The following is a 72,089-nucleotide window of genomic DNA, read 5'->3' as shown; positions in this document are numbered from 1 at the left end:
GGAGCATCATGTGTGGCCGTTATACAGTATGGAGCATCATTTGTGGTCATTATACAGTATGGAGCATCATGTGTGGCCGTTATACAGTATGGAGCATCATTTGTGGTCATTATACAGTATTGAGCATCATGTGTGGTCATTATACAGTATGGAGAACTGTGTGGCCGTTATACACTATGGAGCATCATGTGTGGTGGCCGTTATACAGTATTGAGCATCATGTGCGGTCATTATACAGTATGGAGCACTGTGTGGCCATATTTTTTTGTTTATAATTATTGTATATAAAACAGTGTGATCAGCAGTGCTAAATGGCTGCGGTTGGGATGTGGATATGGGTGTGACTAGTTGTGAAATGGGTCTAGTCAGAGGCGTGGCCTAAAATTTGCCGCGGCACACTACGCGCGCCGCAAACTTTATACCTCCTTCCCTTCTTCAAAAGTTGGGAGGTATGGTACCACATTTGCCAGATCACGGCAAGTGCCGCAAATCCCATAGAGAATGACTGAGGCCGAACGCAGTGTTGCCATAAGTGATCCGTTACGCGGCAGATGCAGAAAAACTGCCCGATCTGCTGCAAAAGGCGACTTTCACATCAGCGATTTTTGCCAAAGTCACTGCCGATAGTGTCATACTCACCAAAAGGGGGAGGCAGCACTAAAAGTGCCTAGGGCAGCAGAAACTCTAAATACGGCCCTGGGGGGCTACATTATATTCTGTGGGGGGACTGCATTATACTCAAGGTACTACATTATATTATGGGGGCTACATCATACTATATGAGGGGTTACAGTATACTCTATGGGGGCTGCATTATATTCTGTGGTGGGGCTGCATTATTCTCTCAGGGGACTGCATAATATTATGGGGGCTACATCATACTATATGAGGGGGCTACAGTATACTCTGTGGGGGGGCTGCATTATATTCTGTGGTGGAACTGCATTCTCTCAGGGGACTACATTATATTCTGTGCTGGGTGGCATTATACTATATGAGGGGGGGCTGCATTATACCCTATGGGGGTGCTACATTATATTCTATGGTGGGGACTGTGTCATACCTGAGAGGGTTGCATTATATTTTGTGGGGTGCTGCATTATATTCTATGAGAGGGGACTGCATTATATTTTATGAGGGGGCTACATTATATTCTGTGAGGGGGCTACCCCAACCCTTGCTACATTATTAAGACGTGTATCCAAAAAAGAAGGGAAGTAACAGACCAAAAATTAAAATATCAGAAATTTTATTCAATGTTATTAAAAGACAAAAATGCAATTCAAATATAAATTTAAACATAAACTAAGGGGAAACATGGCAGAATGAACCCACAGCAATCCGTACAGTTGAATATATATAACGGAATGAGGAAAATCCACCAACTCAATACACATGCATCAGCAGGCTCTGGACTACAGAGAAAAAAATGACCACAAAGTAGTGCAATAAAAACCAATGGGATTGTCCTCTTGTTCCCGACCTCTCTGACGCGTCAGAGGTGGGCGGGACTTGATCACGTGGGACGCCGAACCCACCGCTTCCTGCTCTGTGCCGGATGGACGCCAGCGCCATGACAACCGCCGTACTTCATAAAGCCCGCACTGCGTCCCACATACCACTACGACCCCCTGGAAGAAGCTACGTTGCGAAACGCGCGTCGGGGTTCATCCTGTCCCACGGCAAGTCCTCCCCTCAGCAGGTATGCACACTATGGTGATAATATGCGTATGACCCGCCTGATTTGGCTTCCACATGGATGTATATGGCCCTCAACGTTATTTGCACTAAGCACTGACACTTTATTTGCTATCCTCTGGCCACTTTGGCACCGTGCATAGATTTAACCATATGGTTCCTACTCAGTTTACTTCAATAATTTTTAGGAGACATGTTTCCCCTCATTTGTCATTCATAGACATATAATTACATACACTATATATGATTCCTTGAGATCAATCCCATTGGTTTTTATTGCACTACTTTGTGGTCATTTTTTTCTCTGTAGTCCAGAGCCTGCTGATGCATGTGTATTGAGTTGGTGGATTTTCCTCATTCCGTTATATATATTCAACTGTACGGATTGCTGTGGGTTCATTCTGCCATGTTTCCCCTTAGTTTATGTTTAAATTTATATTTGAATTGCATTTTTGTCTTTTAATAACATTGAATAAAATTTCTGATATTTTAATTTTTGGTCTGTTACTTCCCTTCTTTTTTGGATATATATTCTTTTGGAGGTACGCCTCATATACTGTTTGGTCTATTTTTTTGGTATATTATTAAGACGTGAACTACCTTATATTATACCCTGATATTAGCGCTTTTTACCGCACAATTGGTGGTCTTGTATCTATTTCTATGTAGCTACATAGTGGGCCCCAAGAATGATTTTCTCTGGTGGGCCCAAGGTGCTCCAGTCCGACGCTGGTTGAGGGTTGAGGGTGCAGGGTCTTCACTCGACCCCTCAGTAGCCTCCGCCAGGCTCGGTTCATCACCCAGCATGTCGTCACTGGTTGCGGATGACAGATCATGCCGATGTTGCTGCAGGAACAGAAAATTAAAATTAAGGGGAGGAACTAGTAGTACAGGATAGGAATTGTCATTCAACGGTATGAGCACTGAGTGGGGCAAAAATAGTAAAGGATTGTACTTATCTGAAGTGGAAGGGATATTTTATAAACTGCAGAATAAAGCAGGTAAAAACTTAGTTAATATTTTTGATTCAACTATGGCATGAGAGACCAAGTTTTAATGCTTTTTACAGGGAAGCAAGCAAAGAAGGTACTTACATCTCCAACAGGGGTGTCAGTCGGGATCACAGGGTCTTGATCCAGGGTCTGCCGCATCGAAGATACCATTGTGCGCGGCAGCTCCCGGTCACGGGTGAAGCCAAGCAAGTCATAGTACCATAACGAGGGCACATAAACCTCATCTGTGTCGGCACCAGACTTCATTTACTTCACCACCTTGTTCAGCTCTTTTTTTATACACGGTGCGTAGACCCTCGATCTTTTTCCGAACAACGCTTTCATCCACCTTCTCGCAGGGGTTATGCTGCTTAAAAAGAGCAACAAGTTTTCCATATGCCTCCCTTTTTTTATTTCTATTACTGTACTCAGCAGATTTAATCTGCCAAAGGCAGGGCAGGGACCGATACATCTCGATTAATTCACGGACAAATTCCTCGCTATTGTAAGATATCTGAAAGAAAGAATAGCATACAGTGAGCATATATGGAACATTTTAAAAAGAGTTAAAAATAAAGTTTGAACCACACTACCGTGTGCCCACGAGACCGCCTAAAATGGCTGCCTGTGCAAAAGTATATGTACACAGATAGCAGCCAAGCCCTCCCTCCCTCCAGAGCAATGATAGCAGATAATTAGTAGGTGCCCTATAAATTAAGGAAAAATTAAACCGCATTTGAGACCCCAAATGATACCTACCGTGCACAAAATATAGGTGTCAGAAGAACCGTTGAAGAATAGATAAATCGAAGAGGAGTCGCAGGCCGGAGAACTCTACAACGATCTGCAAACCACCACGCAGTCAGGAACAAAGGACGGAAGGGCTATTGTCTAGCCTCATAAGGCAATTCCGCCACCAATCAGAACGCAGTAGCGACCACCAATCGGAACTGAATGGGCGCGGAAAAGGCAACGCAAATGCACGCCTGTGTGACTACAACATCACACAGGACGTCCCTCATCGAGGTCTCAATCGTCATAATAGCTGCCATGTGACAGGGTCACAGCGACCAACGACATCGTTGTACAGGTCGCTACAGGTCGCCGCATCGCTGCTGCGTCGTTGGCAAGATCTCACTGTTTGACATCTCACCAGCGACCAAATAGCGACACAGCAACGATCCCTGACAGGTCGTATCGCTGTCGGGATCGCTGTAGCGTCGCTAAGTGTGACGGGGCCTTAAAAAAATCTTTTCATCTTGAAAACTTGAACAATTTTTTTCTCACTTGTCATCCATGTACAGTCAGTATACAATCCGTTTTATGACACTAAACTCTGCAGGGTAATCAATACAGAGGAGGACAATTTTATATTACAGGATGATTTATGTAAACTAGAAGCTTGGGCTGATAAATGGCAAATGAGCTTTAATGGGGATAAATGTAAGGTCATGCACTTGGGTAGAAGTAATAAGATGTATAATTATGTGCTTAATTCTAAAACTCTGGGCAAAACCGTCAATGAAAAAGACCTGGGTGTATGGGTGGATGACAAACTCACATTCAGTGGCCAGTGTCAGGCAGCTGCTACAAAGGCAAATAAAATAATGGGATGCATTAAAAGAGGCATAGATGCTCATGAGGAGAACATAATTTTACCTCTATACAAGTCACTAGTTCGACCACACTTAGAATACTGTGCACAGTCCTGGTCTCTGGTGTATAAGAAAGACATAGCTGAACTAGAGCGGGTGCAGAGAAGAGCGACCAAGGTTATTAGAGGACTGGGGGGTCTGCAATACCAAGATAGGTTATTACACTTGGGGCTATTTAGTTTGGAAAAACGAAGACTAAGGGGTGATCTTATGTTAATGTATAAATATATGAGGGGACAGTACAAAGACCTTTCTGATGATCTTTTTAATAATAGACCTGAGACAGGGACAAGGGGGCATCCTCTACGTCTGGAGGAAAGAAGGTTTAGGCATAATAACAGACGCGGATTCTTTACTGTAAGAGCAGTGAGACTATGGAACTCTCTGCCGTATGATGTTGTAATGAGTGATTCATTACTTAAATTTAAGAGGGGACTGGATACCTTTCTGGAAAAGTATAATGTTACAGGGTATATACACTAGATTCCTTGATAGGGCGTTGATCCAGGGAACTAGTCTGATTGCCGTATGTGGAGTCGGGAAGGAATTTTTTTCCCCAGTATGGACCTTACTATTTGCCACATGGGGTTTTTTGCCTTCCTCTGGATCAACATGTTAGAACATGTTAGGTTAGGCTATGGGTTGAACTAGATGGACTTAAAGGGACTCTGTCACCTGAATTTGGAGGGAACAATTTTCAGCCATAGGGGCGGGGTTTTCGGGTGTTTGATTCACCCTCTCCTTATCCGCTGGCTGCATGCTGGCTGCAATATTGGATTGAAGTTCATTCTCTGTCCTCCATAGTACACACCTGTTCAGGCATGTACTACGGAGGACAGAGAATGAACTTCAATCCAATATTGCAGCCAGCATGCAGCCAACGGATAAGGAAAGGGTGAATCAAACACCCGAAAACCCCGCCTCTATGGCTGAAAATTGTTCCCTCCAAATTCAGGTGACAGAGTCCCTTTAAGAAGCCCTCCTCTCTGCACTTATTACCTGTATTAATTGTACACGTCTGAACGCGTTACCTGAATAAAAGACACCTATCTACACACTCAATCACACTCCAACCTTTCCACCATGGCCAAGATCAAAGAGCTGTCTAAGGACACCAGGGACAAAATTGTACACCTGTACAAGGTTGGGATGGGCAACAGGACAATAGGCAAGCAGCTTGGTGAGAAAGCAACTGTTGGCTCAATTATTAGAAAATGGAAGAAACACAAGATGACTGTCAATCTTCCTCAGTCTGAGGCTCCATACAAGATCTCGCCTCATGGGGTAAAGATGATTCTGAGGAAGGTCTTGATTCAGCCCGGAACTACACGCGAGCACCTGGTTAATGAAGAGAGCTGGAACCACAGTCTTAAACATTACCGTTAGTAACACACTACATCATGGGTTAAAATCTTGCAAGATCCCCCTGCTCATGCCAGCCCATGTCCAGGCCTGTTTGAAGTTCGCCAAGACTGCTGTGACCCGAACCCTTGACTCCCATGAAGTGACCCCACATCATTTTCTTAAACATAACTGCTTTATTAAGGGGAGAGATTTAAACAAGAACTCTCATCTTTTGCATGGCATAAGATTATGGTCCCAATTCAAAACCAGGCAATATTTTGCCAACCAATTGGGTGTAGGGAGATTATATGCCTTCCGGTCTCCAGCTGCAGGTTTCTTCACCACCAAAGTCTCCACCCATTCTGCCACGGAGTAGTGTTGCCGCGGAGCTACGACCCCCCCATAGAATGGAGCGCTTGAGCCACACCATCTCTAAGGCCGGACAGAAAAATATCCAAACCAGCATCATTAAGATGCACACCATCCAGGAGCAAAAAACCTGCGTTATCTCCTTTGAGTCGATGATGTCTAACCATTATACCATTTTTAAATCTAATAAAACGAGATAATTGCTGGTTCAGCGTACACCTCAATCTATCCATGGTGTTTAGTTCCCTGGCCCCGCACTTATCAGCCTAGGAACCACTTCCGACCAGACTATATGCATTTCAGAAAAGAAACTCAGAAACTTGTCCATATCAGATCGGGGATTACACCACTCGCGCAATGTGGACCACTTCTGGAAGAACCTGTGACCAAGTAACACCCCTTGTGCTAATTATCGTCCAGATCCAAGATGCCGAGTGAACGTCCTCTTGGATGCGAATCGGCTCGCCGAGCCACCCAATATACATACGAGTGTCCCACAATCCACACGATGGGACGACCTCCATCTGAAAAGATAAAATCATTACCTACAAATTCTTGATTTTGAACATTCACCAACAGCTCTTTGAACTAAGGGTACCGTCACACAGTGGCATTTTGATCGCTACGACGGCACGATTCGTGACGTTCCAGCGATATAGTTACGATCTCGCAGTGTCTGACACGCTCCTGCGATCAGGGACCCCGCTGAGAATCGTATGTCGTAGCAGATCGTTTGAAACTTTCTTTCGTCGTCTAGTGTCCCGCTGTGGACATCTGGAAGATGCGCCTATTCTGGCACTTGGCCACTCTCTTCCCATTCCCGTGTGCGGTGGGATATGGGGTAATGAAGGGTTAATGCCACCTTGCTATTGTAAGGTGACATTAAGCCAAATTAATAATGCAGAGGCGTCAATTATGACACCTATCCATTATTAATCCAATACTAGTAAAGGGTTAAAAAAATACACAAACACATTATTAAAAATTATTTTAATGAAATAAAAACAAAGGTTGTTGTAATATTTTATTGAACGCCCAATCCAATCACTGAAGACCCTCGTTCTGTAACAAAAAAAACATAATAAACCAACAATATACATACCTTTCGCAGATCTGTAAAGTCCAACGATGTAAATCCATCTGAAGGGGTTAAAATATTTTGCAGCCACGAGCCTTGCTAAAGCAACGTTGCTCATGTCTGCAAAACCCCGGAGAATGTAGGTAAAGTGGGTCAATGACCTATATTTACCTGCATTTGCGGTGAGGCGCCCTCTGCTGGTGGTCCCTAGATCTTGGGAACTTTACTAGAAAGCTCCCAGGCTCGAGATCATAAGAGGGTGCCCTCTGCTGGTTGTCCTCATATGAACTCGAGCCAGGGAGCTTTCTAGGAAAGTTCCCACGATCTAGGAACAGCCAGCAGAGGGCGCCTCACCGCAAATGCAGGAAAATATAGGTCATTGACCTACTTTACCTACATTCTCCGGGGTTTTGCAGACATGAGCAACGTTGCATTAGCAAAGCTCGTGGCTGCAAAATATTTTAACCCCTTCAGATGGATTTACATCGTTGGACTTTACAGATCTGCGGAAGGTAAGGATATTGATGGTTTACTATGGTTTTTTTGTTACAGAACGAGGGTCTTCAGTGATTGGATTGGGCGTTCAATAAAATATTACAACAACCTTTGTTTTTATTTCATTAAAATAATTTTTAATAATGTGTTTGTTTTTTTAACCCTTTACTAATATTGGATTAATAATGGATAGGTGTCATAATTGACGCCTCTCCATTACTAATTTGGCTTAATGTCACCTTATAATAGCAAGGTGGCATTAATCCTTCATTACCCCATATCCCACCGCTACACGGGAATGGGAAGAGAGTGGCCAATTGCCAGAATAGGCGCATCTTCCAGATGTGCCTTTTCTGGGGTGGCTGGGGGCAGGTGTTTTTAGCCAGGGGGGGGCAATAAGCGTGGACCCTCTCCAGGCTATTAATATCTGCCCTCAGTCACTGGCTTTACTACTCTGGCGGAGAAAATTGTGCGGGAGCCCACGCCAATTTTTTCCGCCATTTAACCCCTTAATTTAGTAGATAGGACGGCCAAATTTTGCATAGACACACTACTAACATTAGTAGTGTGGAATATGCAAAAAAAAAGGGGGATATGAGATGGTTTACTGTATGTAAACCAGGTCTCATATCATGTCGGGTTTAGGAAGGAGAAAGCAAAAGCCGGCAATTGAATTACCGGCTTTAAAGCTATCTCGCGCTGGAAGAAATATTGATATATATACATATATGTGTCTCACTGACATATATATATATATATACCTATTCTATGTGTACACATTTATTCTACCTATTCTATTGTAAGCTGTCAGTGTGATTTTATTGTACACCGCACTGAATTGCCGGCTTTTCTCTCTAGCACCGCTGCGTATTTCTCGCAAGTCACACTGCTGGTCCGTGTGTGATCCGTATTTTTGGGGCTTCCATAGACTTTCATTGACTTTTTTTTGCGCAATACGGTGACAAACGCAGCATGCTGCGATTTTCTACGGCCGTAGAAAGCCGTATAATACTGATCAGTTTAATACGGCAGATAGGAGCAGGGGCATAGAGAATAATTGTGCCGTATGTTTTGCGAGTTTTACGGACGTAGTTTCTGCGCTCTTACGTCCGTAAAACTCGCAAGTGTGAAGCCGGCCTAAGAGTGCGCAAAAAAAATGGGTCCCATACAGAACATCCATATTGAATCTGATTTCTACAGATACATTCCCATTATTAGCAAAGGAAACTTTATTTGGTTTTATAAATTTTATTAACTGCTGATGTATAAAAGCGGATGTCATAAGAGTGACATAACAGGTGAAAAAATTGTCCATTTTCCCTTCATGAAAATCAGAAGATTTTTTTAATAAACTCGTGTGAACTTAGCCTTAGGCCTCATTTAGTAAGTAATTTTTTCGTGTACAAGCGCTGTGATATTCATGGATAGCACACTTCTTACCTGTGATAGTCTATGGGGACTTTCACATGTCCATGAATTTTCGCGGACTGCGCTGTCCACGGAAAATCGAGGAAACATGTTTGATTTTTGATCTGAGGGTCCGATCAAAACCACCAATGGTCTATGGGGTCATGGAAAAATTGGACCGCACTGGATGGATATCCAAGTGTGGTCTGATTTTCACAGACGGTCAGAAAGGAGGAGACGGAGAAAGTTTTGCTTTTTTTTCTCCACGTGCGAGAAAAACTGGCGACATTCAGACCAAACTCTGATCAAAATAAATCGGTCTGTTTTTCTTGTACATGAGCAGAACTGATGTCTGAATGAGGCCTTAGGGCCCATTCACACATCAGTGTTTTTTTTTTTTTTTCTTGTACTGCAGATTTTGATCTGACGCTCAGATAATCATGGACATTCGCATGGCCCCATTCACTATTATAGGTAGGAGTGCTCTCCGTGTATAGATGCATCTGATGAAGCCCTTATAGTGAGGGGTTTCACATAGAGCAACTCTAAATATATACTGTAATGGAGCCTTTGGCAAAGGAATTATTTTCATGAAATTTTGTAATGTAAACTAGTAAAAGAACTTGGCCAACATTTTCTACTAACTGCTTTTAATGTCTCTGGATTTTAGGAGAAACATGGAGAATTCGAGATCTGCATGGTGGCCACACTATTGCCTTGTAGCGTTGGGCCCTGGCTTCTTATCCGACCAAGGACTCCTTCTGCGTTGAGTTTGCATGTTCTTATTTATTTGATTTTTTTTTCAAAACCTGCTGGGAGGTTCCTTGTTTCCTGTGGAATTAGCCCCGAAGTGTGCGAGAGTGATAGGAAAATTGGATTGCGAGTCCCAGTAAGGCTACCTTAATCTGGTAGACTGGGACAATATCCTCAGAAATAAGAATACAGATAATAAATGGAAAATGTTTAAGAACATCCTAAATAGGCAGTGTAAGCGGTTTATACCTTGTGGGAATAAAAGGACTAGAAATAGGAAAAACCCAATGTGGCTAAACAAAGAAGTAAGACAGGCAATTAACAGTAAAAAGAAAGCATTTGCACTACTAAAGCAGGATGGCACCATTGAAGCTCTAAAAAACTATAGGGAGAAAAATACTTTATCTAAAAAACTAATTAAAGCTGCCAAAAAGGAAACAGAGAAGCACATTGCTAAGGAGAGTAAAACTAATCCCAAACTGTTCTTCAACTATATCAATAGTAAAAGAATAAAAACTGAAAATGTAGGCCCCTTAAAAAATAGTGAGGAAAGAATGGTTGTAGATGACGAGGAAAAAGCGAACATATTAAACACCTTCTTCTCCACGGTATTCACGGTGGAAAATGAAATGCTAGGTGAAATCCCAAGAAACAATGAAAACCCTATATCGCCAATCTAACCCAAGAAGAGGTGCGAAACCGGCTAAATAAGATTAAAATAGATAAATCTCCGGGTCCGGATGGCATACACCCACGAGTACTAAGAGAACTAAGTAATGTAATAGATAAACCATTATTTCTTATTTTTACGGACTCTATAGCGACAGGGTCTGTTCCGCAGGACTGGCGCATAGCAAATGTGGTGCCAATATTCAAAAAGGGCTCTAAAAGTGAACCTGGAAATTATAGGCCAGTAAGTCTAACCTCTATTGTTGGTAAAATATTTGAAGGGTTTCTGAGGGATGTTATTCTGGATTATCTCAATGAGAATAACTGTTTAACTCCATATCAGCATGGGTTTATGAGAAATCGCTCCTGTCAAACCAATCTAATCAGTTTTTATGAAGAGGTAAGCTATAGGCTGGACCACGGTGAGTCATTGGACGTGGTATATCTCGATTTTTCCAAAGCGTTTGATACCGTGCCACACAAGAGGTTGGTACACAAAATGAGAATGCTTGGTCTGGGGGAAAATGTGTGTAAATGGGTTAGTAACTGGCTTAGTGATAGAAAGCAGAGGGTGGTTATAAATGGTATAGTCTCTAACTGGGTCGCTGTGACCAGTGGGGTACCGCAGGGGTCAGTATTGGGACCTGTTCTCTTCAACATATTCATTAATGATCTGGTAGAAGGTTTACACAGTAAAATATCGATATTTGCAGATGATACAAAACTATGTAAAGCAGTTAATACAAGAGAAGATAGTATTCTGCTACAGATGGATCTGGATAAGTTGGAAACTTGGGCTGAAAGGTGGCAGATGAGGTTTAACAATGATAAATATAAGGTTATACACATGGGAAGAAGGAATCAATATCACCATTACACACTGAACGGGAAACCACTGGGTAAATCTGACAGGGAGAAGGACTTGGGGATCCTAGTTAATGATAAACTTACCTGGAGCAGCCAGTGCCAGGCAGCAGCTGCCAAGGCAAACAGGATCATGGGGTGCATTAAAAGAGGTCTGGATACACATGATGAGAGCATTATACTGCCTCTGTACAAATCCCTAGTTAGACCGCACATGGAGTACTGTGTCCAGTTTTGGGCACCGGTGCCCAGGAAGGATATAATGGAACTAGAGAGAGTACAAAGGAGGGCAACAAAATTAATAAAGGGGATGGGAGAACTACAATACCCAGATAGATTAGCGAAATTAGGATTATTTAGTCTAGAAAAAAGACGACTGAGGGGCGATCTAATAACCATGTATAAGTATATAAGGGGACAATACAAATATCTCGCTGAGGATCTGTTTATACCAAGGAAGGTGACGGGCACAAGAGGGCATTCTTTGCGTCTGGAGGAGAGAAGGTTTTTCCACCAACATAGAAGAGGATTCTTTACTGTTAGGGCAGTGAGAATCTGGAATTGCTTGCCTGAGGAGGTGGTGATGGCGAACTCAGTCGAGGGGTTCAAGAGAGGCCTGGATGTCTTCCTGGAGCAGAACAATATTGTATCATACAATTATTAGGTTCTGTAGAAGGACGTAGATCTGGGGATTTATTATGATGGAATATAGGCTGAACTGGATGGACAAATGTCTTTTTTCGGCCTTACTAACTATGTTACTATGTTACTTTCACACATCAGGTTTTTGGTTTCAGGCACAATCCGGCAAATTTGCTAAAAAACAGATCCGGTGTACATAGTGAAAAAACGGATGCAAACTGATGTACCGGATCTGTTTTTTTTTACCGGGATCCGGCTCTATGTACTGCGCATGGTTTTTGAGGAGAGGAGAGTAGAGGGAGATATTTATCCATGCCAGAATCAAAAACAAAGCTTCTGGGCATGCTCAGTGTGTTAAAAACGGATTCGGTCGCCGGAAATGTTCTTTCACACATCAGTTCCATGCATTTATTGCCGGAAACGTCCCTTCAGGCTTTTTCACCGGACACAAAAAACGTTGCAGGAGACGTTTTTTGTGTCCGGCAAAAAAGCCTGAAGGGACGGATCCGGCACAAAACGGATGAAACGGATGTCCTTCAGGCACAATCCGGCAGTAATACAACTCTATGGGGAAAAAAACGGATCAGGCGTAAGAAAAAAACTGATCCAGATTGTGCCTGAAACTGCCGGATTGTGCCTGAAACCAAAAACCTGATGTGTGAAAGCAGCCTAAGGCAGATGTGAAAAATGACAATGTCTGTAGAAATAAGCAATACAAATAAATGATAAATAATATCCCGTCTCGGTGGATCCTGATTTTTTTTTTTGCACTTTATGCGATATCATCATACATACCGCCTCAACATGCGAGAAACTTGAAAATGTGATATAGATAGGAACCTCTATGGGCTACAGATCCGGCCTCCACCTCCCCGTGGCATCTGTATCCCCTGCTGACTGTCCTGACCTATTTACTCAAGCTGCAAATCACCGCACATCACTGTTCACAAAACCAGCTGAAGCCGAATTATCTACAGAATCACAATAGTAGCTCTCGCCCTATATCCAATGGTCCAAAATATATTCCGCAGTACTGAATGTGGGGAATTGTACACAGTATAGGCTGTCGTTTACAGATAAAACGGAAATTAAAGGGATTTCCTGGGTTAATGAATGCCGGGAGGAAATGAACACTATTCCCCCTGACAGCAATTGGGTTCCAGTCTTGGGGGTGGCATCGGCGTGCATTCAGTCACCGCTCTGTTACAGAGAGCGGTGGCTGTAACGTGCCTCCTGGACTGACTGACAGCCGGCCCTAATGCTAAGCCTGCTTTCAGTCAGTACAGGAGGCACGTTACAGCCGGCGATCCCTATACAGAGCGGTGACAGAACGTGCGTCGGTGCCGCCCCTAAGACTAGAACCCAAATGCTGAATGCTGCTGGGTGGATAACATAAATTACCTCCAGGTACCGTGGGACAACACTATTAACCTGAAGATTATTATCCCCATATCTGCATGTTAATAGCATTTTTTCAGGTGACAGGTTCCCTTTAATATAAAAGCCGGTTGTCAGTGAGTTTTTTATAACACCATTCAGACATAGTTGTTGAGCCGGACAAAATTTGCTTTTTTATTCTATATATTGTGGAGTTCTTTGTGAACTTTCGGTCGATATATAGAATCAGCTCCGCTTAAAAAAAAGAGACTAAATATATATTATAATATATTGGGACTCATTATTCCATCTTTATGACTTCTTTTTTTGCACCACTTTTTTTTATTGTGCTTTGATCACTTGATAATTAAGTGTGAGGCTTTACAGAAGTAGACAGGCGCTCATTTTTTTTGGCCCGGCACAAAATGAGAATAGAACGATCATCAATTCTAATGAGTCTGACACAAAATGGGAACAGAATGATCATCAATTCTATAATATCTTCTATATTCTTGTGTGCATGTTTGTACCATGCACGTGTGCAAATACACTTGTATTTTATTAGCATGTGACTCATGTATATATGCATATCAGGCCTGATGGGGGGGAGGTAGCAGACACACATCCTGCATATGGGCCCGACCCTGTCAGTTCATCGCCCCTAAGACAATTGTGCACGTGGTGATTGAGTCGAATCAGATGCACCCATCCAAGTCCAAGTCTATAGGTGCATGTGAATCATCGAACTGCACTTGGATGTCGTCTGAGTGCAGTCTGAAGTATGAACACTAAGACAATGGAGAACATGGAGAAATTACGGTAAGTCCTCCATCTTCTACACACCTGTACGCTCTCAGAATTGGATCACACCAAAATGACACTCGGATCATTTTTTTATCTGGGGATTTTTCTCATCTCATTCACATCTATGGGGGAAATCTGCAAATAAAATATATTTATAAGAGTAACCTAAATGTTGTGAATTTCCTAATTGTCAGTTTACCCTGCATAAAAAAAAACACATCAAAAATATGCAGCATAAAAAAATGAAGCAAATACTTATTGTAGGAGCTTAGCCTTCACATGTTCAGTATTTTACCTCAGTATTTGTAAGCCAAAACCAGGAGTGGGTGATAAATACAGAAGTGGTGACGTGTTTCTATTCTTTTCCTTAGATTGTTCCTCTCCTGATTTTGGCTTACAAATACGGAGGTAAAATACTGAACGTGGCCTAAAGGTTGTCCGGTATGCCATAAACATGGCCGCTTTCTTCCCCTCACATGGCTTCACTCAATCACCGGTCGTGTGCGGTGTTGCAGCTCAGTCCCAGTCACTTAAATGGAATCATATTGTAACTTCCAGTACAATTCCTGGATTGATGTTCTGCTCCTTTATGAAGCAAGCAGCCATGTTTTTCCAATCTTTGACAAATCCAGTCAACATGGTATATAAACGGATGCCTACGACATTCTCCAGGAAAGAGCGGTCATAAGCCCAGTAACAGCAGACGTGCTGGCGGTTAGAAGATCTCCTCCTTGCTAGATAGATGTAAACATGGAGAAGAAACCTGTCGACATCTTGGCCCTACATGGACATGGATTCACAATCCAGGCCTCTGTCCTCTGAGCGGCTACTTGTATATATTCTGCAATCTTCGCTCTGAACCAGTAGAGAAACCACAGTGCCCCAGTAATCACTGCCCTGAAGCTTCTTAAGGGCTATGGCCACCACTGAACTAGGTTTTTGCTGCCTAAACTCAGAATTAAATAGTGTTTTTATCAGGGCTGTGGAGTCGGAGCCCATTTTGGCGAGTCAAGGTCATGGAAATTGAGGCGGAGGTTTGGCTTACTGTCTCCACAGCCCTGGTTTTTATTATCCTTAGAGCTCATTCAGACATCCAATTTCCATGTACGACTGCCATCTGCATTTTTCACGGATACCACTCGTACCTGTGATAGTCTATGGGGCCATTTAACAAATGTACGATGGAGACGTCCACAAAAAAAAACAAACAAACAAAAAAAAAAATCGCAGAGACATGTCCATTTTTGATCTGAGAGTTGTATGAAAATTGGCAATGCAAGTCGATAGGTTTGTGAAAACCACTCGGATAGTGAAGATGGACCAAAAATGGAAGAACATCACGCTGATTACGTTTTTTTTTTTGTATGTGTACGAGAAAAAATAAAGTGAGGCCGTAGGCAAATTATATACAGTGAGAGAATCCATCCTCACTAGGAGCGAGCATCCTACTCGTATTTCAAGAACACAAGGGGCAACCCTGAAAGGGGCGAGCAAGAACCCAAAAAGGTGATGGCAAACTCCATGTGCACATACCCATAGAAAACGCTGACTAAGAATAGCGTTCATGGAAGGGCACAACAAAAATGAGCTGCTGGTGTCCCCAAAATTTGCAGCCCATCAAGTTTGTCAAGGCCTTTTTGGCCTTTTGACAGGTGAGACAAAAGTGGAACTGTAAAGTATGGTGGAGAGAGCACCAAGATGTGGAGTTGCTCTCCTTACCCAGCTCCTGGGCACGTTGCGATCATTTGAGAGAACAATGAATTCGGACATCTGAATGAGCCCTTAACGTACCCTAAAGTGTTTGATCCTTTATTAAAAAAAATATACTGTAATTCATTTCAATGGAAAGACAATAGAAAAGTCCCTTTTTGAAAACAAAAAAACAATGAGATCACAGGTTTATGGAATGTCAGATGGGTTTGCCTGAATACTCCACATATACAGTACTGTGCAGAAGTAGTTTTAGACAGGTGTGGGAATAGGCTATAAAACCAAGAAGTTTATATAGTTTTATCAATTAAAATGAAAAGTGAGCAAGAGAAATCTAAATCATATCAATATTTGGTGTGACCGTCATTTGCTTTCAAAACTGCTTCCATTCTTCTAGGTACACTTGTTCACAGTCAGGGATAGGTGGAGAGAGGGAAAGTAAGCAGGTGGGAACGTGGGTTTAAATGTTCAGCCCCCGCCGTCGAGCGGCGGTGCTTCGTTTGGTCATTCTGTGCGGACAGGGTCCCTTTAAACTGGGGAAGGAACAGTCAAGCACTATGGCAAAAGGTGAGGTTGTGGAAGACAATTTCACATCAGGTCATAAACCATAGCAGAGAATGAGTGCAGCAATAAAACAAAACTAGTTATACTGCATCAGCAAGGTCTCATCTAAAGATTTCAAAGCAGACTGGGATCGCAAAATGAGCCGTTCAAGCTTTTATAGAAGAATTAAGAAATAGTCAACGTTGAAGATCATATATGACATCGGCCATTAAAACTTTGTGCAGAAGATGAAAGACGCATCATGATTACTTCCTTTCGAAATTGGAAAGATGTCCAGCAGTGCCATCAGCTCAGAACTTGTATCAAACAGTGAAACCCAGCTATACTCCTTTCCTAAGTATGAGAAGTCTGGCCGAAAGTGGTCTTCGTGGAAGAATTCCAGCCAAATAAAAGCTATACCTGCAACGTGGAAACAAGGCCAAGATCCTCATGAAAATCTGGGAAATTAAGTGCAGAAAAATGGCAGCAGGTGATCTGAACTGATGAGTCAAAATGTGAAATATTTGGTTTTAAAAGAAGGCAGGCTGTTCTCCGAAAGGCTGGAGAGTGGTACAATAATGAGTGTCTGCAGGAACAGTGAAGCTTGGTGGAGGGTCCTGGCAAACTTGGGACTACATTTTAGACAAATAAGTCAGAGATTTGGTCAGAATTAATGGTATCCTCAAAGCTGAGAAATACAGGCGGCTACTTATTTGTCATGCAACAGCATCAAGGCGGCTTCTAGATGTAGGTTTGGGGTCATTGTTGTTGAAGAATAAATTTGGAACCAATGTGACCAAGAACTGTCTTCCGCTTTAAGAAGAGAAGTCCTGGAGGGGATGAATTGCACAAATGACCTCCACAGAAAGTCTGTGGTTAGTTTTCCACGATGTTTGGAACAACCTCTCTGCGGTAATCCTTCAAAAGTTTTGTACAAGTGTACCAAGAAGAAATAATGCTGCTGTAAAGGCAAAAGGTGGTCACACTAAATATTGATGGGATTTAGATTTCTCTTTTCCTACATTCACTATTTTCTTTATCAATTAACAAAAATGCAAACTATTAAAACTTAAAAAAAAAAAAAATATTTCAAAGCGTTATTTTACACCAGCCTAAAACTTTTGCACACTACCTTACCTACACAAATATACTAAACAACCACACAAGGCCATTGTTTCAATATATAGAGATATATATTTTTTTATTTATGCAAAACGCACATTTTTTTCCAGCACGTAGCACAAACCCTAGATATTTAAATAGAAACCCCGACATTTCACCACACTCACCAGTATGATATATCCCCTGGCCTGTTTGCATGTGTCTGGAAAAAGAATCATCTTATTCGTTTATTTTTTTTTGGGGGGCTTTGCAATAAATCTGTACTTCAGTCGCTGAGGAGCAAGGCTGCGGACCTCATGTCCAACCGGTGGTCCCTTTTTTTTGGCCGCACCTCACTCCTTCATGGCTTATTTGAAAACAAAATTTGTGGGATTCTTATTCATTTATTTTTTCCTTTAAAATCCAGAAACAAAAAAAGTCCAGAAATAAACTAAAACAATAAATAAAACATAACTATGGCTGATCGGTGGTGGGTCTCTGCAGCATTGTAGATGGTTTATGCAAATCGAAGAGGCATACACCTACACCAGTCCCCTTTTAACATTGCTCATAAACGAAGCATCAGGTATATTGTGCCTCATTTCGCCATAGGGCACCAAGATTGCCCCCATCGCGGTGCCGGTAGACGTAAGGAGTTTTTTTGTACATGCTGCATTTTTCCCGCGGTTATGTGATAGTATCAGACAAAAACATATATATAAATATATATTTATATACTGTACACAGATCCCTGCTCTGCTGCAGAGCGAATAATGCAGAGGTTGCAAGGCTGCAGGCCCGTGTTTATTGCATGTACAGTGGGTGGCGCTGCCCGAGCTACTGAAGCTTTCATAATGGAAATAACATACAACGACAAGGACACATTACTACAGGGGGTAACTTCCTGTATAATAATATAGATATATGTAGCAAAGTCGCCTCAGACGATGGCTGAGATTGTAGGAAATATAATGAAGTGTGTCACTAAGATCTTATAGTGTCCATTATAACCAAACCACCCTCCCACCCCCACAAAAGGAATGAGTTAGGACTAATGGATCGGCAATATTATACAAGTATACACACAAAGTGTGTATCTTTACATTACAAAAAGAGGGGGGGGGGGGGAAAATCATGTGTAGTCTCGTACACACACCTGCGTTGTGCTCTTTGCTTCTGTCTCCTCCAGGTTGGGGGTGGGGGTCACCCTATAATAAAATGGGCTACCAACCCTGCAACAAACCAAACTTTTGTTTTCCTTCTCAGGCTGGTGCTTTGTGACATAATAGGGAACCAAAAACAAAAACAAAAAAAAAAAAAAAAAAAAAAAAGGGGGGGGGGGGGGGAGAATGGGCATATACACGAGTCAGCAGACAAAGCCGACATACACGGCGCCTGGTAGCGGAGGTATTAAACAAGAGGAACATTGCTGGTTTCTTTGAAATGGAGATCTGCAGATATCATTTAACATAGTCAACAATTTCACAAAACTTCAGATCTGCAGAGAGTCTCTCTAAAGCTTCCGGGGGAGCAGCGCTGCAGGCTTTCATTAGTGCAATGATCTGAAGAGCCTGGATTCATCTGTGGAGGTGAATTGTTCGTATCCAGATCAAGTCTTGTGCTCAGCACTGCTCCCATCATCTATTTTTATTAAAAGTTGGGCATGAAGAACAAAAACTCAAAACAAAAGAAAAAAAACAAAACTTAAAATCTTGAATCAGTTGTTTTCGAACAAGGACAGAAGGTCATCATTTCCGCTGCTTGGAAGGTCCGGAGGGCCGAGGTATGATAGCAGCTCATCTGGATTTGTCAGTTCGGGGAGAAGCTGGAAAGTAGAGATGATGGGGAACGTATTAGAAGAAAGAATAGATAGGGCAATGTCAGATAAAAAAAATAAAAAAAATATAGAGGAAAAATCTTACATCAAGAGAAGGTTCTGTTACGTCGCCTGCAGAGGGGATCCCCACCGACGGGTTAAATGTCAGATCGTTCCCGGGCTGGGCCATTTGTTGCCGCTGCTGATTCCGATGGTGAAGCTGCTGCTGCGGTGACTGATTGCTGAGACTGGAGATATGAAGAGACTGGGAGGGATTGTGCGATGCTTCCATCCGCCCCGTAGGAGCAACCTATAAAAAGAAAAGATGCAAAAATAAGTAGTACTTAAGAGTTTCCAGAAAACAGTCAAAGAATAGGACTGATGAGATTTTATACCCAGTGATAAATGCCGAATCGCAAGAAAACTCACAGTAATCATATCAGCTTCAGATAAAAGATCAAACTTACATTTTTTTTCTCCCACAGATATTAAAAGAGGTCGTCACAAAATGGTATCCCATTCCGATATACTCTGCTTTGGTGCAAGAATATCTACGGGAACATCTATGAGCCAATCTGACATGCCTGGCACATATATTCATTTAAATGGTTGCCAAATAACCTGCAGAGGAAAAATCTAGTCCTACAGTATGTGATAGTGATGACCGAGCAGTAACCCCCAACCTTTCTTACCATGAGTACCAACCTTCAGCTCAGAGATCGGCACGAGCCACATCCAGACTGCCCCTCGAGCAGTGCCATCCACCTCCCCCACTATAGTGACACCACATATCACACCAAGACTGTATACTTGCAACTAGGGTTTACCACCTTAGGCCGGTTTCACACGTCTGTTTATTTCCAATGCCGGAAAAAAAAAAAAAAAAAAACTGTACCAGAGATGTCCGTGTGTGTACTACGTGTGGCAACAGTGTGCTGCATCAGTACCACACGGACAGCCGCCAGGGAAGAAGCGCTACAGTAGGCGTTGTTCCACGGCGGCTGGTGCTGAAGCCGGCTGTCATCATTCTCCCCTGCTCTGCCGGTGAGCAGAGGAGAACGATGAGCATATATTAAAGTCCTAACGACAGCAGATGGGGGCTTTTGGGACTCTTACCCCCATTATCCGACACCTGCTGCCGCTAATAACAGTGACAGTAGGTGCGGATGATCGGAGTATTCCACAGCCGCCGCCTGCGATCTAAGGAAATGAGTGAAAGACCCGATGTGGGTTTCCCCCTATTTTCTTAAACCAACGAGACAAAACACAACTGGGGGCTGCAACGCTCAGCTGTCAGCTTCTGCAAGGTTGGTTATCAAAAATAAAGGGGCCCCCACGCTGGTTTTTTAATTATTTAAATAATTTCCCCCCCTCCCCCCCGAATTTTAGACAACCAGCCTTGCTAAAAGCCCACAGCTCTCAGCAGCTCATTCACCAGTGCTTTTTAGCGGGGACGGTCGCATCTTGGCACCGTCCAGGTTGAAAACTATTTAGCTCCCAGACATTACAGCGTGGGACACAACGACGGACAGGTATGGGTATATTGTTGGTTTATTATTTTACTTTTATTATAGGAGATCGGGGGCGTCAGGGAATTAAGCGTTGCAGTAAGCATGGTTTAATTTAGAATATTAAAGGAGTCTGTGTATTTTTTTTTCAAATAAAGGACTTTATCCTGGCCGTGTCTTTATTTAACATTACAACTATAGGATTAGTAATGGTTAGGTGTCTTATAGATGCTTCTCCATTACCAAGCTGTGGGCGTGATGAAAGGCGACATTAACCCCTCATTACCCCACTTGCCACCGCAACAGGGCAAGTGGGAAGAGTCGGGCAAAGTGCCAGAAAAGGCGCATCTAATAGATGCGCCTTTTCTGAGCAGCTGCGGGGGCTATATCAAAGGACCCTTACCAGCCTGAGAATAGCAGCCCCCAGCTGTGAGCTTTAGCAAGGCTGGTTGTCAAAAATGGGGGGGACCCCACACCTTTTTTTAAATTATTATTTATTTACATAATTAAGACGTGGGGACCCCTCTATTCTTGATAACCAACCTTGAAGAAGCTGACAGCTTAGGGTTGTAGCCCCCAACTGTGAGTTTTGTCTGGTTGGTTCAAGAAAATAGGGGGGAACCCACGTCGAGTTTTTTTTATTCATTTAATTTCCTTAGATCGCAGCCGGCGGATGTGGAATACCCCGATCGTCTGCACATACTTTCACGGTTATTAGCGGCAGCAGGTGTCGGATGATGGGGGTAAGAGCCCAAAAGCCCCCACCTGATGTCGGACTTTAATATATGCTTGTGCCGATCGCTGGCAGAGCAGGGGAGAATGACGAGAGCCGGCTTCAGCACAAAGCCACCGGGGAACAGAGCTTACTGAAGCGCTTCTTCCCCGATACGTGTCACACGGAGGACATCAATGCGTGTTCTCCATATGCATGTGTGCGGGACGTTTTGCCATCCTTGCTGACGGTAAAAAAACGGACATATCAGCGTGTTTTGCCCATGGAGACACGGTCCGTGGAAACATACTGACATGTGCACGTGTCTCCGGTACCATGTGAAAACGGTCACCATACGTACCGGAGACACGGACGTGTCCAGCCTGCTACATCATCTCACCAATTAGAAGGCCAGTATGTATCCCGACCTGCTCTTCTGTTTGGGGCTACACACAATAGTCACCATCTGGAGACCCGATCTTCATAGCCATTTGCTAGATCTTTTGGCAAACAGCTGCAAGCTAAAGAATAGCTATGTGTGGCTCCCGAGGCCCGGGTTGGGGATTTCAGATTCAGGCTAGGGTCAAACGATAGTTTCTCTTTTTGTTTTTTTTCATATCTGGGGAAAAAAACAAAACAAAAAAAAACAAACCAATGTTCTCCTCACCTGGCCAGGTAAGGGTGGACCTCCGCTCTTTTCCATCATGGTATTTGGAATGTCAGACTGATAGGAGATGGGTGGCGGACCACTAGGGGTGAAGTCATTCATTGTTGGTGTGCTGGGGTTGGAGGACGGGAAGCCGGGGTCAGGAAATCCACCTTGGTTCTGGAAAGTTGGACCTGGAAGGGATAAAGAACCACATGAGGAGGTTGTATCATCACCAATGTGTGTACACTGAAGGTGTGTCAAGTACTGTGTCTAAACTCCCCACTGTTCTTGGCTGCCATTTCCGGGGTAATTGACAGGTTTACAACCTACCCCCTATGTGACCTGTTTAATATTTCAATTGGCTGGATATAAGGGTTGATTCAATTCTTGGTATAACCATCTGCTGGCTATGGCGGAAGGACCCACTATGAGGTTTGCCATGACGTGGCAGTGGGCTTCGTACAGTCTGATCAGAATATTAAACTAAGAACCTCATGTTCAGTTATATAAGTTTTTGCCTAGTGGCTTTAGATTAATGTGTGATTTTTGGAGGTGCGGTTCATGCTCTTTTTTTGGTGATAACCATCTGCTGGCTATATTCTCAGGATGTGCATTAAAGTCTGTCAATAAAGGTTTCTATTCACTGGTCGGAGCATGGGCAGGGTGTCCCTACACTTGCGCCTGGCCATTTTGGTTGCTACTGGTGGCAAGTATGGTCCCTGGGTCACTAAACCTGCACGTAACTTCAGTATTACTTCTTCCCTTTTCCTCGTCGGTAAGTCCTGCTCCTGTCCTACCTGCGAGGAGCGACATCCAAATTTACCTAATAGAAATCCTGAGCTCAATGGAAAGTGAAGCTTAATATTAACAATTATGGAGGAACATTAATGAAGTACATTAAAGCTGCTCGACGATCTCTTATTACTCACCCTGTTGGCCGCCATAGTCGGGCCGCACTCCACCGCCCGACTGCATACTATTGAAGGGAGAAGAATTTGGTCCCAGCGCCGCGATCATTTCCATAACGTTTGGCATAACCATGTGTGCTGGGCTCAGGCTGCGACAGCGCTTCAGTACTGGTCCGTCTGCCTCTTCCTTCACGTGGGTGTCCGGCTTCACAGGGACCGGCTTCCAGCAACAGGAAGGATCAATAGTAATCTCTTCGTAATCAGAGCTAAGGCACAGAAAAGAACATCACCTTATGACGAGAGTCCAGAATTAGGAACACAACCATCATTATAGAGGAGCCTGTGACAGCTATGGCCGATCATCCACAGATGCCTGATACTCACTTCTGGATATACAGCAATGTTCCCAGCATGTACTGGTCGACTTCTAATCCCTCTAACAGGGCGGTTTTACTGCAAAACAAAGATATAAACTGCGTTATTCACATGTGATGGAGGTAACGGTGCAGTCTGTGGATTTCAGATATTGCTTTACAGCGCGACAACAATGAAACTAATGTCACTCGTGGTCATCTAGCTCCATCTACTGGCTGACAGGAGGTACTGCAAGCTTTTATTACTGCGGCGCACCTTAAGTTGCAATATCAAACAAACAATGTAATCATTTTTCAGTTCACAAGTATCCAACTCCATTACTGGCTCCCGACCACGTTTTGGACAGCAATAACACCCTCTAAAAAGAACATTACTGAACATAGCTACCCCGACCAGTTTTCTCTACAAGTCCCTGGTTTCTGAGCTATCATAACATAAAATGGATAGCAAAGAATCAGAAAGATATTATCTTAAATAAATAAATAGTCTCAATTCATTGTGACACAGTCATATCAACAAAAGAGAAGAGTGAGGTGGATCCCGCACGCTGCCAAAAGTTAATCCATACGGAAAAACTATTTTAAAAAAAATCCAATTTATTGCAACGCGTTTCAGTGTAGAGCATACTCCTTCCACAGGCAAAACAAAAGAAATCCCTCAGCGAGAAGCTGATTCCTATTCTTTTAATGACGGAGGAAGGAGTAGGTTCTAGTCCAAAACGCGTTGCAATACATTGGATTTTTATTTTTTTTTTATTTTTATACTTATGGCCTGGATTAACCTGGGTCAGCGTAAGCGCCCGAGATCCACCAAATTCCTCTCTCCTAAACCCATTAAGTCCTTTCTCAATTTGGCGAGTACAGCGGCCAGGAGCAGCAGCCACAATTGGATAATAACCCAGAACTTCTTTTCCATCACTTTGGTCGGGTAAGCGATTGTGTTGAGCAAATGTGCTTGGATAAAGTGTTATCTTGGCATGCTCGGGTGCCAACAGCATCTTTGGCCTGATCGAATACTATTTTCGAGCTGCCGCGGCTGTTCGAAAGATGCCACACATGCAGGGATAGCCTATTTGTTAGGCGATACCTGCATGTGTTGCATCTGTCGAACAGCCACACCATCTCTAACATAGTATTCGTGCGCGCCGACGACGCTCTGTTAGCACCCGAGCATGCCAAGATAACACCTTAGGTCAACACTTGTAAGCGACCAACCCTCCATGACAGATGTTCTCCCCAATACAGACACATGAACACTCATCCAACAGCTATCCTAGGTGCATGGCCACCTTAAGATCTCCTTTGGTGGTGCCCTTCACATGGCCGGAGAAAACGCCACCATTATGGCTGCGAAGATTCACATTATGGAAATGTCCAATCAGATCCTTGCAAACGACTTTTAAAACCACCAATTTGTAATCAATAGCATAAAAAGGTATTGAAAATGTCCATGCAGAATAAAAGACCGTTTTGTGGAAGGCGAGGATAGAAAAGCCGCGTCGGTGCCACTTACTTGCACACAGGACATCGCCACGTCCCACGTTCACAGTTCAGCTGCAGGTAGGATTCCAGATCAAAACACTGCAGAAAGGAGAGCAAAAATAAATTAAGATTCACAATATCAATATAATATATATATATACACACACACATGCATACACACACACACACGCATACACACACACACGCATACACACACACGCATACACACACACACGCATACACACACACACGCATACACACACGCATACACACACGCGCATACACACACACACACGCATACACACACACAGACGCATACACACACACACGCATACACACACACACACGCATACACACACACACACACACACACACACGCATACACACACACACGCATACACACACACACGCATACACACACACACGCATACACACACACACGCATACACACACAGCAAGTGGTCAGCGAAAATCAAGACCATAAAAGCAAAATATAAAGACGGGAGAGGGACTATACCAATATTACCTGGATGTGTCTACAATCGTGGCCCCTGGCAGGAAGTTGAATTCTTCGGAAGGTGATTGGACATTTTAGGGACACCTTAATAGCGGTCTGCTCCACCCCATCCTCACCGTTGGGCCCTGGTGTCCCAGGGATGCTGCCATTGCTGAAGTTCCTTTTAACTGCAGAAGAATTAAATATAATGTGAGCAAAGGAAGAATACAGGGTAAAAAATTAGGGAATGTGGATTTGGTTGACTATTCTGCTCCGACATCCATATGATTAAAGCCGACAAAACGTCTCACACTGAAGATCCGATTTGCCGTTCATACAGCTGAGAAGGGACAAGTCGACTGCAGCTACCCGTGGATTAACCTCATTGAATGGGGCCACTCAAACTGCTAAATGAGGGTCAGCCTCAGATTTGGATTCCAGCGGAAAGAACATTTTGATTTTTCCACTCATCCGTGTGAATATAGAGCAGGATCAATGAATGACGGGTTTAAAACAAAGGCTCGACATGGAGCCACGAGCTTACTTTTCGTGATGCAATGTTCTGCGGGGAGCAGTCGCTTCTTTATCAAACCCTGGAGGACAGATCTGACAGATGGTCGGTGCACCAGTTGGAGGACAAAAAGATGAGACTGTAAAAGAAAGAAAAAAAAAAATGCATGTTGTATAATCACCTAAAAAGTTTGTAGAAAATGTCTATAATATTTCTACACGTCTTCGTCACAATCACATGTCCATAAAAAAGAGACATGTGAGTGTTTGCAGGGTCCCCCACCCCAATCACAGGTCATCACCATGCATCTTCTACACCGAATAGTAAAATCAGTGCATGGTTCTTAGGCCCTGAAAAGCCACCACCATTTTTGATAAGAGAAAAAAAAAAAAGTAAGAAAAAAAAAAAAGGTTCAGTGGTGATGGGATGATACAGGCACGTAGACAACTGAAGAGTCACAAGCTGCAGCCGGATCCACAGGTAAACAGCGTTCATTTGTTGTAAACCCTCTTGAACTCATCCTAATTTTCAGGTTGGAGTATAATCCTTTAATTATAGGAGTGGGTCGGTGAGACAACACCTTGTTAGAGTCGTGTCCAGCTGCTATGAGTGGGTTTGAGGGTGTTTAGTAATTTACCGCAAGCGTTTCCAGCAAATGAACCGTGCAGCTTTTATAACTTCTAAGTGTGTGGGACCCGGGAGACCACTATCCAAAAGTGCATGTGTGCGAGCGGTCGGCTGGGGGTCAGCAAACGTCACTGCACGATCCGAACGTAGAGCGTAATGTTACCATCGATCAGCTGGACCCAGGCATTTTATCAGAGCACTGGATTTTACACCTTCGGCAATGCTAGAACAGCCGGTGATACGGTATCAAAAAAGGAGGGTGGAGATCAGAAAAGGCGCAGGCAAATCGGGGGTCTACATTGGAGTATCCACGATGGATATGCTTTATTATAGCTGCTGGCATAAGCCAGATATCAGATTAACAGCTGCAAAACATGCAGGGAAGCGAATATTTAACTCAAGCACCTGCGATAATGGGTATGTACCCAATGCAAACTTGAGTAACGAGCACACGCGCTCATCATTAGTGGGGCTTGCTCGATCATCACCATTTGGGGGCTTCCTCGCTCATCACCATTAGCGGGGCTTGCGCGCTCGTCACCATTAGTGGGGCTTGCGCGCTCGTCACCATTAGCGGGGCTTGCGCGCTCGTCACCATTAGCGGGGCTTGCGCGCTCGTCACCATTAGCGGGGCTTTACATTCAGGCAGAATCATCTCCCGCTCCTGCCATCTCCAGACTGTACTTACACAGCAGCACGCACTGACGGTGATCTGGATGCTGTTGCGGCCAGCCTGGCACACTTGCTTCAGGTAAAGAGGTTTATGGGAAGTTTTGTTGTCCCCCCGCTCAATACTCAATGGTGTGGAGTTCACGCTGACTTGTACTGAACAAGGCCAATTTGTGTTCATCTGTCGATCCTCGTGGTGGTAACACTTAAATTGCAGCTCAAGATCAGGCCTGGAAGCAAGAGGATAACGTGTGAGTACCAGTACAAGTCTCATATTCCCTCCCCCCCATAACGCACGACGTGGCTTGAGCATACCTCATCATGAGGGTCTTATACACAGATTCCCGCAGGTGATAGACATGGTTACTGACTGCTAAGTTGTGCTGCAATCTGAATGGTTCAAGAACAATCCCATCCCGTACTGGGAAGGTCAGTCTCAGCTCATCATTGGAGGCCCCTAAAGATAAACGATAGGCGTCACGTAGGCATATTACCTTTGAAAAAGTCCTCAATAGTGGCAATTGTGGGTCAAGGACTAACCTGTGGGGGACAGGTGCAAAGAGGCGTGTGAAGGTTTGACATCCGGCAGGAAAGGGGACTTGACATCTTGACCAGGTGACATATAGGGTGGAGCACTGCTCCCAGGAGTCATTGGCGGTGTCGGATTTCCCGGTAAGGGAGAGCTGGGATATCCAGGCATGGGGCGTCCTGGCTGTAAGACAAAATAATTGCTTAAAAGGGGATTTACGGTCACCCCGGGTTCCTCCAAACAGCCAATGATGGAGGGGGAAGTGCGAGATAAATAGAGGTCTTTGTCACACAACAAACCACCCGAGTCCACCAGAATAAGACCCCTTGCTCCAAGAGATCCATAGGCCATAGTATAGTGTAGGGACACAAGTGGTCTTCAGAGGATAACCCCTATAAACTCATGATTAAAGGGAAATGTAAAAACCAGCCGAGCACACTGCTCATCTATCTCGGTCAGTTACATAGACAATGAATGGAGGTGACGCATTCAAGAACCCAATATCCAGGATCCAAAGCCCCATACTCGGGATCACTGGAGGTCCTGGTGGATGGACCGCTCTGAATACAGAATAACCATTAAAGAGGTTCTGAGGCTCCATTTCTGCATTTCCCAGACATACTGGGAGTTTACCAATGTAAGGATCACAAGCGTTCATGTGGGGATGCAACCTTTAGGCGAGGGCTCCACAGGAAGACAGGGGGTCAGAGTTATGGTAAACCTGCAGCATTACCACAATTAGTGACCTCCATGTTTCCGTATGGTGAGAAAAGTTGCACAGCAACCACACAAAAAAAAAAAAAAAAAAAAAAAAATTTCCACAATGGTTGTCAGTTGTGCACATAAGCCACGTTAAAGGGAGTCTGTCAGCACAAAATGACAGGCGCTCGTGCACACATGGCCACGGTTCGGTGCAATCCTATTTGTTTGGTCCATCTCTGCCGCCTCTTCCATGAAGGACAGCTCTGGCTTCATGGGAGACAGAAGAAAGCAGAGATGGATGGAAAACAAGCAGGTGGGAAGGTGCATTAAACTGTCCGGCCACGCCAGGCGCTCATTCAGATGTCAGATTTTCTTGCGTACATACTGATCACGGTGTGGTATGAATACATGGAAGAAAAAAAAAGATCTCCATTCTAACAGTCTGTGAAAATCCAACTGCACTTGGATGCCATCAGAGTGTGGTCTGATTTATTTCACGGAACCAAAGACTTACATTGCAGATTTTGATCCAACCCTCAGATCAAAATCAGACACATCTACGTGATTTTCCACGTTCTGATTGGTCTGCAAAAAAAAAAAAAAAAGAGCACAACACGTGCATGGCCCCACTGACCATGACAGGTAGAAGTGCCATCTGTGAAAATCACTTATTGCACTGGTACGCAAAAATCGCACTTCTGAATGAGCCTCAAAAAGGTGCAATGAGTCCCCGAGCTTCGTTTGAACAGTCAATTTGTTCAACTCCCTTTAAAAAGGAAATACTAGGAGGTTTCTGATGGGTCATACAATTCTACCGCTCAGTCATATGGATCGGTTTGCTAGATCCGTTTCCTTTGGGTGGGGCATGTCCGAACACTCTACCCTGTCAGTTTCTTATTACACTTACCCCGCTCATAGTCTGATTATATGCAAAGTTTCCACCATTGAAGTTATTGCTCTGTCCGTTGTATTGATCTGTGAGCTAAAAAGAAAACAAAAAAAAAAAAACAGAACCTTATAGATGAGGACATATATCTAAATGATAGAAAACATCAACTAATCTTAAAGTGACAGTGGCATATCCCCCCACCACAACGAAGGCGCCGAACTATGGCCGCCTCCATCTAGCGCTCCTTCACCATTGATTAGACCTTATAAGATCTCAGCAAGGAACATACAAGGGCACGGCTTCTGTGAGGAGCGACGTATAGGAACTTTCCACTGTAGGAAACAAGACGATTAATAATAAACGTGTAAGTCGCTGTTCTAAGGGCCACTTCCTTTTTCGTTAACCAGCTCTGTTCCGTACAATATACGACTATACAGCTCCGATGTCCTTGAAGGAATTGATAAGGAAAACAGAAAGCAAAACCGTACATGGGAACAATCTATAAACACAAAAACAGGCTGTCGGCCACAGCAACCAATCACAGCGCAGATTTCATTTCTTAAAAGCACAATAGGAAAAGTAACCTGTGCTGTGATTGGTCGCTAAAGGCAACGAGGTCTGCTTCCCTGTTACTCAGTTTTGCTCAGTCAGACCCATATTATAAGCTGTCCCCTGTAAGAGGTCGGCATCTATGAAGTAAACCATAGTTGAGATTTAGTAAACCATAGAGGTTGGCCATAGCAACCAATCACAACACTGCTTTCATTTTATGAAGACATCAGAACTGAAAGCCAGGTTCCGATTCCGATCCATTCATAAATCTCCTCCAATATGGCTTCTTGGACGATTTGCAGTTATATTACAGAGAACAGTTGATATTTTAGGTCTCATTGAGCAAAACTGTTTCACAGAGAAGCCATCCTTGTCACGCGTAGCGACAAATCAGAGCTCAGCTTACATTTCTTAAACTGCTGTGGCAAAACAAAAGCTGCATTGTGATTGGTTGCTGTGGGCAACATGCGGTAGTTTTTTTCTATCATAGAGTTTCAATATAGTGATGAGCGAATGTGTTTGGTAAAGGCGTTCTCAGCATGCACGGGAGCCAACTGAGTGACTTCAGTGTGCCCGAATAGTATGTCCGCGTCGCCGCGGGGACTCGAACATGCTATTCGAGCACGTGGAAGACACTCGGTTAGCACCCGAGCATGGATAGCAACTTATCAGAGCACGTTTGCTTATCACTAGTGACAACCCGTTCTTAAATATGAAAAGTTCCCCAGCGTGGGAGAAAAACAAACAAAACAACAGCCACCACCAGCACCATTGATGGTCGATGACAGGTCTCTTGAGGCTTCTTCCATGGCCACTAATTGCTACCCATTAGTGCCCGCTAATTGGGTGCAGGGCTTACATGACATAAGTCATGAGAGCATCAGGAGACTCAGCAGCAACATCCCGGGAATGGTGCGGAATATATTTAATTTTAATTTAAGAGGTTACGTTTCTCCTGGTGAAGAGTGACAAGCCAGGCCTGACATGCCAGTTTAAGGAGACTTATAGGCAATGTATGCTCCTCCAGGAAATTAAACATTCAAAGTGCCTCTTCAGAGGGGACAAGGACTCCAGCCCTACCTATTAGGTGGCAGTATAGTTCTAGTCCTCATCCTCTCGGAACAAGCAATTTGCACATTTTACTTTACACAGGGAAACCTAGTATTTAAGAAGGGGGTTTAAAAAGTAGTGGACAAATCCTTTAACCCTATATCACTTAATCCAATTAAAAAGAGTATTTGATGCTAAAATCCCTCATCAACACATTCAGTGAAGAACAAGGGTAAATTACTTACTGATCGCCGTCTTCTCCAGTTTCCAACGATGTTCTGGTCCTCTTCTGGACCAGGTGACCACAGTTCAGCTCCTCCGGCTCACACAGCATCTTCAGTGTGGACCAAAGCTACTTTCTCCATGTAAACCGAGCTCGATGTGAGGGTAATGTTGGGAAATCATCTACGGGTCCACACAAAAGTCACTGTGTGACCGCGAAGCACTGTCACCTGGGCCAGAAGAGGACTGGAGCAGCGCCGGAAACCAGAGAAAATGGAGATGGGCAAGGATTTAAAGATGGCCACAATCTAACGGGCCTAATCGTTGACAATCGGCAGCCCCCTTAGTTTACTCACGAAATCCATACTGGCTAACAAGTTCCAGAATGGCCCAGGGATTTATAGATCTTGAACTGTATTTGTGTTTGGTTTTTTCCCCTGAAATGTCATGGAGGAAAATCACAAGCTTGTCCCTGTGGGCTGGAAACTGCACCCTTTCCAAGGAACTGAACCTAACGATGAGGCACCCTAAAACATTAATTGGGCTTATGGTGGACATCCCGATCAACTGCAGTTTAAACATATTCAGAAAGTCCGATAAATCCAAGCTTATAAAAAAATAAAAAAAATAAATAAAAAAAAGTGCTCAATGGGGATCCCAAGCAATAAAAACTACTGACCTGTCAAAATTAAAAAAAACAAAACAACTAATTGTAATAAAAATATAATACAACAATCTTTTATGCTGTTCTGTGACAGCTTGATCAACAGTACGATGGCTCAATCCCAAGACATTGGACTAACGATAATTCTTACTAGACATACAGCCACCATAAAACATTCATGCGCTTAGGAAAATCCGAATATTCTAGTTGCAATATAAAAAAACTGGAATAGAAAATAAAACAAATAACTGTGGTTATCGAGAAATGATTTCTAAAAAGAAAAATAATAATTAATATTATATAGAATATCACCCACCTTATAAAAATGGCCTCCAGGACCTGCCTGGGTTATGTACTGCGACATATTCTGCTGTACACGATGCCCAGGATAGGAAGGGGACGGGGCGGATTGTTGAGGTGCAGATGGCGCATACTGACCCCCGTGGGGTGGATACTGGCCGCCCTGAATGTACTGCTGAGGTGCATAACCCTAAGGAGAGGTGAATAAAAAAAGGAATACTTCGAAAAGCGTTGCACAAATAACAGATTAATCTGCTAGCTGCAAAACTCATAATAAAAATTAATATAAATGCTTTATTATGAGTCATAAACTTGTAACTCAGCAGGACCGAACTTCTGATATTCTGCACTAAACGGCAGTGCTTGGGGTAGATACAACTCAAACAACCTTCACAAGTCGCACAATGAAAGGGTCTTTGCGCCTGTTACACATTAGCGCTGGGTGCTCACCTCATTGGAGTAGGTCCTTTTTACTCCTTGACGTGGCATCTGCTGGCCTTGGAGCTGTCCAGGGTAGCCGTGAGGCGGTATCCTTTGACCAGCATATACTGGGTTCATACTTGGAGCTCTGGCTGAATTCATACTCATCTGAGCCATTCCCGCAGGTGTCATGACTGACCCCATACCTGCAGAGGTCATTCCACCCTGAATAGAGGGACCCCGGGGACCGGAGTGAGGCATGAACTGGCCACCAAAATTATGAGTAGGCCCCACCTATATTAAAAAAAACAAAAAAAATTAAATATACTGTATATAAATTCCTAACAAAAAATCTGAGCAGCACCAAAACCCTTTAAAGTACCATGTCATTTCTAGAAATTGGGTCTCACCATTGTGATATTCTCACACAAATCTAATGACATGTCAGAGGATCATTTCGACACTTTTTTTTCCCCCCTTTAGAGGGTTTGTCTGAACTTGTCTTGAGCGCACCGCTCCCCTGCCTGCCAGTTTCCTGATTACTGACAACTGTGCGCCCCTGCTTGACTGACCGTCGGGACCACAGGCATTGTTGTCGCTGGGCTACACAGTGTGCTCTCTTGATGCTGCAAGCACAGGCAGCTTTGCCTTCAAAGCTTCAAAGAAGCGCCACTGAATTGACAAGTTTGTGAAGTAACAGTGCGCTCGTTGCAACGATCTGATCAGCTTCAGAGCAGCGCTTACAAGCTCTATTAAACAGAGCTTGTAAGCACAGCACACAGTCTTTCCGCGGCGGCCGGTAAACAGTATAACAAGTTACAAAAATTGTTGGCTTTTTACAAGCGCTTTGCAATTAAAGAACATGACAATAATCCTGTAAAAAATAAAAAAGGCATCAATAAAATGTAACCGGTATTGCAAGATACTTTGTGCATTTTAGAAGCGATTTGACTCGCAGTCTGACAACAACTCACCCCACCATATTGATTCATCTCCTGGGTCTGCTTCTCCTGGAGTGCAGCCACTGTCGCGGTCGCAGTCGCTGTGGCCGTTGCGGCAGCCACTGCTGCAGCAGCTGCTGCCTGAGTGAAGTCTGTGGGACCGCGTCCTGAATGCTGAGCCATGCCCATCCCACCGCCAGCTGTTGGGCCGCCGGGGTAACTAGGTGGAAATAAAAAAAAATAAATACCATAATAATTTGGACGGTTGCACCAACACCTCCCCCCTTTAATTGTAGATGCATAGATCTGTTACCTGTTGCTATAGGCAGAGCCTCCCGGATACCCCCCACGTCCATACATGTTTTGTGGCAGGTAACCCTTTCCGGCTCCACTTTCTGGAAACCCTTGCTGACTAATAAACTGAGGGCTTCCCATCCCTCCACCGTTGCCAGCCAGACCTGGCATGACTCCGCCTCCTGCGGGGCCACCGCTGGGCACCATGGGATTTCCAAGACCCTCCTAAAAATAATAATAAAAAAATATTAATATAGGCAATAAATTCAAGTGTCGTCTGTGTTAGTCCAAAATTAATCAATATTGAAAAAAGGGACGGAGAGGAGATGCAATAAAAGGGGCGGGTGCGGAAAGGGTTAACCAAAGCGATGCCGGAGGGGTGTATAGCGGGAGGGGGGAGGGAGTGACGTCATGCGCGTTACCTGGCTCTGCGACGTGTTGCTCAAACCCCAGACGGTGGTTACTACGGAGAGCGATCCTGCTGGCTGATTGGTGTTTGGTTGCCAGGGAACAGAGTCGTATGCAAATGAACCATCACTGTTTGGGGGGGGGGCAGAGGCGCGAGTTAGCGGCGTGTGCACGAACCATATGAGAAATGTTTAGATACATCGGATACGGGAGGTACAGAAACAGGAGATTATGCAGAGATCATTTACACCTTAACCGATGCGGGAAAAATTCTATGCAACTATTAATCCAGGGAATCGGCGTGCCAAACCAAAAAGGCGCCTTTTATCAGAGGCAGATTAGAGATATATTTAGAGATAGATATAGATATAGAGATATATATATATATATATATATATTAAAAAAGAAATAAAAATTATATTATATATCATAATTCTATATATTTTTAAATATAAGAAAAATTACATATAAAAAATTTGATATTGAAATTGTATTACTTAAAGCATACAAAAAAAAAAAAAGAGAAAAAACAAACACTATTCCAAATCTAATCTCCAATTTTTTTTTTCCAAAAATTACAGCATGCAGTAAATATACATAGAAAAATATTATAATAAGATGACAAAAGAAAAAACAGTACACTACCAACATGGGGGAGAAAAAAAAAACAAAATAAAAAAAAAACAAAAACGTAAAATAAAAAAGAAAATAAATGATAAAGCGCCCAGAGGCTATGGGTGAAGACACGGATGCGCAGTCCGCTGGGGTGCTGCCCGTCTTACCTGTGTCCTGTGCCTGGATGAGATGGTTTCATGGGGTTCATTGAATTCATTTGCAGGCGACTGTTTTGTCAGTGGCTGCAGAGAGAAGAAAGCAAACCTCAGTCATCTATTATGTCTCGTTCCCCGGAGGCTTGTCACCCTGCACCTTTAAATTGCCCTGCAAGCCTCGCAGCTTTTCCTTTCCAAGATCTCTGTGCGGCACAGAACAGATGTTGCATTGCTAAGCATTATTCTGCCTGCAGCAAAGGGTTAACGCTGTGCCCATCTGCCCCCGGCCTTCCCTCTAGTCACATGATCACTGTGCATTCTGCACACAGGACATCGAGGTTGGCACCATGCCGGCGGTTGGCACTCATTATATAGACTACCCTTGGTTAACCCTGGTGCTGCCATGGACAACCTACCCAATGATCATCGGCACAGAAAAGACATGACCTCAGGAGATGGGCAGCCGTCCACAATGGCGTCTCCTCCTTGGTAGGACGAGATATGGAAACCCACAAAAATGATGCAATTAAACTTCGTCAGCAGCAATATTCTGAGTTTCGCGCATTAGAAGCCAATAAGTGAGTCTGAGCCGCCATGGTGCAGGTGTTAGAAGACGACGACCACAAAAAGGAAATTCCAGGCAATGGAGGTGGGTGAGGACAGCTGGCATAATAAACGTGGGGTGCCAGCTGCACCGGGTGAGGGAGACAGGGCAGGGTGTGCTCAAGGGGGGGGGACAGGAAACAAGCAGAGGAGGGAACGGAAAACAGCGCATAGCGGGTGGGAGTCAGCAAAGTGCAGAGCTGGAAGTCGCGACTAAAACCAAGCATGGAGGACAAGTAGCCTGCGGCGACAGGTGCACCAGCCTCGGCCCGATACTCCCTGCACCGGCCATTTCTATAGTGGGCCACACACAAGTTTACCATCAGTGGGAATGTGGCCGATCAACCGCCACTCAGATCATTCTTACACACGATCAATGCAACCATCAACAAGAAACTTCTAGATTTACTGTTCATTACATTTCCAGCATCATTTTTTTTTTTTTTTTTACCGCTTGTTGCTTAGGCTACCGGCCACCACAGCAGTGTAGTAGTGGTGGCTGAGCACGTGCATTGCTTGTAAGTGCTGCACAGAGGCTGGCCAGATTGTTGGAACACGCCGCCTCGCCCGCTCCTCATCTAGGCCGGCTTCAATGTCCCTGCGCCCCTCTGATGCCGCTGGTTTCGGACTGTCAATCGAGCAGGAGTGCACTTTCCTCAAGCAAACAAGACGCTGAAGCGTGTGGAGCAGTGCACTCCCAACTCAGAAGATGGGGAAAAAAAAGCTCACACATGGCAGATCTGCTGCAGAATCTCCATTCAGATTTTGGGGCAGAAAATAAACAGTGATGGATAGAGGATTCACATACTATGCAAAAAAAGAAATAAAAAAAATGCAGACTTGCCATGAATCGGTGGCAAAATCTGCCTGTGTGAACAGCGAATGGTCCTTGTGTGCAGAAAATCTGCTGCATTTACCATACCAGCAATGTGGATGGGACCTAAGGAACAATATAATCTGAGTGTGAAGAAAGGGAGAACAGTAAGTATCCACTGATCATTACCAGAGGAAGTCAGTCTGTGAGGGGGAGATAACGGTCTGTGGTTACAGTGCACTCATTGCAGCCATTTTGTAGGCAGAACATTCTGGGAAATATCAGCTCACTAGACATCGGTGTCATCTGTGACTCATGAGGAATATCCTGCCTCGTGTCTCTGCGATGGAACGTAAGAAACGAACAGCTACCAGAGCAGAAGACAATCGTGATTTACTGTTAGCGAGAACTACTGGACCACACCTTCTATCATCCTAAAGTGGCCCCAATAGGAAAAAAACAACGTAAAAAAAAAAAAAACGTACCTCTCGAAGTGGCGCAGTTTCTGCAATGTTGGTGCTGTGCCTCTGGGTCACATAAGCTCTGCTGCCAATCAGCGGCCGGATTGACTGCAGCGGTCATACATCAGTCACATGAAAGTTTAATCTGACAACAGTTAAGACTGCAGTTGATCAACGATCGCCGATTGTGTCACGGGACCGCCCAAGAAGATAGCGCCGATACTAATGGAGTGGCGCCAGTCAGGGAGGAGAGTATGCGCCATTTCCTTTATTGGGGACTCTACTACTGAATAACACATTTTTAAATATAAAAGAACACTTCTTGAAGGCTCTGTTCAGACCCGTTTTTGTGGCAGTTTGCCGTAGTAGTCATCCATTACATATTGGTGAAAGAAGTTTCATAAAATCGCAAATCGTGGGAGTCAATGTCACGTTTTGAGGAACAGCTGTAACTTTTTAAAAGGGACCTGCTACTTGCCATAAATATGTAATTGTCTTACCCTGAGTAAATGCCGCTGTTCTCCCGAATCCGAGACAGTTTTTCTTTTGTTCCTGCGCCTCTCCATTCCTGAAATATTGACCCCTTATCCCTGTATTTAAATCTAGGTTTCATTAGCCAAATGGGCTGGTTCCGAATTCTACACTATGGGTGGATTCCTGAAAACCACACCCACTTGTTACAAAAAAAAAAATTTCCATACAGAGAAGAGGAGGCCATCTCTCAACAACAGAGAGGAGCAGGAACAAAAGAAAAACAGTGCTGGAACCAGAGAAACAGCGACATTTACACCACAGTTACATATTTATCTCCATTGAGAGGTCCTTTTTAACCATTCATGCGTCACATACTTCATATATACGGCAAGGACCAAAATGAAAGACATAGGCAGTATATGAACAACATTTACAGAACTCATTGCATAAGACTCCTTGAAGAGATCTAGAGTCAGCCATTTTTAATCTGATACTAGCAATGTGACAGTGAAGACCTTTTATCTTCATTCATGGTGGTCAATAGGTCTCCACCTTCAGATGACCGATAAATTGACCTTCTAAAGAAAAAAATATATATGATCTGAGCGCTGACAGATATAATCATTTCATTGACAGATGCCATAGTGATTCCTGGAATATTTCTCCTCACAACGTCATCACTTTCTCTTCATGTATTATCAGTCACGTCCCTACACGGTTATCTATTGTCTGGATAGTTTCGCCAAGAGTGAACGGAGGAAGAGATATCACTAGGTCAGTCCTCATGCGATGCACCAGGGTCGTGAACATTTCTCCCTTGTGCCTTTTTACCACTTCAAAGACACAGATAGTAATAGAATTATAGGAACCAACATGGAATGTTCCGAAAACTAAAGGTACCGTCACACTGAACGATATCGCTAGCGATCCGTGACGTTGCAGCGTCCTGGCTAGCGATATCGTTCAGTTTGACAGGCAGCAGCGATCAGGATCCTGCTGTGATGTCGTTGGTCGCTGCAGAAAGTCCAGCAGTTTATTTCGTCGCTGGACTCCCTGCAGACATCGCTGAATCGGCGTGTGTGACGCCGATCCAGCAATGTCTTCACTGGTAACCAGGGTAAACATCGGGTTACTAAGCGCAGGGCCGCGCTTAGTAACCCGATGTTTACCCTGGTTACCATCGTAAAAGTAAAAAAAACAAACACTACATACTTACCTTCCGCTGTCTGTCCCCGGCGCTGTGCTTCTCTGCACTGGCTGTGAGCGCCGGCCAGCCGGAAAGCAGAGCACAGCGGTGACGTCACCTCTCTGCTTTCCGGCCGCTGTGCTCACAGTCAGTGCAGGAAAGCACAGCGCCGAGGACAGAGAGCGGAAGGTAAGTATGTAGTGTTTGCTTTTTTTTTACTTTTACGATGGTAACCAGGGTAAACATCGGGTTACTAAGCGCGGCCCTGCGCTTAGTTACCCGATGTTTACCCTGGTTACCGGCATCGTTGGTCGCTGGAGAGCTGTCTGTGTGACAGCTCTCCAGCGACCAAACAGCGACGCTGCAGCGATCGACATCGTTGTCGGTATCGCTGCAGCGACGCTGAGTGTGAAGGTACCTTAAGATTTGAGTGTAAAAAGTCCTGGTGCACATGAATATCTGCCACAAACACTTCTGTGGGCAATACAGATATGGTGAAAGAAAGTGGTCGCGCCAACTGATTGTGAAACCTGGCGTTAATCAACCACCTAACCCAAGTATACAGAAGTGGTGGATTTGAATCCACACTTTTGAGTGCGGACATAGAGGTCCATATTGGCCATGGTTCTCCCGATTCAAACTCAGACTCCTAGGTACAGGAGGAGCAAACGTTCAAGTCAGGGGACCACGGCCGGTATTGACTATTTTGGTCAGTACTCCCAGTCCACAAACATTCATGGTTCAAGAAGAAGAGGTTAGTCATTAAAAGGGAACTCAAGTTGAGATCATCTTTGATACAAGAAAACTTACAAAAAAAAGTAAGTCTGATCTCTAGTGGAGTAAATGTGAGGGAACTAAAAAGGATTCGATACAGATAGTTGGGCAAAATGTCTGATGTCAATTAAAACAAATGACTGTCTCCTTTAAACAAAATTGCTAACAAACATGTTGAAATTTTTTTTTTTGACTGATTAAGAGCACGGGCTACATCATTGGCTCCCAAAAATTCCTAGACAGTTGATGCGGCTTGAGATCTTCATTGCCTCATGTATGGCGGCCTTTAAGTTGGCCATAAGCTTTAGATGACCATTAGCCCAGTTCTCGTTCAGCCGACCTCTACATAGACGTTCGGCTTGGCCAACAATCCACAGGTTCTAAATGGGACAAGGGGAATAAGCAACTGCTGGACATCTCCAGTGGTTTCTCTCACCAGAAAGCACAGGAAACTGATATATGGAAACCTTCTACCCCTCAACATTTGCCAGGAGAAAATTGGAATAACCATATTGCTGCGGTATATGGCCACCATCATGAGTGCACACACAAAAAAAAAAGTCTCACAGCCTGACAAATGAAGCCATTTCCTTACTACCAGATTTGGGAAATTTATTAGCCACAAACTGTGACCAGTGGCTTCACTTGAAGCACATCAGCTCAAATGCAAAATGTCCCACAGGGCTCCGAACTGCCACAGGACTTTAATAGAATTGGTCTTCTCATATGGGACAAGTTAATATTTTGGGTCCCGAAAGGCTCCAACGCTAAACCAAATTAGTTATGACTGCGTGTGAATATCTCAGACATCCCAAAATAGTGGTGCGGCAGTACACGATCAGCAGGTTAAAAGTGTGTGTGTGCGCGCGTGTGCGTGTGCGTATATATATATATATATATATATATATATATATATATATATATATATATATATATATATATATATATATATATATATATATATATATATATATATATATATATATATATACGGTATATATATAATTTTTTTTTTTTTTTTTTTTTAGTAAGTCGAGAGCATCTTTAGGATTGCCCTCTCCAAATAATATTCCAGTCAGATACTGAGTCGGGCGCATGATTAGTTTTTGGTCTTGTATGCAGGTACATCTTGTGTAAGGTTCTCAGAACTGCAGACACATGGGATTGACTTATCACGGCGGCGCTTTTTCCCCCCACACTTCCTGCCAGTCATCCTCTTGAAAGAGCACTGCTGTCCGCCTCTTTACAACATGACTGGTAGTAACAAGGAGAGAAAAGAAGAAGCCTTTCTAACCCTTAACACACTCCTCCTCTGTTGTATTTTTGACAGTGGGGAATGGATAGATCACTAATCACTATCGAGACAAGGACATTAATAAAGATGGACCTTCAAGGAGAAGATGGACATGCTCCGCTTTCCTTCTATCTTTTCCATGAGATCCATCTTCCTTAGTGTTGGTGTGCACAAACGCTCTGCTAAGAGATCAATCACTTTTATGGATTACCTCCCCCCCTTCCCTTTTTTTGTGTGTGCTGGGTATCAATGCAGACATTTCCCGTCAGAGGTATATTTATCCAATATTGGTACGTTTGCAAGGATATTTTCTGACATTCAGTTGGGTCAGCAGACTTCTCCTCAGGTCTACGGCCAATTTTACCTCAGAGTCCTATTCAGAGAGCAAATACGAGAGAACGTCTGAGGGAGACATCATAAAAAACCACCCCACCACTATGGATCCACCGTGGTCAACCATACGGTAGACACATCTAGTCCTACATGAGGACAACACCAAAGTTGATGGTGCGGATGTGGCTGAATGCGCTTACAACCTACAATTACGGTGATGACCGCACGTAAAATATTTCCACATGTGAATATTTTCCAGAAACAGCGCCACTTTTCTACATGGTTTGAGTCTAGCATTGAAGTTCAGCTTTATTCACTGGAGTAGGACTTCGTTTTTCATGCATTTTCAGGGGCTTTCTCCCCATTCCTCGCCAAATACAGATGAACGCTCAGCCAATCCAAGCATTCATACGCATCAGGGATTGGGTGAGATTATCGGATAAACAAAAGGCTCGGCTGACAGCCATCTCATGTATGGCCACCTTTACGCTTCTTCAGTGGGTATCACCCAGTTATTCAGAACTGAAATACAGATCTCAAAAAAAAAAAAAAAAAGTAATAATAATCATAATAACCCTTTTAACCATCATGAATGTTCTTTGGGAGTGGTTATGATGGCCATATTGGTTGTCAACGCAATTTCTTTATCCAACATAAATCCCAACGGTTTCCTAAAAGCAGAGTAGACCCCAGGATCCTTATGCAGCCGACATGACGGTCATTTATGGATTGTACGGAAGGACATTCCATGTGACTGATGAAATTATAGAATAAGAATAGGTACAAGATCGGCGAAACAATTTCCTTCATCGTTTCCTGGTAATGGAGACAATGAAGAATTCTAAGAAGTTTGGGCCAAAGAACCAGTTGCGAAAAGTCTCCAAAGACACGTAGACAGGGTTAATAGCTGTATTGCAGTATGGCTGGCATCTCTACACAAATCCTCATGATGCTCCCCCTCCCTCCTCCTCCTCCTCCTCGCCGTCATGTCCCTGGAACATCGGGTTCTGTCTTGTTCTCTCTCACCAGGATCTCGCTGTCCAACCCAAACACAAAAATGTACGAACACCCCCCTCCTTCAAAGCACAGTACCCCTTCATCCCTCACTACCCCTCCCATACTTCACACATAAACCAAAATGCTTACTTAAAAATTAAAAAATGCTGCAATCCACATTGTATTCTCTCCTGTGCCGCAGCATCCTTGCCATACCCCACACATCCAGAGCGGCATCTGTTCTACACATCACCCCTGCAACACAATAAACCAAGAGCTACCACCTCATCTCATCCTCGCACCCAGAGGCCACCATGCAAAAATAAAATAAATTAGGACCTAGTTAAACACAATTTATAAGTATGGTTAGATATTATAACGATATTATAACCCTCTCCTCTCTTTTACGGTAGCGTGGTAATAAAAATGGATGCCAGACACTGTCCATGCATATGTCGGAGTTACATTTAGGCTATGTTCACATTTTGCGGGTTTTTGGTTTTTTTTGCTTTTAAATTTTACAGTGCCAGCAAAGGCTATGGAATTTCAGAAATCTCATTCAGATTGTTTTTTGTTTTTTTTCCTGATCGAATTGCAAAATTTCTGTTTTTGAAAACTGCAGCACGTCACTTGTTTTTTTCAGACATAGAAAATAAGTGCAAAGACGCCGGTATCAGGTGTCGCTGCGTTTTTGATGCAAAAACCTTAGGAAGTTGCATCATTTTTTCTTCTTTTCTTATCAACAAGCACAAAAGACAATAAAAAGGCAGCAAAACCTGCTTTTTGTAAGCAGCTTCTTTACTGCCAAGAGGCAGGCTTTTGCAGAAAAAAAAAAAAAACAACCGCAACATGTGAACACAGCTTTATGGGGTAATTCTGGATTTGGCATGAATACAAGCTCTGCCCCCCACCACTGCTATTTTATTTGCACCAAATGATATGGAGGTCCTCCGACGGACTCTGAAATCCTCTAGGTTGAAATTAAGCATCCTGCATTACCGTCACCAAATAAGAGAGCGGCCACTTGTCTCTGTCCCCCTCTGGGAATAAGGAGACATATTGGGGCAATACCCATCTTATGTGTAGGGCATGTTCACTTAGTAAAAAAAAAAAAAAAACAACAAACAAAAAAACAAAAACACACGGATGACAATATTACTAATAGAATGAAAATTTTACTTGCAGATGAGAATAGGAAATGGCAATGAACTTTGGAAGCAGTGATTATGACAGCCATAAAGATCACCCAGTTTTCCAAGAGAAAGATGGGTACAGCCAAATAAGAAAAAAAAAAAAAGCACTGGGACTTTGAGGTCCGGAACATACGGAGCAGTGACCGCAATACAATGTATGATTGTACTCGCCATGGTGTGACACAACCTGGATTGTGCGCTGTCACAACCACTCCACCAGCTCTGAAGTTCATGTGACTCATGGACATATGACCCCGTTGTGGCGTCAGGACTTTCTAGTGTGGGTGTCAGGCTGGATCTCAGCGCCACGTGCAGCTACAACGTAAAAAGAAGACTTCCTAGAATAGATACATTAATGATTCATGCAAGTCCTCGGACACACACGGAAAAGGAGAAAACGTAAAAATGTGAATTGCAAAGTGTAAAAACAAGCAACTTTCCTCTGATTACAAAGTCCCCGATTCCAAGGACAGAGGTTCACTGCTCATTCGGCCACCTCTGAAGTTACCAGCGGTGGCCACGCTCCTGGGCAAGAAGAGCACGCTAGTAAACTCTTAGTACGCAGTTTGGCTACGTTCACATTGGCGTTCCGCCAATGTGCGTCGCTGTTGCGCCGGCGACGCGCCCCTATGTTTAACATAGGGGACGCGTGCGTCGTTTTGGTGGCGTTTTTCGACACGTGCGTCGTTTCCGACGCTAGCGTCGGACGCAAGAAAACGCTACATGTAGCATTTTCTGTGCGTCCGATTTTCATCGGAAAACGACGCACGCGTTTTAGCGTGCGTTGCGTCGCAACGCTAATGTGAACGTAGCCTTTGAAAGTGAAGCTCTGAAGCAGCTCAGGTTCAGCGCCCCAGTGATCCTCCGATGCTGCAGAGACAAAGCTGCCTCCGTTTGTAGCCTTGGGAGAAGAGAAGAAGATGGGCTCAGCCACACACATCGCCCGCAGTATACAGAGGACGTGCTGCCGACACCATGCTGTATGGGGACAGAACTATCGTATTACCAACAGCGTCGTTCTGCTGTCGTCACAGGCCAGAAAACCAGGCGTACGGTTCCAGTCACAGGCCAGAAAACCAGGCGTTCTGTTCCAGTCACAGGCCAGAAAACCAGGCGTTCTGTTCCAGTCACAGGCCAGAAAACCAGGCGTTCTGTTCCAGTCACAGGCCAGAAAACCAGGCGTTCTGTTCCAGTCACAGGCCAGAAAACCAGGCGTTCTGTTCCAGTCACAGGCCAGAAAACCAGGCGTTCTGTTCCAGTCACAGGCCAGAAAACCAGGCGTTCTGTTCCAGTCACAGGCCAGAAAACCAGGCGTTCTGTTCCAGTCACAGGCCAGAAAACCAGGCGTTCTGTTCCAGTCACAGGCCAGAAAACCAGGCGTTCTGTTCCAGTCACAGGCCAGAAAACCAGGCGTTCTGTTCCAGTCACAGGCCAGAAAACCAGGCGTTCTGTTCCAGTCACAGGCCAGAAAACCAGGCGTTCTGTTCCAGTCACAGGCCAGAAAACCAGGCGTTCTGTTCCAGTCACAGGCCAGAAAACCAGGCGTTCTGTTCCAGTCACAGGCCAGAAAACCAGGCGTTCTGTTCCAGTCACAGGCCAGAAAACCAGGCGTTCTGTTCCAGTCACAGGCCAGAAAACCAGGAGTTCTGTTCCAGTCACAGGCCAGAAAACCAGGAGTTCTGTTCCAGTCACAGGCCAGAAAACCAGGAGTTCTGTTCCAGTCACAGGCCAGAAAACCAGGAGTTCTGTTCCAGTCACAGGCCAGAAAACCACGAGGATCTAGATCAGGGACTACTGGTAGATATACCCATACATTCGGACACTTCAGTTGTCAGAAAATATTACAAGTCTTTATAGAGGGATTCAAACTACATAATCCTCTTTCAAAAAGCGAGAGCTCCTTTTAAAATACCCAGCTAATAAGTTCTGAATCTCTCATGCCGAGGGACCAGACATTTTCATCCATCACCCTGACAGCCCAATGAATTCAATGACAACTGCGTAATACATCATTTCCCCTGCGGTGGCGCTAGCGGGAGATAAAGCCCTTGACCGCTGGATTTTCCTGCAGCAGGACATCCTGTTAGGAGCTTAGGAGAGGACAAAAAAGGCATTGTCCATTGCCAACAATTGCTTGAGGTACATTCTGTATTATTACAGCTCACGTATCATCCACATCCATGTGTAGTAGTCTTATGCTTGCCATCAATGAATGGAAAGCAGTACATTTAGAGGCCTTAAGTCTGACTGATAAGGGTGGGCGTCCTACTAAAGATTTCCCACCACAGTAATATGTGACCCTTCAATAAATACTAGAGGGGATTGGATCGCTGGGACCACCACTTTCCCAAAACAAGACTTTATGGTCCTGGCACGACCTCGGGTCTCCAGGCCCGAACTTACAACCTCATGTGTGTAATTCAGATGGGGAACCCCACATTTAGACCAGGCACTGCGCTCTTTGTAGGGACCGTGAAATAAGCGCCTGTCTAAACACAACCTTTGCCAGATTTGCGGATTTAAGCGCTTGGGAATCTCAAGCTTCCCGTTTTTCTAGTATATTACGAGTTGCACCAATGTAGCATGATTGAACACCTTACAAAACCTTAAATTTGGTGATCGAAAAACAATAGGACCGCAAGGAAGAAAGTTCCCATTCACCAACAACAAGCAGAGATCTTGAAAAGTGGTGAAAAACAGATAGTGGCTCAAATTCACTAAACAATATACTTAATTCATGGAATTAATTATGACTGAAGCCTTTACGTTGGATGTTAATATCAGGGGGAACTCAATGCAGAGTTTGTAGGAATGGGGCAGTCTAGTAGGTACATACATACCGTAGACATATTTCCCGCATCGCCTAGGCCCATTACTAAGGGGAAAGTCTGTACTGAGCAACCACTTCACGTTTTTGTGATTTTCCGTGTACTAGTGTGCAAATGGAGTGTTCCATCAATAGGCAAACATCTATTTTCTACCATTTCAGACAGAACATGGGAGAAGCTAATGCCCCCTCCATAGATTATAGACTTACACTTGTGGCCCCATGTTTTCCGAGAACACGTTATCTGCGATGGTGCAGATAGAACTAATTTGTTATTACATCTAGGTAAATATTCATTCCCTCTCACCAGTCCTGGTGATAAGTGGCGCCATCACACACACTCACATCCAAACATTCGGGACAATTTAGCCAAGAGCCGGAATATGGAAGGAAAACCCACTGATAGAATGTCAGAAATAATCCCTCTGCGCCTCCATACCGGTAGGGTGAGAAATAGAAGCTGTAGTCATGAACATGCAGACATTAGAAGCAACCGATGTCAATATCCCCAAGCCAAACCGGCACGTTGCATATCATGGAGATCTCAGGACAAAGACCAAGACTGTCCCTTTAAAAAAAAAAAGTAAGGTAATTCCTTGTGTTTTTTCAAGAATTCTGCTTGCTGAAACGGTCATTGTCCACGAGATCAAAATCTGTCCTGGATCCATGATGATCACACAGGAGCAGGGTTCATTACATTATAATGATGGCATATAAGGAGCCCCATGTGCCCAGGACAGATCTTTGGCCCCTTGGAGAAGACAAATGACAGCAAAGATCTTGAAATCAGCACAGGATTGGTGCAGAGAGTATTAGCAAATGTAATAGCTTTTCATTTTACAAGATCACCTTTTTATTTCCTGCATAACCCTGTAGGTGAATGGGGGTCGCACAGCTACCCGCAAGGTACTGCTGACACAACAAGCAAGAAATAAATATATATATTCTTGCTGATATATTTCTGGATATGTCTCAAGATTACCACCCCCGACATCCACACACTATATCTATCTATATTTTTTATTTATTTAAAACAGCAATCAAGGAATATTTGGTTATGTTAATTTAATAGGAACCTAATTTCCCGTCCGAATTTTAGTGAATCTGTTGACTTCCCATTTTGTTCCTCTGCCAAGCCCATTCTTATCTCCTCTCCACTAGGGAATTCTCCACTCCCTCAGTCCCACTTCTCCCCTTTGCTCCCCCATCTTTCCCTCCTTGAACAATTCTCTTGCTCGTCACACGAGATACTTGGAATTCTCCCAATTATTTAAATCCACAAGACTTCTGCCAATTCTCGCCCTGCCCCCTCCCCGTCCAACCTGCTGTGCAAAGCCTTTGCCTGAGGTAGCCTGTCACACCTCCCCCTTCTCAGCCCTATCTGTGTCACACAGGCACTACAGGAGCAGGATGATGAGCTTTGTAGTCAGTCAGTGCCACAGGGCAAACATGTAGTATCATGAGGAAAGGAAGTAGTCCATCATATCATGGCGACATGGGCACAGGAGGAAGCCACAGCTCGTGGCTCGGAGCAGGGGAGCCGTATGCTGGGACAGGACGTTTTGTATAAAACACGAGATTGGTAAAAAGTCTGTCCTCCACCCAATGTACCATGTTAATGCCCAAGTGCGGACCCGGAGGAAGTTTTCTGGCATAGAAAGCGCTTCACCTTCACTGGTATCGCGCACGCCATTTGTCCCTGCAATCTATACGGTTTACTGGTACATGACCCATGAACCATATTGGCATGGCAGGTAAATGAAGGCCTACTGGATGTGTTTGGAGTTAGTATATCTCCACTGACAGGAAAGATCCCTCACCAGCCTAAATATTACCACAAACTAGAATAAAACTTAAAAATTGCTTCAAAGAAAAAAATCACAATGTTGAAGCACAATAAATATCCATCCACTTACAGGGGACCTGTCACTCGATTCATGGTGTCCAAACCATGGGCAGACATAGACCTGGGCGGCATGATTGCATCCAAGTATGTTCTCCAAAACGCTCCAGCGTTACTGAAAAAAACTAAGTTTGAAGGATATGTAAAGATGAGACTAGTTTGGTACAGCCCCCATGGCTGGATTCTCCCCATATCTAGTCAGATGATCCAGTCTAGTCAGATGAAAATACACACATGGGAGAGATGAGTCAATAACAGCCACCCCACCCCCGGAGAGCGGCACTGGGAGAAGCCAGCCGGGGCGGTGCCGGACTAGGCTCATCTCTCCCCATGGTGCCCAGCTGGATCCTCAAACTGTTCTCAGAAACCCCCAGAGTTTTGGCGGGGAAAAAAAGAAAAACCTGGCTACAATTGTTCAGCTAGCTTTGAATTCATGCTTCCCATGGATTAGGCAGCGTGAAATTGAGTAACAGGTCCCCTGTCAAAGCTTGGGCCCAAGTAATTGTCCACATATGGACACTGGTGCGAGTATGACAGCCAAAATCTTAAGGAAACCCCTTCACGTATGATAATATGGCCTCTCGGGGACTCCAATAGAAAATAATGATGATCATTTGATTTAGAAAGACCTTTGCCTCTATTACAACTGGGTAAAGATGAGCAAATTGACGACAAGCTCTTTCCCAACACACACGCCAATGGACGCCATTTTGAGGAAGCCTTTTTAAGGCTGGCAGGGAATAAAAAAAAAAAAAGAATAAGAATTATACCAAAATTCCCCACCAGCTCAGGTCTTCTTTTCTTCTGTCACGTAGTGAAGGCCAAAGGGAGAGGCAGTAGAGGGCCGGGCAGGCAGCAGATGGGCGAGGCTTGACAACGGCTCACACCTTGAGCCAAAACGTCGAAGGAGCCCATATGGGCTAATAAACCACTATATTGTTTCTAAGGATGAGTGCGGTCTTCATCTTCTTTGTACTAATCTATCTACATTCTTTTTTTTATTATTTATTTATTTATTTATAACTCCAATCAAGGAACATTTGGATATTTTAATGGGAATCTAATTTCCCGTCTGAATTTTAGTGAATCTGTTTGAATTCCAATTTTGTTCATGTCTTCCACCAACCCTCAAATTGTAGTAGAGGAGGACGAGACCAACATCACAGATGGTTCACCTTCCTAATCTGGAGATGTGGTTTCCTTTAGTAACCTACATAAAGTGTTCTGCAGGTTTCATGAACTCTCACCATGGTCAGACCCGTTACGCTGCAAGAGTCCTCAACATTTCCTCTACATGTTATTATAAGAAAAAAAAAAAAAAAAAAATCACTTTAGCTGTTTTTGTTAGTAACATCTCGAACTGGGCCCGGTATCCAACCTCTCTACGGCCACTAAGAAACACATTCGGCTAACTCTGCTGCTCCGACCCGTAATGGCAGAAAAGGAATTCTATTTACTGGTGATTTAGTGAACAGTGAAAAAAAAAATTAGGAATGTAAAAAAGGCAATTACCAACATAAAGGAAACACACAAATGTTGCAACCCCCACCACGAAAAGCAGGGTAACAGGAACTCCACCTTTCTAAAACCCGTAGGGGGTCTCAGAAGTTGGCTTCCTGCTGATCTGATTTTATAACAGGTCATAAACCTACTGGCACCTGAGCAGAGATCAAGAAACACATACTGTACATAAGATAAAGCACAAATCATAGAAAAAACAAACAAATTGGGAAATAAATAGGGGTAGAGGGATGTTAAAAGTTGCTGGTAAGGTGCTTATTTGCATGTACGGTGGAGCGCTAAAGGGATTGTCTAAGATTTTTTTGAAAGTTTGCAAAAAGGACTAGATCCCCAGTCACTCAACTTTCTGAACGTGACCTTCCAACCACGTACACATGACTGCTGCTGCCAATCCTTGTCCTCAGGAGGAGTGATGGTCGGCACGTGACTGCTATGGGAGACAAAGTGGTGCCAACATCACTTTAAAGTCACTGGTCTGGGAGGGGGGGCCATCAGCTGTGTTTTTTTTTTTTTCCCCCTAGTATTCCACTCAAGACTACTTGGAAAACACATTTAAAGATCTTGGGAATTTGGAGCCAAAGTTGTTAAAGGAACGGAGAAACATGAAAACGTGGCAGGGGGCACTATCCTGCAACAAAGGGATTTTAATCAAGAGATGTGCTTGATTAGTGCAATAATTAGGTAGGTTACAAAGCTACAGCCTCATGAGTGCCAGGAAAATAGGTTGCCCCCAAAAGAACAGTGCCCAAAACAGAATGCCTTCACCGGCTTGGTCGCAGCGCATCCAGGTGCAGCATGGTCTATTAGGTCGGGCCACCTCTTCTATTGCTTCATGTCTCCGTTCTGATGTTCACAAGGCCATTATAGAAGCGGATAGGGGTCAGCACAGTCACTTTTCCTGATCTGAAGCTACAATGGTCCATACCACTGCGATCTGATCCCTTTCGAGCCTAAGCCAGGAGTTTGGAAATTTAAGCTACAGTAGCTCTTGTAGCTTCCAATCCTTCGATACATCAATGAGCCTTGGGATCCCATCACTGGTTCTCCTGTTGTCCTTCCTTGAAGGACTCTAGGCAAGAACAAATGCATAGTGGGAGCATCCCACAAGACCTGCCATTTCGGAGGTGCACTAACCCAATAGATTAGTTATCACAATTTGGTTTTAGAAAGGTAAATTAATAGTGCAAGTACGATATATCTTCTCATCTGACATTTTCCCCATGAACATGCATGCTTGGGAATGGGGGAAATAAGCCACTTCTAGGCACTAGGGCTGTGAAGTCGGAGTCATGGAAATTGAGGAGTTGGAGGTTTGGCTTACCGACTCCACAGCCCTGGCACGTATCTCTTTCCACAATCCCTGGGATCAAAAATCGGGTTTGTTTAAACATGTCTGACCCCATTACTACCCTTCCACCTCTGACCTCTAATGTTGAGAGGAAGGTCATGGTTACCCCCACATAGAATAAAGGGTGCAACCAGTCTGGCATGGGGCTTAAGCGAACAGTGATCCCAATGCGCATGGCCACCTTTCCGCTCGTCCATAGATTTTGCTTCCATTACATCAATGTCAAAAAACTCAACTAACCCACTCCGCCTGGAATTCCCCTTTTATTTCAAGTGATGAGAACACAGGACTTTCTTGTAACAAATGTGGAAGTTCATGGTGTTCACCCTCGTGACACACGTCAGCATTGGTTAGATGAAAGCTATGACTGGGCAGTTAACTTACAGGGTTACAGTCTGTTTAGAAAGGATCGTAAAAATCGGAGAGGAGGAGGGGTTTGTCTCTATGTAAAGTCTTGTCTAAAGTCCACTTTAAGGGAGGATATTAGCGAAGGGAATGAGGATGTCGAGTCCATATGGGTTGAAATTCATGGAGGGAAAAATGGTAACAAAATTCTCATTGGGGTCTGTTACAAACCCCCAAATATAACAGAAAGCATGGAAAGTCTACTTCTAAAGCAGATAGATGAAGCTGCAACCCATAATGAGGTCCTGGTTATGGGGGACTTTAACTACCCGGATATTAACTGGGAAACAGAAACCTGTGAAACCCATAAAGGCAACAGGTTTCTGCTAATAACCAAGAAAAATTATCTTTCACAATTGGTGCAGAATCCAACCAGAGGAGCAGCACTTTTAGACCTAATACTATCTAATAGACCTGACAGAATAACAAATCTGCAGGTGGTTGGGCATTTAGGAAATAGCGACCACAATATTGTACAGTTTCACCTGTCTTTCACTAGGGGGACTTGTCAGGGAGTCACAAAAACATTGAACTTTAGGAAGGCAAAGTTTGAACAGCTTAGAGATGCCCTTAATCTGGTAGACTGGGACAATATCCTCAGAAATGAGAATACAGATAATAAATGGGAAATGTTTAAGAACATCCTAAATAGGCAGTGTAAGCGGTTTATACCTTGTGGGAATAAAAGGACTAGAAATAGGAAAAACCCAATGTGGCTAAACAAAGAAGTAAGACAGGCAATTAACAGTAAAAAGAAAGCATTTGCACTACTAAAGCAGGATGGCACCACTGAAGCTCTAAAAAACTATAGGGAGAAAAATACTTTATCTAAAAAACTAATTAAAGCTGCCAAAAAGGAAACAGAGAAGCACATTGCTAAGGAGAGTAAAACTAATCCCAAACTGTTCTTCAACTATATCAATAGTAAAAGAATAAAAACTGAAAATGTAGGCCCCTTAAAAAATAGTGAGGAAAGAATGGTTGTAGATGACGAGGAAAAAGCTAACATATTAAACACCTTCTTCTCCACGGTATTCACGGTGGAAAATGAAATGCTAGGTGAAATCCCAAGAAACAATGAAAACCCTATATTAAGGGTCACCAATCTAACCCAAGAAGAGGTGCGAAACCGGCTAAATAAGATTAAAATAGATAAATCTCCGGGTCCGGATGGCATACACCCACGAGTACTAAGAGAACTAAGTAATGTAATAGATAAACCATTATTTCTTATTTTTAGGGACTCTATAGAGACAGGGTCTGTTCCGCAGGATTGGCGCATAGCAAATGTGGTGCCAATATTCAAAAAGGGCTCTAAAAGTGAACCTGGAAATTATAGGCCAGTAAGTCTAACCTCTATTGTTGGTAAAATATTTGAAGGGTTTCTGAGGGATGTTATTCTGGATTATCTCAATGAGAATAACTGTTTAACTCCATATCAGCATGGGTTTATGAGAAATCGCTCCTGTCAAACCAATCTAATCAGTTTTTATGAAGAGGTAAGCTATAGGCTGGACCACGGTGAGTCATTGGACGTGGTATATCTCGATTTTTCCAAAGCGTTTGATACCGTGCCGCACAAGAGGTTGGTACACAAAATGAGAATGCTTGGTCTGGGGGAAAATGTGTGTAAATGGGTTAGTAACTGGCTTAGTGATAGAAAGCAGAGGGTGGTTATAAATGGTATAGTCTCTAACTGGGTCGCTGTGACCAGTGGGGTACCGCAGGGGTCAGTATTGGGACCTGTTCTCTTCAACATATTCATTAATGATCTGGTAGAAGGTTTACACAGTAAAATATCGATATTTGCAGATGATACAAAACTATGTAAAGCAGTTAATACAAGAGAAGATAGTATTCTGCTACAGATGGATCTGGATAAGTTGGAAACTTGGGCTGAAAGGTGGCAGATGAGGTTTAACAATGATAAATGTAAGGTTATACACATGGGAAGAGGGAATCAATATCACCATTACACACTGAACGGGAAACCACTGGGTAAATCTGGCAGGGAGAAGGACTTGGGGATCCTAGTTAATGATAAACTTACCTGGAGCAGCCAGTGCCAGGCAGCGGCTGCCAAGGCAAACAGGATCATGGGGTGCATTAAAAGAGGTCTGGATACACATGATGAGAGCATTATACTGCCTCTGTACAAATCCCTAGTTAGACCGCACATGGAGTACTGTGTCCAGTTTTGGGCACCGGTTTTCAGGAAGGATATAATGGAACTAGAGAGAGTACAAAGGAGGGCAACAAAATTAATAAAGGGGATGGGAGAACTACAATACCCAGATAGATTAGCGAAATTAGGATTATTTAGTCTAGAAAAAAGACGACTGAGGGGCGATCTAATAACCATGTATAAGTATATAAGGGGACAATACAAATATCTCGCTGAGGATCTGTTTATACCAAGGAAGGTGACGGGCACAAGGGGGCATTCTTTGCGTCTGGAGGAGAGAAGGTTTTTCCACCAACATAGAAGAGGATTCTTTACTGTTAGGGCAGTGAGAATCTGGAATTGCTTGCCTGAGGAGGTGGTGATGGCGAACTCAGTCGAGGGGTTCAAGAGAGGCCTGGATGTCTTCCTGGAGCAGAACAATATTGTATCATACAATTATTAGGTTCTGTAGAAGGACGTAGATCTGGGTATTTATTATGATGGAATATAGGCTGAACTGGATGGACAAATGTCTTTTTTCGGCCTTACTAACTATGTTACTATGTTACTATGTTAACTCCATGTTAAAATGGTCACTGGTGGGGAATACGGAGTCCTTCAAGCCCTTCCCAAAAGAATCTGGAATGCGGGGCCAGCTGCTCAGCATCATGGTCTCATCTTTTAGGAACGTAAAATTTTAAAAAAACAAAAAAAAAAACAACCCGCATCTAAAGGCATTTTTTGGGGAAAAAAGAAAAATGTAGAGAACACTAAACAAAAATAGCGATTTTTCACTAGCCAAGTCCCAGTAGCAAGGTAGTAGGAAAGCAAATTGAGATATAGGTCCCCAAGAAAGGCAACGGAATGTGAGGTTTATACTCGTGTATGGAATTCTATATTCCGCCTCTATAGGAATCAGGTGCGGAGGGCACACTGGGGTACTCCTTGGTTTATATAGGGGCAGCGACCAAAAGTGTGGGAAACCCTGCTGCTTTGTAATACAAAAAAAAGTCAATCCATATAGGGAGCAAAATCTAAAGAGCAGCAGCTATGGCGTTTCCAAGCCGGTGGAATTCACATGAAAAGACTCCTATCTAAGAATCTATAGCTATTTGCAGAATGATGACCGCCCACATTATTTCCCCGAAGACAACAAAAATCCAAGCGTCCTATCCGTGATATAGAAGGGGCTCGAAGTGTAGGTTATTTTTATTCCTAGCAGCAGCGTTTCCCTTTTAAGGCCTGAAGTACGTGTCTATTATGTGTGCTTTATAAAGCCATGTGGTAATACTACGAATCCCCAAATATAACATGTCTGCTCACCTAAAGCCAGCCATGCATATCTGTGCAAAACGGCCCCAAATCCTACTGCACAGGACAGGGGGGAGACCTTCAAAGGGTCACCTTCCTTCACTGGTTGTCCACATGTACCAGAACTATTTAGTGCCCTATGTATTTGGTGCTGGGGGTTGAGATGACCCCACAAAATTGTACCTAAAGCATATCGGTTCTTTTAATTGGTCGGGAGTGGACCCATAATATATATAGATTTTTTAATTAATGGGTTCCCTTACTAGTCGCTTCCACTTATGTACATTGAATGTCGTCCATTACAAAACAGTCCAAATCAAGGAACCAGCATGAGGGACCCTGCTCCACCATGTCTGCTGATCAGTCATGGGAACGGAACAATCTCTTTAACCCCTTACTGATCTCCGCCATACTATTTCTGCGGAGGTCGGTAACCCCGCTTTGATGCGGGCTCTGGCGCTGAGCCATGCGTCAGCATAGCAACCAGAAGTCTCCTTGAGACCTCTACGGTTGCTGATGCCGGCTTGCTGTGAGCGCTCATAGCAAGCCTGTAATTCAGCTACATAGGAGCCATCTGATGATCGCGGTCTGTGAGAGAAAAAAAAAAAAAAAAAAAAAAAATGATGGAGGACGGTGTGTGAGGGAGAGAACAACATGGAGGACAGTGTGTGAGGGAGAGAACATGGAGGACAATGTGTATGGGAGAGAAAAAAAAAATTTCCCGCTTTTTAGTTTTATCATATGGTAAAATAAATGGTGTCTTTGAAAACTATAAGTCATCCTGTAGAAAACAAGCTGTCATACAGCGATAGATGACTAAAAGTTTTGACTCTCAAAATAAAGACAGGAGAAAAACAATGGCAGTGTGTCCAATAGGTTAAAACAAATGTAAGCACCAATGTTTATATGAATACTAGATGGTGGCCCGATTCTAACGAACCCGGTATCTACTATATAATTGTCTAATTCTGTCTGTTTGTCTGTAACGGAAATCCCACGTCGCTGATTGGTCTCGCCAGCTGCCCGCGACCAATCAGCGACCGGCGCAGTCCGTCCACTAATTGGCCTGGGATTTGAACCATGCTTCGCTGATTGGTTGCGCTCGGCTGGGCGCGACCAATCAGATATTGGCGTGGGATTTAAACACTGCTTTGCTGATAATGTATATATTTTATCCGGAAAATCCTGTGTATTTATTGCATTCTTAAATCTTTATAAATAAACTACATGCATATTCTAGAATACCCAATGCGCTAGAATTGGGCCACCATCATGCATGCATCCTAAAAAATTAAGGGCTTGTCACCCAGTTTACCTACAGTCCTAAATTTTGCAGTACCATGATAACAAGAGGAATCTAATTGATAGATTTTTATCCCACAGATCATTTTGACATTAAACGTCCCATTTATACTACGCCTCAGCATTTCTAGCATTAAAAAAAAAATAAAAAAATATATGACTGTATATCCATCTATCATTTTTTGGTGCAGCTGCTGATCACTGCCGAATGTTGCGGCTTATGAGTGTAATCAGTCTCCTTCTACCTCTGGCAGCTGACGATACAATCTTCTTCCTTCCCCTGAAGGTACAAAAGGCCAAGCTCACACTACCATTGTGAAGTATATTTTACGTGTATCCTGGGGGGGGGGAAAAAAAAAAAGAAAACACTATAGACTGAGTCTGCAAAGAGATAATATTTCGAGAGGCCTTGCTGTGGGGAGAGTGATTGAGCATGCGTGTCCTCCAGCACTCGGCTCATGTGGCGGTGGACGTGCACATTGCTATACACCATGAACACCAGGTGGTGCCACAGCGTGTCAATTTTCAAGATCTCTTCCATAAAATGAGATATTTGAGGAGCAGATTCTGTGAAAAACACTGAACAGGATATACCCTCAATCTGTAGCAGCGTGGAAAAGTACAGGGTGTGGGTAAATGTTAACCTATCTGGTAATCATTTATGCATGCACAGAGGGTCTTGGAGGACCTATTAAGCAAACATTTCCCCTCCCCCACGAGGAGTAAACCTGCATGGTGGCCAGTGATTGCTGATAAATATTTAGAGAGGAGCCACCTGATAAACATTTACAAGCGAGCACGTTGGCAAAAACCGGAGAGGCTACATTATACGAGAATACGATCCATACCGACAACCAGCACCACATCCGCAGATGTATAGAAAACTGCCACCAAGAACAAATTAGCCATCTGTAACATAAGATGTCATGTTCTAATAAAGCCGTATACCTGGCAGCAAACAAGCAGTAATTAACATTGCTGCAGAGCAAGTCAACAAAAAAAGGTAACTAGAGGTCATGACTCAACCGCTGGGATGACGTAAATAGCCAAAAGGCCATGAAGACAAGGTGCTGTGTGGACAATCACATGTCCCCATCACTGAACTTTAGCAGTCATGGAAATACGAAAAGGACAAGTCTCTTCTTAACGTGTAAATTCCAGGCAATGCTCCATCTCTCTATCCCCACAAAAACTTATTTGACCGGGCAACAAGGACCTAATCTCAAAGGAAAGACATTTACCTGCCTTGGGTGTGACACAGAAGGGGGATGACTCAGATTTTGAGTTGTGTAGTCAACCAGCCTACAGTCTAATGTGTGCGTAACCCAAACTTGAGGAGGAAAACACAATTTCTTTAATGGGACGACTACTTTAATATAATGTCAGTTATTTCATGATGTAGCAGACCATGGATTATGCCAACTGTGTAGACCTCTTGGCTCCATGAATGCGGCCATGAGGAAAAGTCCAGAGATCTTGACAAACTGCCCTAATTGGGATTTAGTTCAAAATTAGTTTTTGTAGAAACGTTTTTAAAGATCTACACCACCCTAGAAGATGTGATATATCAGAGAGTACAACCAGAAGTCTCCCCCCCCCCCCCCCCCCAGAAGCTCCTAATCTGTAGCTACTATTTACCTGGACAGACATTTCTCAATCCTTCACCAAACAAGAGGGATTTTGTGATCTTTACCCATTGAAACCAAGCAGCTATTGCTCCTGTAGTCTCGTAATTTCCATACAAAGAAGATGTCCGATACCTGCCTGCTTTGAGTATTCTCAAGTTTAGAAGTTATCCCTCTGTGGGATAGGGAGTAACTTTCCGATCAATGGGGGTCTGACCACTGGAATTCCCACCACTCCCGAAAAGTCGTAGTTACTCACCGTTAACGGTGTTTCTTGGAGCCCATGACAGCACTACGGAGAGAGGGGATCCGCCCTTCAGGGACAGGAAACCTACAGATAAAAGGGCGGTACCTCTCCCTCGCATCAGTTGGTTTACAGAGCATCGGAGGACCTCCAGGTTAGTTTACAACAGAGAAAAAATCATATTACAACATTTCTTAAAAGAGGAACCCCGTGCCTATACTCATACTATATACACTATATAAATTATATGTAATTAAAGGTGCTCACCGCACACGTGATGGGAGGGAATAAGCGAGTGCTGTCATGGGCTCCGAGAAACACCGTTATCGGTGAGTAACTACGACTTTCTCGGTCTCCCATGACAGCACTACGGAGAGAATTGCAGAGACTAAGCTTAGGGAGGGACCACCGCCTCGAGAACCCTTCGTCCGAAGGTTAAGTCAGACACAGAGGCTAGATTTAATCTATAGTGTCTAAAAAAGGTTGATGGTGATGACCAGGTGGCCGCTTTACAGATTTGCTCTATTGATACCTCTGACCTCTCAGCCCATGAGGTAGCTACTGCTCTTGTGGAATGCGCTCTTATACCATCTGGGATCTCATTCCCCGAGGATGAATATGCCAAGACTATCGCCTCCTTTATCCACCTCGCCAAAGTACCCTTGGATGCCCGAAATCCTTTTCTGGGACCCTGGAAACAGACAAACAGAGCCTTCCTTCCTATACTCTCTGGTGGAATCTAAATATTGGATTAGGCATCTTCTGACGTCTAGATTATGGAAGTTCTGCTCTTTCTCATTTTTTGGGTTTGGACAAAAGGATGGCAGGGAGACTTCTTGTGACCTATAGAATTTTGATGCCACTTTTGGCAAATAGTCACTCTTAGACCTGACCCGGCCTATCATCTAATATTTTAGTGAAGGGTGGATTAGAGGATAAAGCTTGAATGTCACTTATTCTGCGTGCGGATGTTAACGCTACCAAGAGAATGGTCTTAAGTGATAGAGTTTTTATGGGAATCGTCTCTATGGGTTCGAATGGAGGACCCGTTAACGCCGAAAGGACTAAATTTAAGTCCCATGAGGGCACTTTCTGAGCGACTAATGGCTTTGATCTTGTCACCGCCTTAACAAATCTAATTATCCATGGGTTGGCCGCAATATTATGGTTGTAGAGTGCTCCTAGAGCTGCTATTTGTACTTTAAGAGTACTAACCGACAACCCCTGTTCCAGACCTTTTTGTAGGAACTCCAATATTTTAGGAATTGAGGGCCCATCTTGGACTTTTACTTTGGAGACGGACAGAAATTTTTTCCATGTTTTCCCATATATTCTAGTAGTGATGGATTTTCTACTTTTTAACAACGTGGTGACTAAGTTATCTGAGAAACCCCTTTCTTTTAATAGTCCCCGTTCAAAAACCAGGCTGTCAAATGTAAGTTCGATTCCTGTGGGTGGAAGATCGGCCCTTGATGTAGAAGGTCTGGTATATTCGGCAGGACCCATGGGTCCGAGACCGAAAGCATCCTCAGCCAGGAGAACCACGTCCTTTTTGGCCAGAACGGGGCTATGAGGATCATTTTCGTTTTGTCCTCTCTGACTTTCCGAATGACTGCCGGGATCAGAATAGTTGGAGGAAAGGCATACGTTAATTTTTGGGTCCACGGAATCATAAAGGCATCTAGAGCCTGTGGATTCCCTACCGGGTTCAGTGAGCAGAATTTGTTCACTTTTTTGTTTTTGTGATTGGCGAATAGATCTATTGTCGGTGCTCCCCACATTTTTGTGATCTGATCGTAGATGGATTGGTTTAGAGACCATTCGCCTTGTTTTAACTGAGACCGACTCAGGTAATCTGCTCTCTCGTTGTTTGAACCCTGAATGTGTAGCGCAGAGAGGGATAGTAGATTTTCTTCCGCTAGGTTGAAAATTTTGGCTGAAGAACTCATGAGTGCCCGAGACCTTGTTCCTCCCTGGTGGTTTATATACGCTACAGTCACTTTGTTGTCCGAAAAGATTCGGACATGATGTCCCCGAATATAGGTCAGAAAAGAAAGAAGAGCTTGAAGTACTGCCCAAAGTTCTTTTTGGTTTGAGGATGCTGATAGTTCCTGGACTGACCAGGTTCCCTGAGCAACTCTGTCCCCCATGTGAGCACCCCCACCCTGTGGGACTCGCATCGGTTGTTATCACCCGGGATATTTGTGTCACCCAAGGAACTCCCTTTGATAAGTTTTTGGTTTCCCCCCACCAACGAAGGGAATGAATAACTGAAGAATTCAGGGTGATTTGGCCTTCCAAGTTGTCCTTTAGTATTGACTGCCATTCGAGTACGTGCCACTGAAGTTCTCTTGTGTGGAACTGTGCGAAGGGTATCGCTGGTAGGCATGAGGACAGAGAGCCTAGTAGCGACATTGCTCTCCTTAGAGTCATGGAAGGATGGTGAAAAGTTTGCGTTATCATAGCTAATATGCTGTCTTTTTTGGGGTTTGGAAGCCGACATTCTTGGACTCGGGAGTCTAATGTCAGACCTAGGAACTCCTGTACTTGACAGGGTTCCAACTTTGATTTTTTTAAGTTTATGAGCCACCCCAAGTCCGTCAAAATAGTCATTACCCGGTCCCTCTGTTCTTTGCAACTTTGGGCCGAGTTGCTTACAATGAGAAAGTCGTCTAGGTAAGGGACTATTAATATATTTTGTTCCCTTATGTGGGCCATCATTTCTGCTATTACTTTTGTGAATATTCGGGGAGCTATAGAGATCCCGAACGGAAGAGCTCTGTACTGGAAAAATCTTAATTGTCCTTTTATGGAAACTGCCAACCTTAGGAATTTTTGAGATTGATTGTGGATGGGCACATGATAATATGCATCGGTTAGGTCTATCACGACCATATAGCAATTTGGAAACAGGATTTTTATGGTGGACTTTATTGTTTCCATTTTGAATTTGTAATTATATACGTATTTGTTCAGGTTTTTTAGATTTATAATGGTCCGAAAGGACCCATCGGGTTTTGGAACTAAAAAAAAGAGGGGAGAAAAACCCTTCTCCTACTTCCTGAGGGGGGATTTATTGAATTACGGATTTTTGCAGTAGGGAAATAATTTCTTTCTCTAAAGCTGCTTGTTCTGCCACCGAGGATCTCACGAAGATCACTCACCATTCGGACGTGCAGGCAGGTACCGGTTCTGGAGGGGGCCCTGGGTCCGGAATAGAAGGTTCCCGAGGAGGTGATTTAGTCTTCGCAGCAGACCTGCTGCGCTGTGTAGAGCGGCTGCTGGACCTACTCCTGGCGCTCTTAGGGTCCGTCTTCTTGTGGTGCTGCTGCCTCGGCTGAAGCTCCTGTGGATCGCTGTCCTCCATGATTTACAGGGAGATGGTGCGACAACTGTGTGTGCACCATCTCCCTATTTGTATTTGGCGCCACCTCTGCTGCCTCGCTCGGCCCCGCACTTCCGGTCCTGCGTCACGTCCAGGGAGAAGAGAAGCTACCGCGCATGCGCGCGGTGATGACCCGGAAGTCCTGCCGCATTTCCGGAGCGGCGGCCATCTTAGTACACCCGGAGCGTGCGCTTATCGGCACAGGAGCTCCGGGTGATCAAGCGCCCCTTCCTCTCTTCAGAATCGGCGGCGTTCTCCCTCCGCTCACCCTGAAGAACCCCTCGGTTCCAGCGGTGGCGGCTTCGGGAGCCGGACAAGCCGCGGCAGGAGCCTCCTCGCTGCCGGAACTCGACCGCCCGGTCCATCGGTCTTCATAACAGGTACCACCGGAAAGAGGTTCCCTGTTCAGGGACAGGAAACCAACTGATGCGAGGGAGAGGTACCGCCCTTTTATCTGTAGGTTTCCTGTCCCTGAAGGGCGGATCCCCTCTCTCCGTAGTGCTGTCATGGGAGACCGAGAAACTGCCCTTTGTGAATGGCGCAGGTGTATTCCGTGCAGTGATTCTTCTGAGAGTGCCACAGACCAGAAGAAGTGTATTGTTCACATGTTGGGTTTCTGTAATTTTTAAACAAAAAAAAAAAAAACAAACACTGGTAAAACCGCTATATGTGAACACTCCCTTAGACGGAATGCAGCAGCAGTACGAGCAACCTCCGATCTATTCATATATGGCTCTTCCATGTACGGGGGAGAACTTAAACTTGAGAATACCCCTTTAAAAAGAAATGCCAAAAAGGTGGTAAACAAAGTTGCCTCTGAAAATTCTGACATGGAAGACACAGCCCCAAAAATTTGTCCTTGATAGAGTCATAAAACCACCAGTAAAAAGTCCCATCTTCATTGGACAACATATCAAATAACCACAAAACAATCTCTGGTATAATAACGAGAATCTGATGGTCGTTTCTTATAACGCACGACCACCCAAATCATACAGTCCTTCCTAAAGTTGGGCAAATACTTCATAAGACCTCAGTATCCATGTACAACCCATGCATGAGCAAACATGTCTTCTACAGAAGAGTAATAAATAGAAGAAAAACCAAAAGAGACACCAGTAATATATATTTCTATGCACTAAGACTCCTCGGATTTCTCCAGCCCCCATCTAATAGTAGATCAATAGGGCAGGAAATTATGGTAAGGACCTGAAGATATTCATAGCACAGGCCACAAGTTCATCTCTAGAGATCCTTCAGACTGATCCTCATGAGGAAGGGAACAGATGCTACAGTGTCATCAGAGGTCCTATCAAGTGACTAACCTCCTGGACCCCAAGAGTACAGGGAGTTATTGCTCTTTCCAGATAGTACATAGTACCGTATATTGGGACGTGCCCTCTCTAATAACAAAGGTGGAAGACTTTCCAAGAAATACAGTTGACGACCAACACCCAAACCAGTCAAACTATGAACACTATGCAATTTATGACAAATCTCACAGAAAGTAAGTCAGGCCATAGTCTGACAGTAAAAAAAAAAAAATGTTCTAATTGTGAGTGTTAACGAGTGTCATTACCCGCAACTGAATCACACAGAACAAGGCCCGTGTACAAATCCTGGACAGCAGGGTTCAACTGTGAGCGGTCAACACCAAGGACCTCATGTATGAAGAGATTCTTCCCTAAAACACAACACACTTTTATATTTAGGAAGCATATAGAGTAGAGGAGAAGAAAAACACAAAATGTTCTCATTGCACATGAAGGTCATGTACGGCACCCGTAAAAAACACAGATATGATTCGGCCATACACATGAGGCCTACGAGCCAGGCTTAAAACAGACAATGGATATGCTTATGGCTTCCAAGGGAAGGTCACTATGACAGAGCATTTGGGCTAATGCAAATTACTACGTTATGCCCATGAAATGGACTTCAAACGTTCAACGGAGAGGTCATTCCTTTCCAATAGACGTAGGGTTTGGTGGCTGTAAACATTATATAGGCCTCAATAAACGTCGTATTACATTTATTTGGAAATATCCTTTGAGAGGGAGGCTGAATGCAATTTTTTGGGAAGACAGTAATCTAATAGTCTCATTTCCAAAGCTTCCAACATCATCCATGTTTTCCAATTGAGGTTATTAGGTCTCGAGAACCAAAAGGGTCTCAGTTGACGTGGCCCTACACCCTAGCTACAATTGAGAGGGGTCTAATCAATGGACCCTAACTATTTTTATGTTACACTACCTGAAGGCTGTGACCAACTCCATAAAAACTGAAATAATGAGGGACCATTGTGCCACTGTTCAAAAGTGCTAAAAAAAACAAAACACAGCAATGACAATATACGGCATTACAGAACTGGAAAATGCTAAATCATTATGACAGGTCTGGTCGGCTGCTCAGTTTTAGGCTCCTGACAGAAAAAGACGGGACGTACTCATATTTCCAGATGCAAAGCAGCAGAAGACGTACATGCTCCCAGCCATACATCTCATATATAAGAAGGTCGAAGAACTAGAGGACCTCTCAGAATTACAGCACCTAACGAAAGATAACTAGTGGACAGAAGTGTGCCGAGCATTAAAGCCACTGACCCCAATGTCCCCCAGGCCCTACATCACATGCATTGGGGGGCTCCTTATTTGTCAAACAAAGGTATGACGAAAAATACATCACAGAGTTGTTTAAGTGAGACTAGGATGTAAGTGGTCAGCTTTTAATTGGATCCCAACAGGGTGAGAAAGCATCCAGCAAAACGAGTTCACTGGATTGCTATATCACCCAGATTCCCTTGCACCCTTGGCTTGGTCAAGATGAGTAAGGCTACTTTCACACTAGCGTCGTACGACGCAACGCGTCGTGGCGATGTACCGACGCATGCTGTGAAAGCGCAGCACAACGGGGGCAGCAGATGCAGTTTTACAACGCATCCGCTGCCCCATTGTGAGCTCCGGGGAGGAGGGGGCGGAGATCCGGCCGCGCATGCGCGGTCGGAAATGGCGGACATAACGCACCAAAAAAACGTTATATGCAACGCTTTTTGGTGCCGACGGTCCGCCACAACACGACGCAACCGTCGCACGACGGTTGCGACGTATGGCAATGCGTCGCTAATACAAGCCTATGGAGAAAAACGCATTCTGCAAAACGACGCACTGCGACGTGCGTTGTACGACGCTAGTGTGAAAGTAGCCCAAGCCACTGCCAGAGACCTTTGGGCCCATTTCAAAAGTATATAAAATGAATAAGGCTGAATTCAGATATCCATGACCTTGTCAAGTTCAGGTAAGAAAATCTATGACCAAGTAAGTGCATCACGGTTCATCCCCAGACTGTGATACACGGATGTCCAAATGAGGCCTAAACTTTTCTTAAAGGGATTGTCCAGTACTTTTATATTGATGGCCTATCCCTAGGACAGGTCATCAATACCAGATCGGTGGTGGTGCTACACCCGATCAGATTTTCCCAGGGCCGGACTGATGTGATCAGTTGCAGAGGGGAACAGAACAGCGGCGTACTGCACATCCGTTCCCTTCAATCGAATAGTGAACAGATGTGCAGTACCCGGTCACTATACAATTGGCCGAGCTGTGCAGCGTCACAACGATCACATCTGGCCGCCACCAGGGAACTGCTGATCAACGGGGTGTCGCACCCCTACCGATCCGATATTGATAACCTAAGGATAGGCCATCAGTATAAAAGTACTGGACAAACCCTTTAAATTAGGACTCTTAGAAAGTTGTTTTTAATAATAATGATATTATTTATTTTACAAGTTTATGAGCTAAAAGTCAATCTTGTAACGCTGAGGGGGCAACAAATATATTTACAACAAACCAAAGAAAAATAAAAAAATGGCGACCTATGACATATCCATTGTATAATTATTAATTTTGGAGTTTCAGAGCAGAGGTTCTATAGATAAAGTAGGTCATGGCGGCAGACTGTCATATGTCCTCATGTGGCCCTGGCAGCTAGTTTGGCACAGAGACTGATTGGATTGTGCAAGCTTTATGAGGTAACAGAAGATGGTTCGGTATACGGGGCAGAAAGGCGCTCCACCATCTATAATTAATGTGAGGGAAGCTCCACCTCAAATCTCACTTTCCATTTAATGGAGAAGTCAATGAAATCTGTTTTGTTTTTTTCCTGCGATTATCAGTCATTTCAGGCCAGGGCAGAGCTGACTGATGTATTCTGCAATTACTGACAGGAAATCGACAGAAATGTCTACCACACCTGGAAGAAAAAGGGTCCCAGAGGCGATATCGCTGCTCTTCATACACCTGCTGACAGCCGACGATCAACCATGTACATCCGCCACTGCCATAGTAGTAGCAAACGGTCTGGGATTTCCCAGGACTCTTGGGCCAGAAGGGGATTAGTGAAAGTAGATTGTGCCCAAAAGTGGGCTTTCTGGGTGGGCCAGAAAAGGAACTTCAGCTTCCTGAGAAATGATGGCACCTATGCAGCCAGTGACTGGCTGCAGTGGTCACGTCACTGAGTAAGACGCTGAGGTGGAGGGAAAATGTGCCACAAACTCGTTTCCTTTTTTTCTTTTAACCAATTTTGAGCGTTTTGTAAGAAAATGTTTACTACTGAAAAACCCCTTAAAACATAAGATAAAGCAGTAAATTTACACACACAAAAAAAAAAAAAAAAGTTGTCACAGTAACCAATCAGGACATGGGTCAAACCTCTGAGAAAGTTGGAATTTGATTGGCTGTGTTGTGCAAAGGCAGATTTCTATCTAATGTCTACCACCAAGAGCTGCCGGACTTCAGGAAGGCCTCCGCTGATCACCTTCGTCTCAGGGTTGTCATGACCTGCCCCTTAGCTACTTACAAAAACGTAACAAGGAAAAGAAAGAATCACAAAGGTCACAAACGTACAACTCCAGCGGCTACCAGAGATATGGGGAAACAGCAGGTACAAGTCCGAGCTTCCGCCAGCTCCGTACTGCAGGTACGCGGCCCGGAAAAATCAGTGATAGCACCAGCAGCCAACACCGAGATTTCACAAGGCTGAGAACCTGCAAGAAGGCTAGAAAAGGGGGTCTCCGATCAATTACTATTCATTAACAGGGCCCAAGTGTGTATAGAAATGATGTACGACGCTAAGGTTTCCAGAATTATCAACGTCAAGGGTTAATATACTTTCAATAAGGAAAAAGGAAAAGCAAGACGCCTCCGGTGGGGGATATGAGGAAGATTGAAAATTGTAATTCAATACGTCCGACCTTTTTTACCTCGACACAAACAGAATCAAGTTGCCCCCCCCATACACATCAGATGGTCGACAGATTCTGCCCAAATCATTGATCTACAGTTGAGAATTTCTATAGTGACGTACAGAGGTACCAACTACCATACAAGAGGGCCCACCTCTGCCAGGTTCAGGAGAACATAGGCCTCAAATCATCATTGAACGTCCGTTCTCACAGACCGACCAGAGGCCATAAATTAAATATTTCCTGATCGGCGGCCGTTTCATACAGGCAGACCACGTTAAATAATGTGCACTGAATGATCAGTACTAAACCGCCATTGTTCTCGGCAGCATTGATCCCGTTTACACAGGACTATGTGCTGCCGAGCAGGGCTGTGAAGTCGGTAAGCCAAACCTCCATGACACCGACTCCACCAAAACAGGCTCCGACTGCCGAGAACAATGATTATTTGTGCAGCACAAGAGATCATTTCACCCCGATGGGTATCCTATTTAGACAGAAAGGTTATTGTGAACGATCTTTCTCAAGAGCGTTTGTTCACGATACCCTCTCACTGCAAATGCACCTTCTGAGTACGGTCAAGAGACATTCCTAGAAGAGTTGTCCACAATGATTTACCAACATGAGCTCCCCAAAATTTGTAAACTAAGAAGTTACACAAAATATTTACTACAGGCCCCAATGATTTGGGCAGGACTCAATGAAATGGGTCACACAGATGTATGAGAGCGGCACAAATATCACCAACATCTGGAGTATTCCAAACCTTTCTTCTCCACAGGACACATGGTACAAGCCCCACGACCGGTGGGGACAAGCCCCACGACTTCAATATCACCAATATTTTGTTTCATTCAGAGATAAGCGGAGGGAGAAATATCAGACGGACCCTCATCTAAGACATACACATTGAGAATACATGGGTCACCCAAATGACCATTTTTCCCTACAGCCATCTTGCGAAGTGCAGGGATGTATTGGCAGCCTCAATACATTTCACCAAAGAGCGTTTCCTCCTAAATACCAGCTTACATGGAGGAGACACCATTATTCATCCAAGTAATTGAGCAAATCAATCAATGGTGACATCCTACTAAGACAGCGCCTTCCACTTGCACCATGAGGACGTACAGACGTCAGAGGGGGCTCCTTCCCAATTAGCCAAAGCCTAGAACCGTCAGAAACAGCTTCCCTTCTGGAGCGCTCGGCATCTCTAATGTTGCGTTCACATCTAAGTTGGATGCTCAATCACAAAAATCAATGCTTTGTGCATCTCGGCAGGACCAGACGTGCCCCATCACAAGTCAATGGGGCCTATTTGGCCAATAAAAGGAGACTCTTCCAGACTCATCTGTTGCACATCACCCTATGGACACATTTGGAGAACGCGTCCCCCCCTCCCCATCAGATACGCCAAACTGAATACACCATGAATGATTTCCAGACATCTCAATGACACAAAACGTAATCACATGAACCAATAATTACTTCTCAAAGTCGTCAATTCACAAAACGCGTTCATAAGAACCAGCCGGCCATAAACCTCCTCTACGAGAGCGGATCCTTCAGCAAGCCCTCCATCTACCTGACCCATCCACAGTGGCCCCTGCACACACAACCATACCCTGACAACACAGCAGGTCAAGGGACTGAAACGCGTGGACGGATGGGGTCAGCTGCCTGTGGTTAGTCCGATACCCCAAGCCTACATACCCACTGGCCATGAGATAGGACCATGCCGAACCATCGACTAATCACACGCCTCGCCAGTGCAGTGGTCTCAGCCATACCCTTCAGCTGCCCATGCAGGGGACATGCCCAGACCCCCGGACTGACCACACACCACATTAGGTCCCACGTATGGGGCCCACAGCTGTCCCCCAGAGCATGCACAGCACAATGTGAGGCCCCTTACCTGCCCAGGAAGCTAGACCAGGCTGGGACCCACGGCTCATGCCCACAGCTGCCCCCCAGAGCATGCACAGCACAATGTGAGCCCCACTGAGGCCACTTACCTCCCCAGGAAGCTGGACCAGGCTGGGACCCACAGCTCATGCCCACAGCTGCCCCCCAGAGCATGCACAGCACAATGTGAGCCCCACTGAGGCCACTTACCTCCCCAGGAAGCTGTACCAGGCTGGGACCCACGGCTCATGCCCACAGCTGCCCCCCAGAGCATGCACAGCACAATGTGAGCCCCACTGAGGCCACTTACCTCCCCAGGAAGCTGGACCAGGCTGGGACCCACGGCTCATGCCCACAGCTGCCCCCCAGAGCATGCACAGCACAATGTGAGCCCCACTGAGGCCACTTACCTCCCCAGGAAGCTGGACCAGGCTGGGACCCACGGCTCATGCCCACAGCTGCCCCCCAGAGCATGCACAGCACAATGTGAGCCCCACTGAGGCCACTTTCCTGCCCAGGAAGCTGGACCAGGCTGGGACCCACGGCTCATGCCCACAGCTGCCCCCCAGAGCATGCACAGCACAATGTGAGCCCCACTGAGGCCACTTACCTCCCCAGGAAGCTGGACCAGGCTGGGACCCACGGCTCATGCCCACAGCTGCCCCCCAGAGCATGCACAGCACAATGTGAGCCCCACTGAGGCCACTTACCTCCCCAGGAAGCTGGACCAGGCTGGGACCCACGGCTCATGCCCACAGCTGCCCCCCAGAGCATGCACAGCACAATGTGAGCCCCACTGAGGCCACTTACCTCCCCAGGAAGCTGGACCAGGCTGGGACCCACGGCTCATGCCCACAGATGCCCCCCAGAGCATGCACAGCACAATGTGAGCCCCACTGAGGCCACTTACCTCCCCAGGAAGCTGGACCAGGCTGGGACCCACGGCTCATGCCCACAGCTGCCCCCCAGAGCATGCACAGCACAATGTGAGCCCCACTGAGGCCACTTACCTCCCCAGGAAGCTGGACCAGGCTGGGACCCACAGCTCATGCCCACAGCTGCCCCCCAGAGCATGCACAGCACAATGTGAGCCCCACTGAGGCCACTTACCTCCCCAGGAAGCTGGACCAGGCTGGGACCCACGGCTCATGCCCACAGCTGCCCCCCAGAGCATGCACAGCACAATGTGAGCCCCACTGAGGCCACTTTCCTGCCCAGGAAGCTGTACCAGGCTGGGACCCACGGCTCATGCCCACAGCTGCCCCCCAGAGCATGCACAGCACAATGTGAGCCCCACTGAGGCCACTTACCTCCCCAGGAAGCTGGACCAGGCTGGGACCCACAGCTCATGCCCACAGCTGCCCCCCAGAGCATGCACAGCACAATGTGAGCCCCACTGAGGCCACTTACCTCCCCAGGAAGCTGTACCAGGCTGGGACCCACGGCTCATGCCCACAGCTGCCCCCCAGAGCATGCACAGCACAATGTGAGCCCCACTGAGGCCACTTACCTGCCCAGGAAGCTGTACCAGGCTGGGATACAATCTCATCCCCCCATACTACTCAGTGATCTGAGCTGGGGAGGGGGTCCTGCCCCCAAAATATCCCAAATCAGCAACCGGGAGAGGGAGAAGGGGGTAAATCCTGGCACAAAGAAGAAGGTAGCGAGCGTGCAGTGCACAGGGAAGTGAGGAAGGTGCAGTGCAGGCAGTGAGAGGGTGCAGTGCAGGGAGGCTGAGTGGGGGAGGGGCAGAGGGAAGTGCCAGCCAGATATAGAGATAGACAGAGCAATCAAGTGACAATAAGGAGCCGAGCGGCGCTGCCGAGCCCCATGCTGCAGTGCGATCACCCACCTCTCCTCTCCCCGTCTCCTCCAGCCTCACCGTCTCATCTCCAATTGCACAATGCTGCTCATTAATATTCACGAGCTTCCTCCTTCTGCTACACGGCCAGGCCACGCCCTCCTCCCGCCATAGCCCCGCCCATTATCTCCCCCATGCATCCGCGCCTTTCTCCCTCCTCCAGACCGCGCCAGGCAAGAGCAGACGGCCGCCGAGAGAGTCGAACTGCTAACGTGCCTGAGAGGGGGATGGGCGCGGCATTGTACGGCCGCACTGAGAGAGAGAGGGCTAACCCTTTCGCGCCTGGAAGGGATTGTTGTAGCTCTGTAGATCTTTGTCTCCCCGAGAGACGGGAAAGTTGTGCCGTAATATTTATTATAGGGTGATGATAATAAGGCTCAGGCTGCGAAATACCAACAGTACTTGGCGTAAATCGATCTGTGGCGGCTGGACGGTAGCCCTGACAACCGCCTCTTACCGGGTGGCCTACGCGGCTCTTTGATTAGTGACGTCATTGTTGCGTTATGACGCAGGTGACGTGCCCCAATCAATGAGAGGCGCCTCCGTTCGACGGCCACGAATTACTGACCGGCTCCTGCGAATCGTTTCGTACCAATTCTAGTAAAAACGGCTTCAAAAAAACTCGTCAGATTTTTCCACCTCCAAAATACTTCGTGTGAACCAAGGCTTAGCGGACAAACAATCCTATAATGCAGATTATTAGTGTGGCGGTGAGAAAAGGCGCCTGTATCGGCCACATGTTGGCGACCTCTGGCCATGGACTCTGCCAACACCGCCATCAGAAAAAATGGGAGTTGGGAAATTTCCACAGTGCCCCCTGGAGGTTTTATTTATGTAGCACTTGGGTCCATCAACGTCCTAGTGCTACAGTCAAGGATTGAGGAGCGGAAGGGGTGAGGCCTGAAAAGGGGGCATGGTAGCAAATAGTGATGAGCCAATGCGCTCCGATAAGGCATTATCTGAGCATGCTCGTGTGCTGACCGTCTGCAGCCGCGGGGTCTCGATCATAGCATTCGAGCACGCCGAAGACACTCGGTCAGCACACAAGCATGCTGAGATAACACCTTATCCAAGCACGTTTGCTCATCACTAGGGTTGAGCGAAACGGGTCAGCCAGATTCAGAAGTCGCCGACTTTTGACAAAGTGGGGTTTCATGAAACCCGACCCGACCCCTGTGTGGGGTCGGCCATCTTCTGAATCTGGTATCTGAATTCCGATACCGATTCCCGATATGTTTAAGATATCGGGAATCGGTATCGGAATTCAGATTTAAGTGTAAAATAAAGAATAAAAATAAAAAATATTGCTATACTCACCCTCGGACGCGCCCTGGTTGTAACCGGGAGCCTTCCTTCCTAAGAATGAGCGCCTGAAGGACCTTTCGATGACGTCGTGGCTTGTGATTGGTCGCGTGAGCGGTCACATGGGCGTCACGCGACCAATCACAAGCCGCGACGTCATCGAAAGGTCCTTCAAGCGCTGATTCTTAGGAAGGAAGGCTGCGGGTTAGAACCAGGGCGCGTCCGAGGGTGAGTATATTCCTAACAGGTATATACTCACCCTCGGACGCGCCCTGGTTCTAACCCGCAGCCTTCCTTCCTAGAATCAGCGCTTGAAGGACCTTAGATGACGTCGCGGCTTGGGATTGTTCGCGTGACGCCCATGTGACCGCTCACGCGACCAATCACAAGCCACGACGTCATCGAAAGGTCCTTCAGGCGCTCATTCTTAGGAAGGAAGACTCCCGGTTACAATCAGGGCGCGTCCGAGGGTGAGTATAGCAATATTTTTTATTTTTATTCTTTATTTTACACATTAATATGGATCGCAGGGCCTGAAGGAGAGTTTCCTCTCCTTCAGACCCTGGGAACCATTAGAAACCCAATGCACTGCATTGGGTTTCGTGTTTCAGCCGACCCC

At 44.8% G+C, this 72,089-nt stretch overlaps 1 protein-coding gene across 6 annotated transcripts; it reads right to left on the bottom strand.

Annotated features, from left to right (window-relative positions):
* Nucleotides 1–17,571: 17,571 nt before the first annotated feature.
* ZMIZ2 (zinc finger MIZ-type containing 2) lies at nucleotides 17,572–70,238 on the bottom strand. Of its 6 annotated transcripts, none has more exons than XM_069766708.1 (19): nucleotides 70,160–70,238; nucleotides 35,007–35,081; nucleotides 34,239–34,353; nucleotides 33,836–34,041; nucleotides 33,556–33,742; nucleotides 32,612–32,875; nucleotides 32,178–32,351; nucleotides 29,392–29,466; nucleotides 27,794–27,965; nucleotides 27,569–27,710; nucleotides 27,273–27,483; nucleotides 25,991–26,096; nucleotides 25,477–25,634; nucleotides 24,982–25,049; nucleotides 23,479–23,547; nucleotides 23,116–23,360; nucleotides 22,205–22,377; nucleotides 19,424–19,627; nucleotides 17,572–19,326 (listed from the first exon to the last, which is right to left on the bottom strand). In XM_069766708.1, exons 2-19 carry the CDS (start codon nucleotides 35,054–35,056, stop codon nucleotides 19,219–19,221), a joined length of 2,727 nt encoding a protein of 908 aa, XP_069622809.1. In that variant the 5' UTR covers nucleotides 35,057–35,081; nucleotides 70,160–70,238; the 3' UTR covers nucleotides 17,572–19,218. The 6 variants fall into 6 exon arrangements, with proteins under 6 accessions (XP_069622809.1, XP_069622808.1, XP_069622811.1 ...); XM_069766707.1 differs by having other exon boundaries at nucleotides 69,818–70,180; XM_069766710.1 differs by lacking the exon at nucleotides 70,160–70,238 and adding an exon at nucleotides 68,822–68,837 and having other exon boundaries at nucleotides 35,007–35,085.
* Between the last annotated feature and the right edge of the window lie 1,851 nt (nucleotides 70,239–72,089).

This window comes from Ranitomeya imitator, chromosome 4 (genome assembly GCF_032444005.1).
Source record: "Ranitomeya imitator isolate aRanImi1 chromosome 4, aRanImi1.pri, whole genome shotgun sequence".
Taxonomy (NCBI): domain Eukaryota; kingdom Metazoa; phylum Chordata; class Amphibia; order Anura; family Dendrobatidae; genus Ranitomeya; species Ranitomeya imitator.
This window is presented reverse-complemented; position numbering and strand designations above follow the sequence as displayed.

Bases quoted from the DNA above. Each gene is read 5' to 3' on its own strand.
- ZMIZ2 (XM_069766708.1), bottom strand. From the start codon at position 35,056: ATGAATTCAATGAACCCCATGAAACCATCTCATCCAGGCACAGGACAC. The intron at 25,050-25,476 runs GTAATATTGGTA...TCCTTTCTGCAG, and splicing joins ACGATTGTAGACACATCCAG to TGTTTTGATCTGGAATCCTA. The intron at 22,378-23,115 runs GTGAGTAATAAG...TATCCCTTCCAG, and splicing joins CGACTATGGCGGCCAACAGG to GTCCAACTTTCCAGAACCAA.